Below are 70,680 nucleotides of genomic sequence, written 5' to 3'. Positions count from 1 at the left end.
GCTCTGTCTTCTACCTGCTCCAGAGGTACCTGAGGCATCAAGGTGTGGAGATGCACTCATGGGTGCTCAGAGGCCTCATGACACTTTCCAAGAGACCAGAGACTGTGAGTATGGCCATGAGTCAGGTGAAGGCATGAGTCAGGCAGCCTGGGGCTGCCAAGCAGGCGGGGGTAATGCAATGCTTGGCCTCTGCTGAGGATCAGGAAGTATAGAGCTCGCTCCAGTTTCCCTCGCTGACCACTTTGCCTTCTCTTGCCAAGGGGTCACAGCCTGCTCCAAATCAGCTTGGAGCTCTCAGCCTGGTGCTGCAGCCTGCCGTGCCCCCGCGGTGGGTGTGCACAGAGCCCTGGCAGTGGGGCCCTGGGCTCTGTGGCAGAATGAGCCTGCCGGGGTGGGCACTGGCCACTGCCTGGGGAATTTCCAAGCGCAGAGGGCTTCTAACCAACCTGCCCCTTGCAGTGGGTCAGAAAAGGGGGCAGCTGAGGTGGTGAGGAGGAGCCTTTGCTCTCCTGTGCTCCTTCCCTGCTGCCTGCTCTCCCACACCCTCAGCACTCACCAGGAACTACTGCCTGCTAGGAGGTTACTGCAGTAATAGTTCCTGTGGTGCTGGTGGTGAAGTAAGATAGGAGGCTGGTGTTTAAGATCCAGAGGTGTTTTGCCCAGCTGGGCCTCCATGCCTCACAGGCAGGACATTTGTTGTTCCCTAAAGGCCAGAAAAATGCAAGAGCTGCTGCCAGACCTCATGGAGATGCTGCAGGATGCCAACACAGACATCCAGATGAAGGCCCTGGCTGTCTCCGGCAACGTGGTCCAGCATATGGATTGGGCAGTGGTGGGCCCCGTCGCTCTGTAGCTGGTGGAGAAGCTGGTGCCACTCTTTGATGATGTAAGGCTGGGAACGGGGGGAGCCAGAGCCCGGCAGATGGGCACTCTCTAATGAAGCCCACTCTGGGCTTCTCTGGGCTCTCCTGGCATAGCTTCTGGCCTCTGTAATGCACCTCTACAACATCCCTCCGACAGGTTTATACCAACGGGTGCTCCAAGCCCCCCGTGCAGGGTGCAGAGCCTTTCAAAGCCCAGACGGCTCCTCCAGCGGCCACTGCCACACAGGACCACGCACTCGCACTGCCTGCCGTGGCTAGCAAGCTAAGCCTTGCGCAAGTGGTGTGCGCCCAGGAGTCGTGGTGCAGGGCCAGCCCAGCCTCCTCCTCAGCCCGTGCCCTGGGGCACCTCCTCACATGGCTGCCTGGCTACAAGCTGCTGCTGGTGCTCTGCCTGGGTGGGCAGCAGCCCTTGCTGAGCTCCCCTCCTCCTCCCTCCTCGCAGGACTCCAGCCAGCTGCGAGAGCTCTCCATCTGCTGCTTCAGAGAGCTGGTGGAGATTGTGGTGGGGAAGAACAAGAAGCAGATGCAGCAGAAAGTGCATAGGTGCCTGCTCCCACTGTTCTTCCACATGAATGATGAGACTCAGAGCATGGCCAAGGCAGAGATTTCAAACCTAGCCAGTAATGAGGGGAGGAGCAACCCCGCACCCTTCCACGATGCCCCCAGCCATTGCTACAGCTCAGCAGTGCTGGGGGGATGTCTGCTGGGCTGCTCAACAGCAAGAGGCGGCCAAGGTGCTGGTTGTGCCGTGTCTCTGCCCTGGGCATTGAACCCACTTGAGAGCACTCCTGCTGCTGCCTCTTCCCACAATGGGCTGGGAAAGGCGCAGAGGCGAACCAAGGGGAGGGGGACAGCAGGCCTCCTCCCACAGGCTGTGGTGCCATCTCCCACTCTCTGCTGCTGCACAGGCCTCCCAGGAAGCCCTCATCACCGCTGCCCAGTGCCTCAAAAGTGGGAACAGCTTAGGGACCTGAGCCAGACCGGGCAGACGTGGAGGATTGGCAAGTGCTTGGTAAGGAGATCCCCAAAGGCCCAGGGCCAGCCTGGGTAAGACCTGCCCACACACACTGCTGTGCATGGGGGAGGCAGCTGTGCCTCTCCTGCACTGCTCCAGCCTCAAGCTCACCACCTGCACCTGCAAACTTGAGCCTTCCTCTCAAGCGCATAGCCCTGGGGGGCTCTTTGGCTGGCCCCTCTCTGACCCCTCCCAGGTTGCAGAAGGAGACCCTGTCCCACGGGGCCTTAGCAGCACACCAGGTTCTCCACACCTCAGGGCCACACTCTGCCTGCTGCTCTCTCCCAAGCTCAGCCCCACATGGCTCCTGCCTGGCAGATGCCACAGCCCTGATAGAGCAGGCAAAGGGAAGAGGGTGCTGGAAGGATGGCTTTGGATGGTCTTGTGTGCCAGCCCCATGCTCTTGTGCTCTCGGGAGCTGGTGAGAGGCAGGAGCTACGTGGAAGAAGACCTGCGCCAGAGGCTGCCCTACTAGGAGGACTCTCAGACATCCTTGCGAGATGTGGCTGTGAGGTTCCTTGATGAGCCACAGCCCCAGGGCTCCCTCCCTCTCTGAGCAACTTGCTGGGCCGGGGCATCTAGGAGCCCAGGCAGGCTACCTGGGAGCCTTGCTGGTTCCCACGCCACCTCAGCCACTGCACTGCCCTGGGCTCAGCCCTGCCAACGGGGAGGGGGCTATGTCGTGGAGCTGGCAGGGCCGGGGAGCAGCTGTGCTGGAGGGAGCGCACCGGGCAGTGCCAGGTGTGAACGCTGGTGTGTGTCTAGGGCTTGCTGGGCAGCACTTGAAGAGCCCAAGGGAGCAGAAGCTGCGGGACATCTGCAACAGTGAGTAAGGGCAGTGCTGCGCTGGCCGTGGTGGGTGTGAGAAGGGGGCAGAGAGAGTGCAGTGTGCTCCAGGGCCCTGCCCAGCTGCAGGGAAATATTTCTGGGACAGAGGAATATGTCAGAGGCATTTGGAGCCACTCCTGGGCAGCAACTTCCAGCTGATCCGTTTTCCCCAGCTGCTCCCTCCTCACCATGGGAAGAGCTATGCAGGGCTGCAGGCACTGCAGACACGTGGGTTTCATCGCTGCTCTCTTTCTTTCAGTCCCAGTCCTTTGACCCTTGCAGAATGACATCGAGCCCTCCATGCGGTCCCTGGCTACTCAGAACATCATCATCCTGGGAACTCCACGGAAACAGCCAGCATCAGGATAGAAGCTGCCTTCCCTGTGCTGCTGGCTTCAGAGAGCATGGAAGAGGTGGAACTGGCCTCTGGGCAACAGCTCTCTTTGAGTAGAAAGAGGAGGACAGTCCCAGGCCTGTGGTGCCCTTCCACTGGTGACCACCACATGAGTGTATGGAGCAGCCTGGATCCTTCCGGGTGTCTGCTGCAGCTCACCCCTCAGGCCTGATGGCCAGAATGAAAGAGGCCAAGGGGATTTCGGACCACAAACTAGTTCCTTGGTTACTATAATATTCTCTGTTCTGGGTTTTCTGCTTCCTTCTTGGTTTTGTTGTCAGTTCTGCCTATAGAAGCTATTTGAGGGAAAATCAGGTGAAGGGCTTACACAGGTGTGCCCATGAGCCAGGGGACAAGACTCCCATGAGGGAAAGGAAGAGCTGTGCCACCGTCCCCTACATTCCCTCCCCTGGGCTGCTGGGTCTCGGCTTGCTACCCTTGGGTGGGTGGGCTGCACCAGCCTGCTCTCCAGCTCTGCCCAGCCTCTGCAGCTGCTGCAGGGACTGTGCTGAGCTGCTTTCAAGGAAGGAGCAATGTCCTCCTCTTTTCCCCTTTCCCATATACACCCAGCCCTGGCTGGCTGGCCAGGGTCCCAAGCAAGGAGAGGGGAGCCCTGCACACGCCTGAAATCTGAACACACCGCCACCTGGGAGCAAGGAGTCCTGACAAGGGGTGTGAGCAGGCTCCTGCTGGCCTCTTGGGGCAGCCTGGAGAGCCACATCTCTAGCTGTCCAAGAGTTCTCACGTCGTCATGCCACAGGCCACAGGGAAACCGTGCGATGGGGCTACTCGGTGAATTCAGTCTAAAGGTCTCCTTCTCCTCAGCCAGCCTGGGCTCTCAGTGCAGGAAACACAAGTCCACACTGATAGCCAAGGGGGTCATCTCCTCAGAGCAGCACCACCACACTCCCAGCCCACGGGACACTCAAGTGCCTCCTTTTGCCAGGCCTCATTGGCCTTCTCTCACTCTCCGCAAATAAGTCAGTCCCACTGCCATCGGCATTTCTGGCCCTTGCATGGTCCCCATGTAGCAGAGGCCTCTGCAGCAACTGGCCTGGCAATTCAACTGGCAGAGCCTGCAGCCACACGTGTTCTTGTGAGCACACACCCTCCTTCATGGAGCACTTGTCTGGTGAGGCAGGCAGAGGTGCATGGCCATCCCTTAGCTGCTGACCCCCATGGCCTGGGGAAACGGCTGCAGAGCTCTGCGCCTTCCCCTCCACCTCACCTCATGTCCCCTTCCCCATTCCCCAGCTGCACCTCTGCAGCCAGCACCCATCCTCCTGACCTCCAGAGCTGCTCCAGGCACTTTTCACCCCACCTGTCATCATGTGGCTCCTCAAGCAACAAACTCTCCTTGTCTTGGCCACCGCCCTAACTTTGGTGCTTTCTGGGTGACTCCTGTGATGCCAAAGGCCCACTCCAAGCCTCCAGAGATGCATAGGCAGCACCTGCTCTGCTATGGGACCGGGCTGTCCGTGGCCCCCACAACAGCCCTGTGCTTGGCCCTGCCATTCTGGCCCCAGAGAGCTTGTGGGGCCAGGCTGGGGCCTCTGGGAGCAGTGCCTAAGCAGCCTCAAGCCCCCACCACACAGGATGAGGAAGGGCCTGGCTCTGCCGGCTGCTTGCTGAGGTGCCTCTCTGGGGTGGGGGGGGGGGCAAGGCAAACAGGGCTGGCAGAGCAGCTGAGGAGATACTTCTGTCCAGTGCTCTGTGGCAGCACCACTGCTGGGGCAGGCCCAGGTTGCCCAGGGCACCTCCATTTCCTCCTTGAGGTTTTCCCTTCTCCCTTGGAGCACTTCTACTTCATAGCAATGTGTATTCCTTTAAGGGAGAGCAGCCTTTGGTTTTGCTTCAGCCTGCAACACACTTGCTTTCTTCCCTTCCCCTGGTTACTCCTTTCTCTTTCAGAAAGCTGAATGACTGACTCCCACTCTCTGCAGGCAGCGGAGGGAGCGGTCGCATCTACGGTTGGGGTCTGCAGCAGCACGGCTCCGTGCGCTGTGCCCAGCTCTACAGTTCTGGCAGCGCAGGCCAGAGAGCTTCGTCACACCAGGAAAGCACCACAGAGGCTTAGCGTTCGGTGCTTTCCACCATTTCTTTGTGCCTCTGCTTTAGTTCGCCTCAGCTAGAAAGAAGCTCCTTCCTGGAAGTATCTTCCAGAGGCCCTGGCACAGCCACAGTCCCATAGGTACTTGCACCCGGGGCTATAGTTCAGGAGCAGGGCATCTGTCCAAGGGTTTCCATTAGGAAATAGTCACACAAAGCAAGTCTGCCATTGGTGTTATCTACACAAAGGTACTGCACTGAGAAGCAAAGAAGTCCTTAAAAATCTTGGATAAAAACCTTGTCGTTGCAAAGATGTGTTCAAACTGGTAATTGTGATAGTGCTTAGAGAAAACAAAAATAACAGGTGAGACCTGAAGGTTGCACTGAATCCCATGGTCATAGGTTGACACAGGATGTACACTCCACATCTCCAAGCACGTGGAGGAAAAGAAGGTGGTCAGGAGTAGTCAGCATGGATTCACCAAGGGGAAATCCCGCTTAAGCAATCTGATAGCCTTCTATGATGGAAAGATTGGCTGGGGAGATGAGGGGAGAGCAGTGGATGTTGTCTCCCTTGATTTCTGCCAGGCTTTTGACACTGTCTCCCACGGCATCCCCTAGATAAGCTCAGGAAGTGCAGGCTAGATGAGTGGACAGTGAGGTGCGTTGAGTACTGGTTGAAAGGCAGAGCTCAGAGGGTCGTCATCAGTGGCATGGAGTCGAGTTGGAGACCTGTGGCTACTGGAGTACCCTAGGGCTCAGTACTGGCTCCCATCCTGCTCAACTTCTTCATCAATGACCTGGATGAGGGGACAGAGAGCCTCCTCAGCAACTCTGTTGATGCTATCAAGCTGGGAGGAGTGGCTCATACACCAGAGGGCTATGGTGCCATTCAGAGAGAACTGGAGAGGCTGGAGAGCTGGGCAGAGGGGAACCTCCTGAGGTTCAACAAGGGCAAGTGCCGAGTCCTGCACCCAGGGAGAAATAACCCCATGCACCAGGACAAGCTGGTGGCTGATCTGCTGGAGAGCAGCTGTGCAGAGAAGGACCTGGGAGTGCTGGTGGATGACAAGTTGACCAGGAGCCAACAAGGTGTTCCTGTGGCCAGGAAGGCCAATGGTATGCTGGGATGCACTGGGAAGACTGTTGCCAGCAAGTGAGGGAGGTGATCCTGCCCCTCTACTCAGCCCTGGAGAGGCCACATCTCAAGTTCATCCAGTTCTGGGCTTCCCAGGACAAGAGAGACATGGAGCTACTGGAGAGAGTTCAGTATAGGGCTATGAAGATAATCAGAGGGCTGGAGCATCTACCCTATGAGGAACGGCTGCGAGAGCTGGGCCTCTTTAGCCTGGGGAAGAGAAGACTGGGGGGGGGGGATCATATCAATGTGTGAAAGTACCTGAAGGGAGGGTGTCAAGGGGATAGGGACAAACTCTTTTCAGTTGTCCCATGTGACAGAACAAGAGGCAATGGGCAGAAATTGAAGCACAGGAAGTTCTACCTGAATGTGAGGGGGAATTTCTTCACTGTGAGAGCAACAGAGCACTGGAAGAGGTTGCCCAGAGAGGTTGTGGAGTCTCCTTCTCTGGAGATCTTCAAGGCCCGCCTGGATGCAACCCTGTCTAACATGCTCTAGGTGACACTGCTTGAGGAGGCGGGTTGGACTAGATGATCTCCTTCCAACCTTGCCTATGATTTTGTGAACTGCATTGCCGAGCAGGCTCAGAACAGGCAAACCACATTCCTTTTGGACAGAAATAGAAACAGATGACAATTTAATATTAGGGCTTAATGTGCAGCAGATCCTAGTAGGTGTCACACTCATGGCGTAAGAGTACAGCGAGGCCAAAGAAAAACACAACACATATAGTGTGGATGTCCTCAGGAGGATGAGCCTACTAATCAACTCCTATGGCTGTGCTTTGCTTGTTAAAATAGATGTGCATTTGGAGCAGTGCTCTAACCCCACCTAGCTGCTCCTGTGCTCCTGGTGTTAGCCAAGAAGATCAGCTAGATCTTCCAATTCCAAAACAGGAAAGGCAGCCTGCTACTCATGCAGCTTCCTTCCTATAGAAGCACTACTCCTAGCATGAGGTAGGCTTGTGAAAGATTGCCTTAAGTCCTGGGAAGGATTGTGGGGGATGAGATCTGAGGGAGTAGATCTTCCTGAGCAGTGGTAGTCACTGTCAGCAGGTATCAGCATAAACTATGGCTTACTCATGAAGAGAGGACAAGTATTTCCTCTAACACACAGGCATAGATCTTGCAGCCGCAGGGAAGAAAGGATTTGTGCATCATACCAAGAAATAACATTGTTCATGAAAGGAGATGGGCCTCTCAATCATCTTTTCTCTGCTTGTAAATTGAAGAATGACAAGCACCATCTATGCCTACCCTGAGTCTCTACACTAGGACACATCTCCCCCAGGGCAGATGAGTCCCCAGACCCACCTGAACTGATAGGAATAAATGTTTTAGATTGTGTCTTCCTTATCTTTGCACTTAGAACAGAAGTGGCGCCTGTTCTGGCCCATTTATGCTCCCCTTGCTGCTTTTTAGATTGCATTTGTGAACTGTTCTCCCTGCTACCGTTTATTCTTGCCCCCAGACAATCTCATAACGCCACATGTCCCTGCTGTTGAGCAATCCCCTGCTGCTGTCTGACTCCCTTCCCCACAGACGTCTGTGTTCAGGCAGCCCAAGGGTGGGGCCAAGGTGGGGATGAATGTCTGTGCAGGAGGTGGGTCAGGTGCACTCCTGGGTCTCCCTGCTCTTCTCCTGGCTTTATCTTCATGCCTTCTGACATGGCTTCTGCAGAAGATGAGGCTTTCCTGTCTCCTCAGGAGCTTCTCTGAACACCTGTGATGCATTGTCCTCTTGGACAGAGAAAGGGCTGTTTAAACACAACAGAGGTTAGCCTTGAAAACAGGGTATGATGAGCCCCTCCACAGGGCCAGGAGAGAACCTGCAGTGGAGGCTGCTGCCTGGGACAGAGCTTTATAAGGCTCTGTTCAACTCTCCTGTCCTCTGATAGCAATGAGGAGAGTTTGAATCCCGCTACAACTGTTTTGCCCTTCAGACCTGTGCTGTCACAGAGAAACATAATGGTCCTTTGAGGCTAGCTCAGTCCTTGAGGTGCAAGTTCACTGTTCTTGCTAATTCCTCATAACCCCTCTGCTCTGTGGCTCAGCTTCCCCAACATTATATCCAGCATCCTGAAATATGTTGAACTTTAAACACTAACAGCTGGTTGGTATCACAGCCTGCCTCCAAGATAGCAAAAGAGGGTACAAGACAGCTTTGGGAAAGCGCCTTCTAACTCTCTGTGCAATCTGTTCAAAGCATATAAAGGATCATAGGCCCTGGGATGCTTACAGTTGTGTTCTGCCTCTTCCATGATCTTAAACTACCTGTGTAATTGTAGCCAGCAGGTATAACCTCTTTTGTTCTGGCTGTGGGAGTTCTGACTCCTAGAATGTTCTTGTGCACCAGAAAGCATCACAGGATGCACCTTTGTGAACATTAGACGTACCCTAGGTCTAGTTACTCTGAATTGGGTGCAAGGTCCAGTCCAAGGCTCAAGCCAGCTAGAGAGAGGGCAGAGCATGACTACGGAAGTACAGGAAATACATGAAAGTACAAGGTTGCACTGCTTTTTGCCTGGGCAAGTTGTTAAAGCATAACTGTCTGAAACATCATCTGCTTCCGACAGAGATTAGCATTTGGCTTGTAGCAGGAACATCAGCTTTTGTAACAGCTGTTTTTATTCCCTCTTCTTTTTACCCCATATACTAGTCCTGCCAACTGAACCTGTAGCAGTGCTGGCTAAAGACAGGATGCAAGGAACGGCAGTTTTCTGTCCATATTAAGTATCCATTCCAAGTCAAGGAAGCGTGGCTCCGTGTCAAAACTCTGCTTTGTGGCCCATGTCAGAGCTGCCTGTGTGCTCTGGCTGAAGTTTATTTCCTTCTTGATCCTTCCCCTCTGGTTCTGCTGCATGGGCTTCATGCTCTGCGCCCTCTCCTGCTTCCAGCCAGTCAAGCAATCTGGTCCACTTTCCCCCAGTCCATGCTTGCTTCTCCGTGCAGGTGCCTATAGCTCTCTTCTCGCACATGTCCACCCTCACCATCCTGCCCGTCTCTGCTGGTCTGTTACACTCCCATTCATTTCTCAGTAGCGTAGCTGTGAGAAAGGTCAGCTCAACTTTCTTCCCAGCCCTCAACTTCTCCCTTAACATGGAAACAGCTTTTGCTTATCCAGTCAGTTAACTGTGAAGCCCATGCGTAGGAAGCAGTAGAAAAAGCATTAGGACAGAGGCCTTTTCTCCTCCAGCTAGGCACAGGGAGTCCCTCTGCCTGCAGAACTCCAGGATAGCCCATTTGTGCTCCATTTCATGCCAAGCTCCTGAACGAGGCCACTTCCTCCACCAAGCTACCCAATCTGCATGAGTCCCTGACATCTCATGCGACATGTTGCATGCAGCTCTGCTCTTGGCGTTCGTCACTGAAACACAGTGTGGGAATGTATGTGAAGACATACTCATGCTCAATGACCCTGTGCTGGGCAAACCTATGGAACAAGCCAGCTAGTGATCTCAACTACTATCCCTTACCCTAATTCTCGTCACAGAAATGGTGCCTCTCCCCAGGACGACTGCAGGATGATGACAGTAGTTCCCTCATGCTCGTAGAAACTGCTTCTCTCTCTTACTCTCCTATTCACTCTGCAGATCTTCCAGAAGGAAGCAGGGAGAACATGGAGCCTTTTCAAGCACATTGAGAAAGGAAAGGCATGCCCCTTTGCTGGGCTGCAGGACCCCTGGGCTGGTCCTGGCTGCTCTGGTGCAGTCTCTCATTTCCCCTACTCCAAGAAGTCATCATGTGGGGGCAGGTTTAAGGCAGGACTAGCTAATTTGATGACAATTCACTGGAGCTACACATGTGAGGGGAATGATTAGTGCTATCCAGCATATGCTTCAGGACACAAAACATCTGCCTGTGGGGTCAGGGAGGGAATTCCTCGTAGTCCCATATGACACTGCACAATTTGTTGAATACATTTATGGTTGCTTCGTGTATCCCTAAAGTATGAAGCATTCACCATGACCTGGACAGAATATCAGACTAGAAGAGTTCCAAGAGCTGGTATAGTAAATCCACTCCTAGTTTTTCTAGTTTAGAGCTAATTCTTCATAGTTCTAGTTCTTGATCCAGTGTCAGGAACAGACCGTGAGCAAGGCAGATCTTAACTGTTCTAAGAATCAAATGTCCTTCAGAACATGGGACTACTGGGATTGCTGTGATCACTAGAGCAATGCAGAGACAGTCTGTCAGTCCACTAATGCTAGTGGAGGTCTACATCAAGGAGGGAATCTGAGCAAAGGGAACATATATATTGGAGCATCAGAATGGCTGTTTGCGATGGTTCATACTTGTGGATGAAATTCTTGTCTTTGCAGGGAGTCAGAAAAAAAGGAGAAAGAGAGAGAAACAACGGGAGAAGACACTGGCATAATCCCTGGCTGGAAGGATCTGATGGGGAGTAGCATTTGCAGAAATGTACAAATGACTTTGGAACCTAAATCCCAGTGCAGAAGCTGCTTAGGTTCCAAAGGTGGGCATGTCAAATACTTCCCAAACAGTCACAAAATGAGGCATGCTACCTGTGACTGCAGGCCAATTTATCGGACGTCTCTGAATTTGACCATAAAGAACAGAGAGCAAGGTTTCAGGTTTAACCAAGACCCCAGAAGGCAACAAACTATGGGTAGCCCAGTCACCCAAATGGGTCAACTCTCCTCAGGCTGTGTTCAGAGAGATTCCTTGGGTTGGTCTGAGGCGGGAGTATCTAGAAACACTGAGACAGCTCTCATGTAAATGCTAGAAAGAGGATTCAGCCTTTGTCTTCCTTCTTCAGGCTAAATGGCCACAACTTTCTCAGCTTCTCTTCGTATGAGAGATGTTTAATCATCTTTGTGGCCCTTGGCTGCAATCACTTCAGCAGGTCCGTGTCTCTCATGTACTGGGAAGCATTGGACTCAGTACTCTGATATGGACTCTCTAGGGCTGAGTAGAGGGGAAAGATCATCTCCTTTGACCTGCTGCCAACAGCTTGTTGTCCACCAGGATACGTAGGTCCTTCTCTGCAAAGCTGATCTTCACCTGGTCAACGCCCAGCCTTTTCTGATGTATGCAGTCATGCACCAAATGACTTCTCCTGTAGTGTGCCGTGCTTGTTTGGGAAAAGAATTCATTTGTTTGGCATGTGTACAGACATAGTTATGATACTCAGCTGCATCACTGTGAAAACTATAGGACAGCCATGAGCGTCTCAATAGAATCTAGACTGCTTAACTCTTTCCACATGGTAAAGAGGAAGAGCAAGGAAACCCAACAGCATCGCACAGCTATCTAAGGGCAGTTCAAGGGTGACAGAATCAAAGTCTTCTTGGCAGTGTCAGATGATATAACCAAGGCCCACAGGCACAAGATGCAGCTTCAGCTCTCAGCTTAGACATAGGCGTAATATCCTTCCCAGGAAGTTGTTTCAGCCCTGGGAAAGGTCTGCAGTGAAGTGTGTGTGAGAGGGGTCCATCCTTCAGGTTTCCAAGCCTCACCTTGACAAAGGCAGCACCACCGTTCTCTGCTGTCGTGGGTAGTAGATCCCCTCCAAGCAAGAGTTGGGAATGGAGACTGACAGACCTCACTTCAAACCATCACTTCTGGGGTTCATTACTGTAGTAGGTTGGCAGGCCTTCTCAGAGGTCTGCCTACTTTAGAGAGTTGTGTGATGCCTGCATCCCAGCTCTGCCAAAAGAGCTGTCTTGTTTGCATCTTTCCACAGTAGCTGTTCAAGTGGAGTGGAAGGACTGCAAAGGAAGAGTGTCCCTGCCCACTTGTAGGCATAGTCCACAGTCACAGACTAAACAATATCCAGTGAGACAGAGGCAGATTCAGAGTCCGGAGGGGGGCATAGGAGCTCTGCTGTTCACTTCAGCTCAACCTCAGAGCCCTTGCCTTAGATTCCCTAGGACCAGAGGAAAGATGTATCAATAAACTTCAGTGAGTAATTTTCACCAGACTTTGACAGCACTGTGCATCTCTTTCTTGTATGGAGAATGGGGTCAGTTCCTCAGCAATAGCATAAGAAATGTCCTTTGCCTCCTAGGCAATGTCTCTCCTTGCATGAAGGCTCAGCCACTTGGAGCTCATTGCCACTGGGCCAGGCAGTGAGACTGATACTTGGGGACATCTTTGTGGACAGAGCAAGGGGCAGTGAGCAGAAGGGACTTTCTCAGGTGGTAAAAATGGAAAACAGAGTGGAAAATATACCCAGTGGTACTCCTGTTGTGAAGACAGATAAACAGTCATAACAAGTGGGTGTTGTGGAGGATGCACTGCAGCTTTCCTCAACACCGCACCATCACACTCTTGATCATCCCATTTAGCACAGCATTCACCCTTTGAGAGACACTGCTCATATACTGTAGTCTGTATGCAGCTGACTTCATGCAGCACTTCCTTTCTGCATAAAGAAATCACTCTTCCTCTTCAAAAATGTGAATTTCATTAAGTGGCTCTGCTCTGCTTTGCTCTGCCAAGTAGATGGCTTGTAAATTAACAAAAGCAACTTTTAGTGAAATCTCAGTGAACTCACTTTTCCCCAATCCCCACTGTCCTCTCCAGCTCAAACTGCAGTGACAGACTGAGCTGCAACACATAAGAGAAAATGCAAGTGGCCCACACTGTGTTTCGCTGGCTGCTTCTCCAGATGCTCCTGCATAGGTAGACTACCACATCTTCTCAGATGAGGTGGAAGATCATGGAAGACGTTTCAGTAAGGACAGAAAGAAAGAGACTTGGAAGTAGGACTCCACTGGCTTAAGTACAGTGTGGCCTTTCGTGGGAAGGGACAGCTGGTGGTGAAGTGACAGGTTCAGTTTCTCTGTGAATCTTCCTCTCTAAGAAGAACATGGAGTGTTGGACTGCAGAGGGTCTGCTATCATAATAATGTGGATCTCTCTGTCCAGAAAAGGCAAGTGTTTGGTGCTCCAGTAGTAGGAGACGGTTAAACAATTAATCAAGATATTTGGAGCACGCTCAAACTCAGATGACATATTCAGGCCTACCTGCCTGTAGGAGGATGATCCCAAGACTAGCTTAGGCAGGCCCGGTACCTGCTTGAATCACTCTGCCAATTTTCCACAGCCTAGGGGTCACATCATACAGTCAGCACAATGTCCAATACATTAAGTCATGCCATGCCTCAGGATAATTTAAATAGTATGTTCTCATTAACCCTGCTGATCAGTGGATGACTCAGAGTAAAGCAAGAAAGCATGTGAGGGAAGGGGATAGCTTACATCAGGAAAGCAAGGCATGAGGTCCTGGCAAAGTAGGTAGGGAAGAGTGTGTGCACTTTTGGGTTCCTGCCAGTATCTTCAGTGCCAAAAGGTTTTGATTTGGGACTATGAAGTGGTCACTGTTGAGACGTGGTTGTGAAATAGTATGTAATTCCATTAAAATGGGTTAGTTTTGTGCAGTGATGCAGCAAGGAGGAAAGGGAGGCAAGCATGGAATATACCTTTCAGTGAACATTAGGAACACACAGGATGCCACAGGTTATTACAGTTATGCCTTCAGCCCACAGAAATTTGTGATCAGGCAGTCCGACCGCTGAGAGCAGAGGCCTCTACCTACCGTTCATGCAGCTGATGATTATGAAGTGAGAAAGCATTTTTCAGGAAGAGTCCAAATCCTGTTTTGGGACACCCACCGTCTATTTCAGGAAGCTCTACAAGAGCTGATCAGTCTTAGCGGCAAAAAGCTGCTCAGTTGGTCTGATTCGGGTTGTTTTGTCTTTTTGTTTGCTGTAATAAGGCTGTCCTTTTTTAGTAGCTACCAGTCCACGGTAAATGAGCAAATGGGCTACTAAGAAGCCCAGTCATGAGTTCTTGGGCCTGGAATCATGAATCCTTGTTCTGTTTCAACCAATCCCACTTCCTCCTGCCACTCAGTTCCTACAGAGCTCTTCTTCCACAGATGCAGCCTCTCTATGTTTTGAGTTTGGATGTCTAGGCAGGATGGGATCCTGCAATAACCAAAGTAGAGATAAAAGCACAGAAGATGCCTGGATTGAGCTCCAGTAAATTCTGGAGAATTCATTTTGCAAACATTTCCTATAAGCATAGAGTTAGCACTTTAATTATGCCTGCTTTGTCTTTGTGGGAATCAGCTGGATCAACTTATTTTAAATGAATGCAAAATCTTCTCTTCCTTAATCTGTGCCTTGAGATTTTACTGATGTGCTGATCTGCAGAGGGCAACTTCGTAATAATGAGAGCACACAACAATGTTCTGCAGCTGTAGTTGTCAAGCTGCATTTGTCCTTTTCTGAACTACCAGTTTTGAAACCTGGCAGACAGCAGCATGTCATCCGTTCAGCAGCAGTGGGACCAAGAAGACTGTCATTTGGGAACTCAACAGTTACTTTGCATAATGATTTTCACAGCTGGAATCATTTAGATTCTCCATAATGTAATGAAGAATGTTTCTTTCTGTTCGAAGACCTGTGGCAGAGTGAAGGAGAGAGTCACTGCTGGAGAGAGGAGCTTTGCCTTTTGCTCTGAGAGAGGGGCAGCTAATTTGCTTCAAGCTGCCCTCCAAACTGTAACAAATCTGGCCATAACAAGCTCCATCAGCCCTGAATCACTTAGAATCAGCCAAATACAAATAGACTCTATCAAATTAACTCTCCCCGTGCTAGAATCAGGGCATACCAATGCTGTACGGGCACCAGGTATGCTAAACATGTCTCTCAGGTAAAAGATTAGGTACCTCATAGGTACCTCAGTCCCACCAGCAAACACATGTGAGCTTATTGGTGTCCTTTCTTAGACCGCTACTGCTTTCTTCCTTGACATTTAAACTTGTATGATGTAAGGTTAAACTAGTGTCAACAGCAAAGAAAGCTGTTGAGCCTCAGACACCTCTCTGCATTTTAACCAATTTACACAGAACTCTCCATCAAAACCAGGATTCCTTCATGACCAAGGCACTAGCCACAGAGTTTCTTAAAAGAAGGAAAAGCACAGGCATGTTCTTTAATACTGCAGAACTGCTAAGAAAAAACATTTTGTCAGAGCTCAGAGAGAAAACCGTAGAGGAATCAGGATTCCTTGATTCCTTACTCAGCCCTTGGCACATCTATCTCCTGTGCAGCTTCTCATTTATTTATTTTATTTCATACAAGTTATTAATACAGCCAGCTGCTGATGAAGCCGAGGACTTTCCCCCTGAACTAGAAAAATCTGACAATTTTTAAAAAACTAGTTCAGCAGGAGGGAGCAGGAGAGCTAAACAAGCCTCCAGCAATTCACTGAGTTCCAGCAGACAGCTGATTGAAAAGCTCCTTGTTGCAGCCTACTCCTGAAACAGAATAAAGGTCAGAATCATGTCTCAGTGCTTGGAAAAGGCTATGCACCTTGTCCCCATTCACTTGGGCTACAACCCAGCCTCTAATATTGAAATACATTGCAGAAGAGTGGAAACAACCATGAAGCTACTTCCAAAACGAACTTCAGCATCAGATCTTACAATTGGCCTTGCAGAGCTGCACCTTCAGCATTAAAAAGTGGTAAGACAGGTGGAGTGTCCTGCTCTGGTTTTGTATCAGACAAGTAATAGCTTTGGTCATTCCCCATCGCATTCCCCATGGCATCCAGTTCTTTCTGGGATGGCGAGGACAAGGAAAAACTGCTTATGAGATGGTAGAACGGATCATTCCAAACTTCCTCAGACTTTAGTAATGGTGTGCAACAAGCCGGGTGAGGAAAAATGAAGCAAGTCAAGCCAAGTATGTTCCTCGGATGTTGTAAATGAGCAGCTATGTTTAATGCAAATGCATTATGCAGGTTCATGTTTGCCATGAGTCTTACAATACGAATACCATATATATAATAGCTATCTCCTGAAATCAAAATGAAGAGAATGGAACAATTACCTTTACGTTTAGTGTCCTAGAGGTCTTTGGCCTCATTCAATTACTGCTTAAATCTTCTTTGAGATTCATCCTTCATTGGTTTGGCAGATGAAATAATGTTTTGTAACCAAGTTAGACTTCTTCGTGGCACGCGTCCTAGCTGTTGGTTACCCAGAATGGTGGCAGCGTGAAGGGCTCACTGAAGTCTTTGGGGCATTGTGGCAGCTCAGCTAGAAGTTGGTGTAGCGGGCGCACATCCTGATTCCTCACTCAGAAAAAATGTAGTAAGGAAACCTGCTTGAAATATTTCTCAGTTATGTTTAACTAAATGTGGCATCCAACCATCTTGGCCCACAGCTGACAGAAGCCTGCTGAAGGTACTGGAGATGACGTAATCGCATTCCCACTGGTGAGTTAAACATGCACATACCTGGAATTTAAGTATGAGTGTAGCAAGCAAAGCGGGAAACTCTTGAAATTAACTGTAATTCCCAAGCAAGGCAATGCTGATAAAGCAAAAGAGAAAGGCCATCTTTATGTGCAGAGAGCTAAGAGATTAAACTTCAATGAACTCTCTCCACTTTATTCATGAAATAAGAGCCCTGGCCAAGTACATTAAATTCTGTTACTTGGATCAAAAAATACCCAGAAAAAAAGAGCAATCATGTTACGACTCCAAGTCCATGTTTGTTCTAAGTGTCTTACAGGAAGAGGGGAATAGTTACAAAGGTTTATGTGCAGCACGCAGATGCACTCTGAGCACACGTGCACTCAGGAACACACAGGGCAGATTAGGCCCTGGCTATCTATTGCCCTGCTGGGGAAACATGTACTAGTGGATTTCACCTCTTTCTTTCTTTCTTCCATATGTTCATCTTGCCTGAGCCAAAAGAAAAGGCATAGAGAAAGAAGCCATCAAGACATGGAGGGACTGAGAGAAAGGGAACTGCTTTAGTGTGGTACAAGGGACAGAGCATAAAGATAAGAACCTGAGAAAGGAAAAGTGTTGCTGTGGTTCGGAGCTGTGTCCTGTAAGTAATATTACTGGTTTGTTTTCTTTCTTCTTGCACAGGTACAATGATTGCACCCTCTATACCTCTGCCTTCTTACAAGGGCGGAAATAAATGGGAATGAATTTTCTTTAGGCTAGTGTTGTTAGATTCAGGTCTTCATCACTTCACATGTGAATACAATATTCACAGACAAATTTAAATTCAGTTGGCTGAAAGGAAACGATTTTGGGGGGCTGCATACCACAGATATTACTAAAATGTCCTAGTAATCCTTAGACCAACATTAATTCCTTATACCATCAAATGGGCAATCATCGTCTGCTTGGCTGTTTTCAGGACAGCATATTAAGCACCTCAGGACTATGACTTTTGCCTTCAAAGTGTTTTTAGAGCAGAGGTGAGGGTCTCTCATTTGCAATTGGAAAGGCTTTGGAGGAATGATGGCGAAATACATTTCACTTAGGCACTGAAAGTCTATTTCTTTGGCATTGCACTAAAGGTCATTATGAACTGACCTTAATCATCGGATCTTGTTTGACACACTCCATCCAGAGGTGCGTACATTTCAGCAAAGAATTAATGACAAGTTCTTTCCATAGAAATGCAATCCTCATCCAAATGCATCAGGACAAAGTGGAATAAAATGGACTTTCTTCCAGTGGTATGCTTTGGTTCTGTACTTGAGGAGAGAGAGTAGTAGGTGTCTTCACACGTTGGCTTAAACAAAACTACCTAAACGTAATGCCACTGCTTTTCTGAAGAGCAAACATTGTAAGAGGGTCTTCCTTTTCCAAGAAGATTCCCTCAGAGTGCAGAAGCCTGTTGAACACTAATTGAAGATAGAAATTCATCTATGTATCAATGGTAGATTTAAAGAATTTTGCCAAGAGATTTTCAAAAGACAAAAAGACATACTGAATTGTGTGAAAAGACATATTATGTTCTGTTGTCACATAGTAAACTGATGCTTGTAGTAGCTGAATGGTGTATTTGAAGACAGCTAGAGTAATGGACATAATATTGACCTTCATTTCAAAATGGTTCTTACCTAAAGCATTTACTCACTTCTCATGTGTTTTTTTCCCTTCTTTTCTACCCAAAAGGGAGGTCTCTGAAACTCATGGCTACCATTGGCAGATGAAGGAAAAATAACTTATCTCTGCCACTTCATTATTTTTCTTAACTACTCTGTCAGTGATGACTTGAAGCCAAAGGGCCTACCACATGATTCAGTAGCAAGCTCTGCTGTGGGATGACCAGAGAATGCCAGAACCTGACAGATCAGTCTCCGAGCAACACAAGCAGCTGCAAGGAATTCTTGTGACACTCTCTTATGGATGTGAGCTGCCAAGACCCTGGTCCCCTCTGTGGCGCTCACAATCTTCTCAACTCATGTCTTCTCCCGGGAAGCTACAACCTATCATTTTTGAGTTTTCCCGTCAGGACAGAGTATTTCTGCTTTTGAGAGTAAGTAGTAACCTTCTGCTAAAGGGAGGTTTGTCTGAGACAGAGAAGGTGTCTGCATATGATCACTGCATTGTTCAGTAAATTCAGGAAATAATTATGGGTTTATTGAGAAAGCCAAGAAGAAGACAGGAGAGGAGAGAAGAGTGAATGGAAGGGCAGGGGAGGGGAGGGGAAAAGAAGGGAGAGGAGAGGAGAGGAGAAGAGAGGAGAGGAGAGGAGAGGAGAGGAGAGGAGAGGAGAGGAGAGGAGAGGAGAGGAGAGGAGAGGAGAGGGGAGGGGAGGGGAGGGGAGGGAGGGGAAGAGGAGAGGAGATGAGGGGAGGGGAGAGGGCAGAGGAGAACAGGGGAAAGGAAGTGGGAGGGGAGGGAGAGGAGGAGGGAGAGGGGGAGGGAGAGAGGAGGTAAGAGGAGGGAGGAGGGTAAGGGAGGGGAGGGGACAAAGAGGGGAAGGTAGGGGAGGAACAAAATAAAAGAGGAGAGTAGAGGAAGAAAGTAGCAGAGAGAAGACAGTGGACAGAGAAGAGAGAGAGGAGAAAGAAGAAAGAAAGAGAGGAGAGAAAAGAAGAAGAAGGAAAAAGAGGTGAAGGAAGAAAGGAAGAAGAGAAAAAAGGAGAAGGAAGAAAGGAAGAAAAAGGAGAGCGAAGAAAAGATCAGAGAGAAGAAAGCCAAAAAGAGTGGAGAGAAAAGAAAGAAAAGAGAGAGGAGACAGAAGCATGTAAAAAAAAGAGTGGTGGGAAGAAAGGAAGATGAAGAGGAGAAAAAGGAAAGGGAAGGAAAGACAAAAGAAGAAGAGGAGAGGGAAGAAGAAAGATGAGAAGAGAGAAGAAAGGAGATGAGGAGATGAAGAAGGAAGAAGAAGAGGAGAGAGGAGAAAGCAAAAGAGGAGAGGAAGAAGAAGAGCTGAGAGGAGAAAGGCAAAGAGGAGAGGGAAGGAGAAAGGAGGTGGAAGAAAGGAAGTAAAAAGAGAGGGAAGAAAGAAGAAGAGAAAGAGGAGAGAGAAGCAAGAAAGTAAGAGGGAGAGAAGGAAGAAAGGAAAAGAGGAGAGGGAAGAGAGGAAGAAGAAGGAGCAGGAAGAAAGAAGAGGCGAGTGAAGAAAGTAAGCAAGAGTGGCAAGAGAAGAAAGAGAGAAAGAAAGAGAGGAGAGAGAGAAGAAAGCAAGGGAGAGAGAAGAAAGAAAGAAATGGAGGAGAAAGAAGAAGAAAAGAGAGAGGAGCCTGAAAGAATCTAAAGAAAGAGGGAGGAGAGGAGAGGAGAGGGGAGGAGAGGAGAGGACAGGAGAGGAGAGGACAGGAGAGGAGAGGAGAGGCGCTAAGGCAAGTAAAAGAGAAGAGAAAGCAAGCAAGAGAGTGGAGAGAGAAGGAAGCAATGTAGGAAAAGAGGAGAGAGAAGAAGGAAGAAGAAGAGCTGGGAGGAGAAAGGAAAAGAGGAAAAGGGAAGAAGACAGAAGAGGAAAGAAAGGAAAAGAGAGGGAAGAAGAAAGAAGAGAAGAGGGAAGAAAGGAAAAGTGGAGAAGGAAGAAAAAGCAGAGAAAAGAGAAGAAAGGAAAAGAGAGGGAAGAAAAAAGAAGAGAAGAGAGAAGAAGGGAAAAGAGGGGGAAGGAAGAAGAAAGAAGAAGAGCTGAGAGAAGAAGGGAAAAGAGAACGAAGAAGAAAGAGGAGAAGAGGGAAGAAAGGAAAAGTGGAGAAGGAAGAAAAAAGAAGAGAAAAGAGAAGAAAGGAAAAGAGAGGGAAGAAGAAAGAAGAGGAGAAGAGAGAAGAAGGGAAAAGAGGAGAGGGAAGAAGAAATAAGAGCTGAGAGAAGAAAGGAAAAGAGGAGAAGGAAGAAGAAAGAAGAGAAAAGAAAGAAGAGAGAAGGGAAAAAGGGGGAAGGAAGAAGAGGAGAAGAAAGAAGAAGGGAAAGGAGGAGAGGGAAGAAAGGAAGAAAAAGCCTAGGGAGAGGCTAGAGGAAGAGGAGTAGAGAGCAAGAAGAAAGTTAAGAGGGAGAGAAGGAAGAAAGGCAAAGAGGAGAGAGAAGAGAGGGAGAAGAAGGAGAGGGAAGAAAGGAAGGAAAAGGAGCATGCAGAAAGAAGAAGAGGCGAGTAAAGAAAGCAAGCAAGAGTGGCGAGAGAAGAAAGAGAGAGGAGAGAGGGAGAAGTAAGGAAAAGAGAGAAAACTAGAAAGGAGGAGAAATAAGAAAGGAAAAGAGGAGAGAGAAGAAGAAAGAAGAGAAGGAAGAAAGGAAAAGGGGGAAGAAGAAAAGAGGAGAAGGGAGAAGAGGAGAAGAGAGAAGTGAGGAAAGGAGAGGGAAGAAGAAAGAAGAGGAGAAGAGAGAAGAAAGGAAAAGAGGAGAGGGAAGAAAGGAAGAAGAGGAGAAAAGGGAGACTGAAGAAAGAAAGAAAGAGAGGGAAGAAAGGAAGAAAAAGCCTAGGGAAGAAAGAAGAAGAGAAGGAGGAGAGAGAAGGAAGAAAGCAAGAGGGGAAGAAGGAAGAAAGGAAAAGAGGAGAGGGAAGAGAGGAAGAAGAAGGAGAGGGAAGAAAGGAAGATAAAAGGAGCAGGAAGAAAGAAGAAGAGGCGAGTGAAGAAAGCAAGCAAGAGTGGCAAGAGAAGAAAGAGAGAAGGAGGCAGAGGAGAGAAAGAAAAGAGAGAAGAAAGAAAAAGAGGAGATAGAAGAAGAAAAGGGAGAGGAGAGTGAAAGCAGCAAAAGAAGGAGGAGAGGAGAGGCAAGGAGAGGAGAGGCGAGGGGAGGCGAGGCGAGGAAGAAAGGCGATCAAAGAAAGAGAGGAGAGAGAGAAGGAAAAGGGAAGGAGAATGGGAAATGGGAAAGGGGAAGGGAGAGGGGAAGGCAGAGGGGAAGGGGAAAAGGAAGGGGAAGGGAAAAGGAAGGGGAAGGGAAGGGGAAAAGGAAGGGGAAGGGAAGGGAATGGGAAAGGGAAACAGGAAGGGGAAGGGAGAGGGGAAGGCAGAGGGGAAGGCAGAGGGGGAGGCAGAGGGGGAGGGGAAGGGAAAGGAAGGGAGAGGAAGGGAAATTGAAAAGGGAGAAGGGAAAGGGGAAATGGGAATGGAAAATGGAAGGAAAATGGGGAGGGAAACGGAAAGGGAAAGGGAAAGGGAAAGGGGAAAGGAAAACAGAAGGGAAATGGGGAGGGAAAAGGGAAAGGGAAAGGGGGAGGGAAAAAGGAAGGAAAGGGAAATGGGAAGAGAAAGGGAAGCAGAAGGGGAAGAGGAGAGAGGGGAAGGGAAATTGAAAAGGGAGAAGGGAAAGCGGGAAGGGGAAATGTGAATGGAAAATGGATGGAAAATTGGGAGCGAAAGGGAAAGGGAAAGGGGGAAGGGGAAAGGGGGAAAGAGAAAAGGAGGAAAGGGAAAACAGAAGGGAATTGGAAGGGAAATGGGGAGGGAAAGGTGAAGGAAAATGGGTTGAAAGGGAAGGGAAAGGGGGAGGGAAAAAGGAAAGGAAGGGAAATGGGGAGAAAGGGGAAAGGGGAAGGGGGAGGGAAATGGGGAGGGAAATGGGGAGGGGAGGGGAGGGAAGGGAAAAGGGGAAAGGGGAAAGGGGAAGGGGGAAAGGGGAAGGGGAAACAGAAGGGAATTGGGAGGGAAATGGGGAGGGAAAGGGGGAAGGGAAATGGGAGGGAAAAGCGAAGGGAAAGGGGGAGGGAAAAGGAAGGGAAGGGAAGGAAAATGGGGAGGGGAGGGGAGGGAAGAGAAAAGTGAAAGGAGAAGGGGGAAGGGAAAAGGGAAAGGGAAGGGAAGGGAAGGGAAGGGAAGGGAAGGGAAGGGAAGGGGGAAAGGGAAAAGTGAAGGGAAATGGAGAGAGAAAAGGGAAGGGAAATGGTGAGAAAAAGGAAAAAGGGAAGGGGTAATAGGGAGGGAAAGGGAGAGGAAAGGGGAAGGGGGAAGAAGGGAAGTGGAAGAAGGGAAGAGGAAGGGGAGGGGAAAAGGGAAAAAGGAAGGGAAAGCGGAAAAGGGAAAATGGGAAAAGAGAAGTATGGAAATGAGGAGGGAAGGGAAGAGAAAAGGGAGAGGAAAGGGGAAAAGGGAAGGGAAAAGGGAAGGGAAAAGGGAAGAGAAAAGGGAAAGGAAAAGAGAAGGAAAAGGGAAAGGAAAAGTAAGGAAATAGGAAAAGGAAAAGAGAAGGAAAAGGGGAAAGGGAAGGGAAGGGAAAGAGAAAATAGAGATGGAAGGGAAAGAAAATCAGTAACAATCATTGCACAGTTATGGAAATGACAGACCCGAGAATGGAATTATTGATCACTACTCTTTAGCTAATAAATGGCAGATTTAAGGGAAAACACGGAGAGAGATGAAAAAGTAGTTGTCAGATTCACTTTTCATTAGATATCTCCAGGCTTGTTAATCCCGGCCTGCTTTACTCCAGGTGATGAGGGATTCTCAAAGTGTGAGTAGCTGGATTTATTGGTCATGTCTTATTTTCTGCTTGTTTCCTTCAGCCAAGAGCAACTGCTGCTGGCAGCATCCATTTCTCTGCTTTACGAGAGTACTGACTCTAAGTGCAACGTAGGCAACTCATCCACAGCAGACACCCACCACACAGATCTCTGGGCAGAACAGATCTGGGCAGTCAGATCTCTGCCAGAATCCCTTAAGTTCTGACACCTACTCAAAGAGAAGGCGATTTGCTTGTAGTTCAGACTTCTTGACGGGACAGAGATATTCTGGCATAGAAGACCAGGCTGAGCTCCTTTCTTCTGCTCTGCTTTCCCCCTGTTACACACCAACAGCAGGCCTTTAATCTCACCACGTGCTGTTCAAGCCCGTTGTCTTCAGACAAGGGCAGACAAGAGGCAAAACACAGATCCCTCTCTCCCAATACTGCACTAAGGGGGAAGAGAGAGCAGAGCAATTTTTATACTGGTTTGCCAACAGCACTGCAGATGCTGTAGCTTCACTTTGAAGAAGAGAAGTGAATTGGAAGGAGAGAAGGGGAGGATAGAATTTAATTCCCCCGTTTTGAAACGCACAGTAATACCCATCAACAAGCAGCCACATCCTGTGCCCTCTCTAAGTATAAGTAACACACTACAACTGCGCAGATGCACCAGCCAGTGTGCTGCAGGTCTCGGGTGAAAGTACATGGGCTTTGTCCTCCTTATAACAATTCCATAGCAAAACTTCATCCACCAGTGACTGAGGGGAGCCATGTGCCCTCTCTCCAAAGATAGGCAACGTGGTGCTCTAATACCTTGGGGCTCCACGTCTTCCTGTTCTTCTGTGCTCGCCAGCCGTTTCACATCCTTCAATGACCATCTGACTACAGTACTCATTGCGAACCAGAAACAAGGGCTCCGTGGTTTAAACAGGCTCTTCCTGAAGAACCTGAGCTATTGGGGAATGAATTCCAGAGCCCCAGTTTTTCCTGCCTTCCATAACTGGGCGTTGAAGGTAAATTTGGTGGTAATGTTGGAGCTGTTTTAGACCATGTCGAAATGCCACGGAGTTGATTCCATCTCCAATATGTCTAGCCTTTCATCCAGCTGTAGGGATCAACACAGGTGTGCTAGCTTATTGCCCTCTCTTTCTTAGAGGCACTTAACTTTTTGCCCAGCGCAGGGCCATAATAACCACACATACTGCTCCTCTTTCAAGCCCTGTTGTAGCTATTTCAGTGTGAGGAACTAAATAGCACCAAAAATGTGTGACTTGCTTTCTTCTGGAATAGCTGTAGCATTAGATATGGCAGCACTCTGAGTGTTTATTAATCCAGAGAGTTATTTCCTCTCTTCGTTTTTTGTCTTTAATTCAAAAGGCGGCTACAATTTATTGCAATATTTATTAAATAACAAAACCAGGAGCATGAGAGGAAACAAATGCCACGGAAGTTCCAGAGAAGTTGCTCCTTAGCTGCATTACTTAATTACATGGATAAATTACTAGCTTGCACACTTAATTCAAACAAATGAGCTGAGTGCAGTAAGAAACACGGGTCAAGTGTCAGCTCTTCATTTGATCTCAGCCGAGATAAGAATCTCAGTATTACTTGTTCTCTACGCTGGAACAAATTAAAAAGCCTGGCCGGGTGCTTTTACTGCAAGAGGTGCAAGGTGAGAAGCATGTTTTCAACTCTGAGAATAGCATTTTAGGATCTGCTATTTCCCAAAGCAGTTTTGTCTCTTTCACCATTACCCTTCCATCCTGAAGTGTTGCACAAAATGATTCCCCCAAACCACCATTCACTCAGAATGCCAGGTAAAGCTCTGAAACCCTGTTCCTCACAAAGCCACGTGCAGATTAGTCAGGTCAGGAATTAGCAGCGCTCCAAGCGTGGACATACCCTCGAAGCATTCTGGGACTACAAAGCAGCCTCTGCACATCCATGGCTGCTGTGCGCTCTGCAGGTTCTGGCTAGTGTACACTCAGAGGCTGCCACACTCTGCTCGTGAAGAAAACAGTCCTCTCATCTCTCTTCTATGCCTGCCTTGCAGATTCCTTTAGTTTCATTCACGTTAGGTGTGATATAGAATCAGCTTTTCTTGGAGCTATCCAGTCTCCCCATCTTTCCATCCTCACACATTCCTGAGATTGGATGGGAAGTGGGTAAAAGCAACCTCTGAAACATTAGATGAGTTTCCCTGCCCTGGCAGCATTCTGCTCAGCTGTCTCCCAGGCTGCCTGCCAAGGCAGCGCAGAAAGTGTAGTTCCTCATCCTTGCCACGACGGACAGCTGCGGCACTGAGTTGCGGGATAACCAGTCTTCCTGGCCCTCCTGTGCCTTCATGACGCAGCCCTGTTCTTGGAGGAACAACAGGCAGAGCAGGACTAGGGAGCTGCTAGGTTTCTGAACAGTGAGGTCCTTGAAGTCTGAAAGAAATGCAAACCCCTCTTGCTTCAGCACAGAAACCAAGTAAATGCCTGGAGCATGGCACTCCTGGAAACAGCCACTGCTGCGCGTCCTGCAGCCCCCGGAAGATTGTGACACTGGCCAGGCTAGACACTGGGTATCTGGTAGGGTAGGTCTTAGGCTGCTCTGAGAGCTAAGGTCAGACGTGGTGAACACACTGAACAGATGTGGGGGGGACAACACTAAGAATATACACAGAAAACTTTGTGTTTGCCCAACCTAGCAGAGTAAGGATGTCACATTCCTTTCCAAACCAGCCGAGGGCAATGCCATAGGAAGCCCTTCCAGGGAAGACATGTATGTGTGAAAACCCTGTGTGCACAACATGGGAAGGGGCAGCTGGCGTACAGCTGTGCTTTCAGGAGGTCCCCAAAGCACACAGGCAGGCCCACCTCCAGCAAGTTTCAGGAGGATGGACAAAACCAAGACCCTTCTTTGCCTTCACTTCACAGAGAACACACAGGAATTTCACAGGGTCCCTTCCAAAAGGGATTACACCTCCGTCCTAGTTTCAGGACAGCCGTCTGCTCAGGCAGCACGTTCAGACCATCGCTGCTGTGTCAGGGATGCGGCCACGGTTTCCGACAGAGTCGGGGTCCCTTGTGCCCAGCGCGGTCCCGGGCAGCAGGAAGCTGTTGCTTTACATAGAAGTGTATCTCTGAGATGCTCCTTCACAGCTCAGAATGGCTCGAACTGACCAAGAGACGACAAAGGTGCACACTGGGAGAAGGACAAGGACAAGCCCAACAGCCTCCCGCTGCTTTTGTTGGCACATCCGAGCTCTCGTTGGCGAGGGCCTCTGCAGGAGGCGAGCGGAGGCCTCCTCCCGCCCCGTCGGGGGCTGCCTTTCCCCTCGCTCCGTCCGCAGTACACGACAGCGACGAAAGCCTCCCTGGCGGCGCCCCCTGGCCGCCTGCTGCGCCCCCCCCCCCCCCCATGCCCGCCCATTCGAGCCAGGGCGAGTGGCCGGGCCCCACGGGCAGACGCGCCCCCCGCCCCGGCCCTCGCCCCCGGGGGGCGGTGCGTGCGGAGCTCCGGCCAGGCTGCCGGGGCGGCCGAGCGCAGAGGCGTGCGCGGGGGTCGGTGGATGCCGCGCCACTCCGCTCCTGCCTGCGGGCGAGGGCAGTGCGCGGGGGCGGCTCGCAGCGCTGCGCGGCAGCAGCTCGGTGCTGGGGCCCGCGCTGCCGCCCGTGGGCACAGAGCCGTGGGGGCCGGCGGCGGCAGCCGAAGGGCTGAGCAGGTGCTTCGGGCTGGATGCAGGCGTGGGCAAGAGCCCCTGCTGGCCCCGCGGCCCGACTGCCGCGAGGAGAGCCGCGGTGGCGGCGGCGACCCTCAGCCCGCCCAGCCCTGGCCCACCCCGACGGCCGCTGCTGCTGCAGCTTGGCCGGCTGCCAGCGCCGCCGCCTGCGCAACAGCACCAGCGGGTGGCGGCAGCCCGGGGTGCCCGGAGAGGCCCGGCTCTGTCCCGCTGGAGCCGCACGCTGTGTGCCCCCCGGGCTGCTGCATGCCCCGGGGCGCAGGCAAGGCGACCCCAAGGGCGTTCTGCTCGTCCTCGGGCCCCGCCGCACCGCCCGCCGCCCCCCACCACGCTTGTGCCGCAGCCCCAGCAAGCACCGCCCGGTGTCGAGCACGTCTCCCCTAGGCACCGGCTCCTCAAGGCTGCTAGCAGCGGCTGCACCTCTGCTGACGGCGCTGCTGGGAAGCTCGGCAAAGGCTGCGAGCAGCTGGCGCCCCTCGTCTCCTCCATCCAGGAAGGAGAAGCAAGCATGCTGTCGACCCTGCCAAGCAAGGGTCCAGAAGGGTACCTGGTTGTGGGACACAACCTCCTCTTCTGAAGGCTCCAGCTCTGGATCATAGACTCGTAGAATCGGTAAGGTTGGAAGGGACCTCTGGAGACCATCTAATCCAACCGCCCTGCTCAAGCAGGGTCACCTAGAGCATGTTAGACAGGGTTGCAGCAACAGGGACTCCCCTTGCTGAAGCCCAGACTCCAATCTTCAGTCTAATGCTCTCCCAGCTGAGCTACTTTGGATGGTCTGGCCTGTGGTGGCCTGGCACTTTCTTGGCCAACCTAGGCTGCTGTACTGGTCTTCCAGCCACGGCATAGCATTGTAGAGTGGCTCTGCTATGGCTGAAGAACCTTCTGCAGGGCTGCTGCCACTCTGGAGTTCGTATAGCGTCTCCTGTGTGAGAGAACTGCACATGCTGCTGTTGGTGCAGGGGAGGAAGGAGGGGCAGGAGCTGCTTGTGTTGGCAGCTGGAAGTGAGCCTCAGACAGACTGATTTCAGAAGTTGGCAGCTGTGTGCAGAGCAGTGGCCAGGAGAGCAGAATGCTGACTGTGCTGCTCTTGGCCAGTGGTAGGCTGTGACTGCCTACGTAGACAGCAGGCAGAGGGTCCCCCCTGCCCTTCCTAAGCTCTCTAATGCAAAGGGCTGGAGCTGCGTAGCTGGACTGCTGCTCAGCGAGTTGCTGCTTTCCCTTTGGGGCTGGGGATTGTCCCTGCAAGGCTGTCCCTGCCTGTGGTAGCCGTGCGGGTCCTAGCACTGGAGTGCCTTTTACCAGCTTGCCTGGTGGTGCATTTCGAGGGTGGATTGCCTCTGACTGCTTGGCAAAAATTCACCACTTCCTCTCTGTCTCTGTTGATAGCTGCCAGAGTCTGTGCTGCTCCAGTCCTGCCAGGGAAGAGAGTGGAGAAGGTCATTGCTGTCATGTGTCTCTGGCGATTCCGTAGTGATGATTTTGGCCTGGTTCCAGCAGCTGACAGCTGCGTGGGGATAGCAGTGAATCCTGCATGCTGTAGATTCAATTCATGTTCGGTTAGTCTCCATAGATTTTCCTGTTGTACGTGGGAATCCTGGAGCATTCTCTGTTAAAATTCAATTGCACCTAGGAATTAGCAGGCCATAAGTATTAGGGGAATGAGTAATGTTAGTAGTAATGCAATGTGTCCCTGTGGATACACTTTCTTTCATCATTGTGTGAAATGTGAATGTTGAGGCAGGAATTCTAACTGAAGTCTGCAGACTGATAAAATTAATACACAGACTGATAAAATTAATACACATAGGAGACAAGAAGCTATAGCATTTAACCTCAAAAGGTAGTAGCACAATCTGCAGAAGGCTAAAGGTAGCCTTGGTATAATGGAAGAAAATGAACGTATGCTTGAAGTACACACAGATACCAAAAAAAAAAAAAAAAAGAGAGAGAGAAAAGAGTCAAAGAGTCAAAATGCAAAAATTGTATGTGGTCACTCTCAGATCTTTTGGCTTACTTTGTGGGTTCCAATTTTAGATGCAAATGAAAAAATCTGTGATGACTATCACATACTGCCTGCGGAGGGGTTTTTTTTCCCCGAAACTATTGAGGTAGGTGCAGAGCAGGATTGAAGGAAGTGTGCAGGGCAGTCAGTCAGTATTTCACTTGTACGTTGTCTGTCTTTCCTGGAACTATAATATTAATCTGTGAATGGAGTTTAAATATATGCTTAATCACATCCTCTGATGTACGGCTCTTCCTTCTGATCTCAAGTTGTTGCCGTATTATACCAGTTAGTCACCTGCTTAAATAAATTTTGCCTCAGATTGAATATTTCTTGTTACATGTGTTGAAATGATTTGTAATTTAGAGCATTAAAAGAAGATGGGATGGACCAGACACAAGAGAAGGTCACTGAAGAGCCCAAAAGAAAGGTTGACACCTCTATGTCTTGGGAAGCTTGTGTATGTTCTGCTCCTCAAAGAAAAGAGAGGAAATCATCACCATCTGATGAAGAAGCTGAACATAAGCTTGGCCAAAGAATACAAGGATCTGGACAGAGCAAAAAAACAGCAACAGATACAGTTTTTACTAGCTCTCAGGAGAGTGATCAAGGATAAGGGAATTGATCCCCTGAAAAGCTGGAAGCCCATCTGATGGTGAAGGCATTTCAACGTGGGACTCATTTCAAAGGCTAGTCACTCCAAGAAGGAAAGTTAAAACCAGAATGGAAGAGAGAATTGAAGGCTGTCGTAGGATCTAGCCTGGAGCACTCAACACCAGATGGTGAGCCTGGAAAAGATGAATCAAGAGCTCCATTTAGAAAACTGATGCCTGGCTGGAGGAAGAAAAAGTCAGATGGGAAAGTAGAACCAGTGCTTCTTAAACAAGCAAGAGAAGACATGGCAGAAGCAACTGAAGAAGATTCTGATGTTCCAGCTATTGTTCCTTTATCTGAATATGAAGCAGCAGAGCAAGAGAAATTTGAAGCCCAGCAAGCAAAAGATGCTGAAGTGATAAGAGAGCAAACTTCAGAGAAAGAAAGGGTAGGAAAACTAGAAGAGAGCTTAAGAACTGAACATGCTAGTGAAGGGCTTGTACGTGCAGTTAGTATAACAGTTGTGGAAGCAGAAAGGGCGGTTACCCGTACTGAAGAAAGGTCACCATCTTGGATGTCTGCTGCTGTGACGGAGTACATTGAGCAGTTCAAAGAAGAGGAATCATAGAATCACAGAATCGTGTGAAGGTTGGAGGGGACCTCTGGAGATCATCTAGTCCAACCACTCTGCTCAAGCAGGGTCACCTAGAGCATGTTAGACAGGGTTGCATACCGGAGGCTTTTGAATACCTCCAGAGAAGGAGACTCCGCAACCTCTCTGGGCAACCTGTTCCAGTGCTCTGTCACTTTCACAGGGAAAGAAATTCCTTCTCACATCCAGGCAGAACTTCCTGTGGTTCAGTTTTTGACCATTTCCTCTTGTTCTGTCACATGGGACGACTGAAAAGAGTTTAGCCCCATCCTCTTGACACTCTCCCTTCAGATACTTAATACACATTGATAAGATTCCCTCCCCCCCCAGTCTTCTCTTCCCCAGGTTGAAGAGGCCCAGCTCTTACAGCCATTCCTCACAGGGCAGATGATCCAGCCCTCTGATCATCTTTATAGCCCTACACTGGACTCTTTCCAGTCGCTCCATGTCTCTCTTGTCCTGGGGAGCCCAGAATTAGACATAGTACTCCAGATGTGGCCTCTCCAGGGCTGAGGAGAGGGGCAGGATCACATCCCTTGACCTGTTGGCAACAGTCTTCCCAGTGCACCCCAGGATACCATTCGCCATGCTGGCCACAAGGGCACATTGCTGGCTTGTAGTGAACTTGATGTTCACCAGCAATCCCAGATCCTTCTCTGCAGAGCTGCTTTCCAGCAGATCTGCCCTCAGCCTGTACTGGTGCATGGGGTTATTTCTCCCTGGGTGCAGGACTCGGCACTTGCACTTGTTGAACCTCAGGAGGTTCCCCTCCGCTCAGCTCTCCAGCCTCTCCAGGTCTCTCTGAATGGCAGCACAGCCTTCTGGTGTATCAGCCACTCCTCCCAGCTTGGTAGCATCAGCAAACTTGCTGAGGAGACACTTTGTCCCTTCATCCAGGTCATTGATCAATAAGTTGAACAGGACGGGAGCCAGTGCCGAGCCCTGGGGGACTCCAGTAGCCAAAGGCCTCCAATGAGACTCTGCACCATTGATGCTGAGCTCTGCCTTTCAGCCACTTCTCAATCCACCTCACAGTCCATTCATCTCACCCACACTTCCTAAGCTTATCTAGGAGGAAGAGAAAGAAAGTAAGAATACATTTGAATCAGAAGCTGTGGTAAAAAAAGTAATGGTGGTTGCTAAGACTGTGCCAGAGCTGAGAAAGGACACAAGTGATGACAAGTGAGCAAGAGCTAACCTTGGAAGCAGTGACAGCTCTGGAAGAGACAACAGAGGCGTACTGTGCTGAAAAAACAATGGAAGTATCCTTTGCTGAGAAAATGACTGAGATGGTTTCTGCTGTTTCACGGTAGTCAGAAACCCCTGATACTACAGAAGAAGTTACAGAAGTTACTGTGCAGGAAGTAGAAGCTACTGAGCAAAACTTGAGAGAATTAGAGAGAGACAGACACAAGAATTTCTTCAGGAAGTTGCTAAAAGAGTAGGTCATTGGATGCAGCACAGCTGGCTGGTGGAAAACCATGACATCAACTGTAATTAAGACAGTGCAAGAACTGGAGTCAGAAATGAAAGACGCTGCTAAAGACGTGGAATTGGTAGGTCAGGAAAGTTTTTTGCTTGAACAGTCCTTGAAAACAGGAGAACACAAGGAAGATGACATCCAAGCCCTGGGAAGTGCAAGAAGCATTCAGGGCAAAAATGGAAGTGAAGGAGGAGTGCTACACAAAGATTCAGAGAGAAGTGAAATACCTGCTGCAATGAAAGAGAACACGGAAGGACTTAAAAATGTAGATACATTGAGAGCTGAAAGCCAGTGACAGATGCATGAAGAAGCAGTTGAAGAAGAACGCGAGAAAGCACCCAAATTGCAGAGGACAGCAGAAAAACCTTCATCAAAAGACAAAGACGTTCATAGCAGTAAAGTGGTGACTTCCAAGGAAGAGCCCATACTAATGCAGGAGTCTTCAGAAAAAGACAGGCTACCCTTAGCAGAGCTAGCAGAAGATGAGATGAAAGGTGAACATGTTTCAGAAGTGGAGACGGCAGTAAGGATTACATAAAACACAAAGGTTGATCTGTCTCAGAAGAATTTAGCAAATGTTAGACGTCATAGCTAATTCAGAAAGCCAATTCAGAAGCAGGCTGTAGCAAAATCATTGTGAAGGACCTTCTGTTTACAGAGTGATGGAATTAAAGTTTCTTACAGTGAGACAGATTCAAAAATATCCAGAAGCAGATATCCACTGAGGCTTCTGTGCAGAGTGAGGTGGGTGCAGTTCCTACAGTAAGGGGTGGGAGATGATGTGCTTGAATCTGAAGGTGCAGAAAAATCACCATGAAGGCTTCTGCACAGAGTAATGTTACTGAAGATATTTTAGGAAACAGTATTATGCATATACCTGATACCATACATATCTGATGGAATTTTTAGTCCCAGGCAGACATGCAGTTGTGGCTGATGTACCCGGCAAGGTAAGAAATGGCACCGCTACCTTCAGCTTCGAAGGTACCGGAGTGTTGGTGGCTAATGTTTCCTACCCTCTTCCTCATCTTCCCAGCATCTTACTGACATAGTCTTTGGCTTACGTGGTGTCAGCTGTACCTTCTTGTAGGCTGTCTTTCATTTCTTGAGCCCCGTGTCCTGAGAAGTTATGCACAAGTGTGCTGGAATCTTGATGATCTGCTAATCTCAGTGTCCTTGAACATGCCATTTGTATAACTCTCACCTTCCTGGTCATTTCTTCTGGTGTTTTTGCATGCAGAATATTCCCAGTCACACTCCACTCATACCCTTCTTCACATTTCTGTTCCCATTCTCTGCAGGTGCAAAACAGGGATGTAGGCAAAGCCTCTGCCTTGGGGCCTTGCAGCACTGCAGGGGCTGCAACTGAAGTGCCTGTGCTGCTTGAAGACGAGTGTGACAGCCCCTGTGAGGGACCAGAGCGCACAGAAGCAGTTGCTGTTACGGTCCCTGGCACGCCGGTGGGAGAAGAGGCATCTCCTGCCCTGGACTCACCAGCCAAGTGCGGGGGCTAAAAGAGTTCCTGGCAAGACAGCCTTACAGAGAGAGGAATGCAAGTCTGGGCTCCTTGGAGTAAAAAGCACCAAAGTCCCCACTAGCGAGCTCCCCAGGCGGAAGGGGATACAAGTCTCTGTCCTCACTCCAGAAGCGACTGGTTCCGAAGCAACTGCAGCATCCGAGCAGAGTGTGAGTGAGGGGGCTTGTGTGCAGGTCCCTGAAGAAGCCTCTGAGCCCATCTTGTCACACAACTGCCTTGAAAAAAGCACAGAGGAGTGCTCTCCCTGAGTGATGAGAGGGAAGATGGCCAGCTACACAATGCTGTGCTCAAAACTGCAGCCCTCTTCCAGCATGAAAGTATGCAAGGTAGCAAAATGGAAGAAGGTACTGTCAACGTGGACTCGCCGGGCCCTGTCACTACAGCCCCCTCACAGCTGGAAGGAGAAAACCTGTCTGCCTTAGCGTCGATCGGCCTGCATACCATGGACAAAGGGAGCAGGGTCTTCCCTGCCAGCACTGCAAACAAAGGTGAAACACCAAGCAGCGTAGCTGAAGAAGAACTGGTGGGCGCCGAAGAACTTGTAGCAGTCTCCAGCAGTGGGCATGTGTAAAGGGAGAAACAGAAGGGGAGCAGTTGGTGGAAAGAACCCAAGATGGAGGTGACTCTGGCACACCAGAAGCTGTGAGCAGTGATGAATGTTCCTCACAGCTGTGCAGCAAGGGTTTTTACCTGTGCCAGGGGAAGGCCCTGGCTCAGACTCCACTTGAGCTGGAAGTGGCGAGGCACCAAGAGTGCCCATGCCAGTGATAACCGCTGCCCTCGAAGAGCCTGTCACAGCCGAAACCGTGGCAGTCACTGACTCGGCAGCTGAAACATCAGAGCCCTTGGCAGCCAGGCGTGAGCAAATGGCTCCTGAAGAAGTCCCAGCTGCTGCTGTTGACAATTCAGGCCGTGGGACTGCAGAGCCTGACAGTGCAGAAGCATTTCAATCTCAAGCACCTCTTTCTTCTGTGAAGGCCATACCAGGAACGAAGTAAGAGATGCCCAAGGATTTGCCCCTGAACAGAGTGTTAGTCCCTTGAAGAATAGTCCTTCTCTTGCCCACCCTCAGTTGGAGGACACTGTTCAGTCTCTGACTCTGGAGTCCCAGAGTACAAAAAGTGTTTTGAATGCTATCCAGACAGCTGCTGACAAGCTCACAGAGACAGAAGAGGCAGCTGCACCTGGATTATGCAGCACACTAAATCCGCAGGAGAAAAGCCAGCCAGGTAGTGGTACACCTGAATTTCTGGAAACTGTGAGTGGGAATCATGAACTTCCTGTCAAAGAGGAAGAAATACTGAGCAAAGAACAAGAGCTCGAGCAGTCAAGAGCAGAGAAACATATCATACTAGCATAGTCTGCAGAAAGTCCTGCAAGTGCAGAACAAGCAAAAGACATGCTGTTCATTTCTCATGTGCCTAAAGAAGGAAAAAGTGAGAATTAACTAGAAATTGTGAGTAGCTCTCAAGATGCTTCAAGAGAAAGCCCAAGACTTCCAAAGTCAGCAGCAGGAATCTGTACTTCAGAAGATTCAACCAAAGAATCCTGTGATACACATGTACCGAAGCTGAAAGAAAAAGAGGTGGGGCAGATTCTGGAAACTGCAGACCATAAAACAGGTCAGCAAACACAGGTAGCAAAGAAGGATGAGCAGCATCACTTGTTAGTGGAAAATGTGGAAACACAGATACCAGAGGATGTTTGTAGTCACGAAGGTGCACCTTGTCATCATCCACAAAGCCTGAACTCAGTGGCTCCTGAGGCCTCGAATGTAAGCAGCATTTTAGTAAGCGATTTCTTTCCCTTTCCAGAGTAATTTTGAGGTGTATACAAACCTTTGCCCAAAATGTACCATTTAGACTGGAGATGTGCAACTAAGTGAATGGGCAGGCCACTAAAAATTGTGCCACCGTTCTTGCCGTCCCTTTCCTTGAAATATCTCCTGCCTGTCCTGTCTCCTTCAATCCTTTCATTTATACCTGAATCCCCTACTTTCTCTTTGCAGTCGCCCTTAGCGCACTCATTTTCTGTAGCTGCCTTGATATGATCTGCCAAGAGGCCATAAGTGCTGCTTGGCTGAGGGGAGTGAAGGGAGAGAACTGAATGACGAGAACACCTGAGATTTCCAGCCGACTAGTGCATGTTTCCCTATTGAACAGCAGGAAGTGGAGCACATACAAATGCTTGAGCAAGATGCTCAACATTGCTGCCCCTCAGTCCCATTCAGGTAAAGAATTGCCCTACAGACTTTCTCCATCCTTTAGTTGTATTTATGCAGGCCTGACTTAGTCAGAAGTGACTTCTACAGAGGAGGCTGAGAGGAAACTGAGAATTTCCACAGGTTAAGCTGGCTTGTAAATTAACCGTGCTCTTAATAACACCTCACAAGCGCAAACTTGGCTGAACTTGTACAAATTGTATTCCTATGTAAGCCATATTGCAATAACTGCAGTAGTTAAAATGAAGTAACAGTAGAATGAGTTCTATAATCCCTGTTGTTGTGTTTGTAGTTCCAACGCTGTTAATAGTATGTAAAGTTAATTCTTGTCTGAACCTCATTTAAATAAAGCTAGCTTTATCAGAGTGTGCATTGTCTGTTGGTAGTAATTGGACAGGCAAGTGCTTAAACTTGCTTGTGATCTCCATTAATCCAGGGCCTCGGTACACAATGCAACAAACATTACTATAAAACAAATAGAAATGCTTCTTGTAACTGACAGCTGGCAAAACACTGTGCTTGAAACCATGCTAATGGTGCAGGGATCATGTCTCCTCATAGACACAGCCTTGTTCCAGGGCATTGCTCTGAGACTCATTTGAGACTGTGACTTCTGGCTTGTGCTTAAAAGCTTGCAGCTTTCGCTAATCCAATGTATTGGGTTACCAAATTTGATTTTGTGTTTTTAAGGTAGATTTTCATTGATCAAATAAAATACAAGTTTGTTTTAATGTGTACATGTGCTTTTTTTTTCTTTTTAGCTTCACCTTGCTTAGTGCAAATTACTTTCTGATGGTTGCTTAATTTTCAGACCAGAAAGTTAGATTTGCTCTGGACAATTCGTATGTTGTTGATTGGCATTCAGTTTTTGATGCAACTTAAATAATTACAGAGTTAATCTGCAAACTGGCTGTATGATTCTATAAAATATGCAGGTACTAGTAACCTTACTAGTACATATACCTTAGTAAATTCTGAAGAAAAAAATTGCAATTAAATTCAAGACGAATAACTATTAGGTGAAGAAGAATGAAAAGTCTGCCCATCATATCCCTTACCAGTGTAACTGAAGCAAAGACACAAAGCACCAACATAAAATGGCACAGAAAACTTGGTGTCTAAAAGCGGGTTAAGGTTCTCAGGCCCCAGACTTAGATCTTCTAGTCTTCCACCTCTTCTTTTATTCAGCTGTGCTTTACCTTTCATGGCACCAGACATAGAGAGTGCTTGTGATTTATGTTCACAAAACTTGGCCTTTAGAGATGACATTTTTCTAACCATCTGTGTTTAATGGCTAAGGATATTTAGCAGCATTTCTATCTCAAAAGACTTAGATAGGTTCACACCTGAATGCATTCTGTGAAAGCCACATTTGCCTTCCTGCCTCAGCTGCTAAATCCAGTACCTGCAAATACTTACCTGCACTGGTCACGGGAAATGAAGGCACAACCATCACTTTGAAGGCAGTGATGCAAGGGGAGATGCCTGTCCCTGCTCTCTCTGTCTTACTGTGTTAGTGGGCTCAGGCTGAGGGCAACTGATCTCGCTGCCTGACTTGACAAGAGCCACTGCTGTAGATCACACCAGCATCTCCCACCGGATCTTGGCACACAGCTGCAGGCCTGTGCAAGGCCTTCTGCAAGGTTTATACATTTATGCGATGCTGTTGCTGGTTAAGATAAAGTTTCTTAAACAAGCATCAAAATGGAGGCTGGAGACCAGGCCTCTTCCTTAGCAGGAAGGCTTATGTGCTCGCTGTCTCTTCTTTTTTGAGACTGTCACTGGAAATGACTTGAGGATCTGGTCTATCAGCTTAAGCTCTGGAAGCAGCTTATGCTTTCCCATCCAGGCTCAGTGCGTGGGGGAGGCTGCTAGGCTCACCAGAGAAGCCATGCAGCTCAGGTATAGCTAGCGTGTGCTGGGGCTGGTGCTGTGCCATGAGCACAGGGGTTCCTGAGAGGACTACTTCTGGGTCTCAAAAGCCAGACGTTTGCCACTGACCATGCCACACGGGAGAGAGCAGACCTGAGGAAGGTGAGGACCACAAGGAAGGATGGATGAGTTTGGGATGAGGAACAATGTGGAGAAAAAGTAGGATTGAGTAGGATTAATAGCACACGGATCAGGGAGTCCTGATTGGGGGGGCATGGATGAGAGAGCTCTGTGAGCATCTTTAGGACGCTGATTAGATAGAAGCTTGCCCACTGCAATATTAAATCTAATTTAGGGCTGACATCCTTTCTTTTTAGACACAAAGCTTAGTCTTTATGACAGTGAGAATGAATGATCATGGCGTAGTAAAGATGCACGGCTGTTCTGCTCCAAAATCCACTTGAAAAATTAGCATTGGCTTATTTAAAATAGGAGGAACAACTAGCTTTTAGAAGTGTCTCCTGCTTCTCCTTGAAAAATGACATCTGTTTCTCGTGCTTGAAAAATCCACATGCCTCAGTCCTTGGTGCTGGGAGCAATGCTGTGCCTAAGTGAGGGGAGCAGAAGTCATTTCAACTGTTGCTCTCCTATATGCCATGGGAGCCTCCTGGGAATGGTCTGCACGTAAAGGACTTGTGCAGTAGCTAGACCTAGTCGGTATGATCTGTCCTACAGATACATCCCTGTCTTTCCTGCAAAAGGCACTAGATTAGAAAGGATAATAGGCAAAACGTTTTTTTCCTCTAAGCAAGTAGACAAGAAGGGAATTTTAAAATTTTAGGAGGGATTTATAAGCCAGTGTCTTCTGAAAGGTAGAGATCCCAAGAATCATTCAGGATTCAGCTAACAGAAATCCCTGCCTCCTTCCCAGCGCATCAGTCCCCTAGTGATGTTTTGCAGTCCCTCAGTCTTGTAGTGATGCGGCTTTCTCTCACCTTTTTGTGTCAAGTAGCTTTATATGCTTCTGCTGTTTGTTTCTCCACTTAGTAAGAAGATTTCTTGTAAATGTTTAAACTAGTTTCGAATAGATTTTCAGGAAGTAGTGCTGGGATCAGAGTGATGTAACTGGCATTGCTTGTCCTTTCCCTTAGAAACTGCAGGATAAAGCGGGAAGCCTGACATACAGCTGTCTGTACTAACATTTCTCCCTTTCACCTTTCCTGTAGCCATGAAGTTAACCGTCTGAAGGACAGAGAGGGTGATGCTGCACTGATACTTGAGAGTACCTAAGGGCCATGTACCAGGGTTTCAGGCAGTCTGTGCTCCCCAGCCGCCTCCCTCAACAGGGTGTCGGGTGCGCACGTGAGCTTTGCACACTTGAATTTTGGGGGCCAACAAGCAGTGCCAGCGTTGTCTTTTACGCACACTGAGACCCTCTGCAGAGCCAAGGGAGGGGGGCAAGCATGCGAGCAGGCTGGCTTCAGGCTGAAATCTCTCTCTGCCGTTGTAGTTGAAGGGGCTGTGGAAGAAGATAAAGTTTTCGGTATCGGCACACTGAAGCAAAGAGGGTTAGCTAAAGCTCTGAAGGCGAGTCTATGCAAGGGGAGAAAGGGCCAGGAGGAATCTGAAGCAGCCTGTTTGAGATGTTCACTGCAAAGCCAGCCTGTTCACAGTCCCTGACTGCCATCTGAGTGTATCTTGCCCATTTGGTACCCTCTGTCAGGGACAGATAAAACATTTTTTAGCCCAGATAAATGCATTTGCTGCTTTTATTCCCCCAGGTGGTGTTTTTACTGTCATTTCATGAAAACAATTCAGAAGTACAAAGAACCTGCCCAGTATTCTTGAGCTGCCACAAACTATTCTAAGCTAGAATAGCTGCCGAATGATCTTGAAAGTGTCATCAGGTTCTCTGGTGTGAGTCCCTCTGCCGGGGAAAAGTTTATTAGAAACTTTTTAATAGGACTTTTAATGTAACATGTCTTGATCCTACAGTTGGATTCAGGCAGGTATATACCCTCCGCTCAGTAGAGCCACTTAATTCCTCTCAGATGCAGAGAAGGAAACTACAACAATCTGAATGGCCTAGAGATGGCTGGAAGAATTGCTGACAGCTCTTTTTATGCTATTATATTTCAATAGAAAAAGGAAACAAATCCTTTAAGCCAGTATTCCTGTTAATTGGTGGAATTAAGCTCCTATTGACAATTCATAGGAGAAGATTTGGGCTTACTGACAACATTCAGGGGAGCAGAAGAGCACAGTAAAACATCCGCTGGAACAGAGACTGACTTGCATCGAGTGATGTAAGACTGCTGTAGCTGGAAACAAAACTCCATGAAAATCCTGGCGCTGGAAGACAATCAGAGAAGCCCCCAATATGTTTCACAGAAGTGAAAAAAAGACTGAAACAAACTGAAGAAGGGCAGTGCTTCTCTTGAGCGTTAATCTGTGCCCCGTTCAGGGCAGCATAGGAAAGGAAGGCAGCAGCTCGAGAGCACCAGGAGGAAGCAGGGCGGGTGGAAGAAGAGCCAGAGCTTCCTGGGGGCTGTTGTTCTTCCGCCTGCTCTGCACAGATGTTTAGGAAATGACAGGAGAAAAGTAGGATCCTGTTTCTTAATTCTCTGCCTTTTGACCTGTAGCCAGGAAATACCCTGCACTGGCTGTGGCACTCACATTTTGTGCACTGTGCTTTTCTGTTCTCTCCATTTCCTTCCTCAAGCCACTGCATTTCAGCCCAGAATTCTTTTTCAGATCTCAAGCCTGCTGTGTCCATGGGATGCTCCTCAAGGCAGAAATCTCCAAGGAACACATGCACGGAAATAAAAAACACGGAGGTCTGAGGGTGAAACTGCATCTCCAGCACAAAGGACTCTGTGGGCTAAACCATAGTCTTATTAGAATTAACACACACCAGTCTCATGGGAGGTTGTGTGGAAGAAAGAAAGGAGCAAATCTGATTTTAATATCTCAGGGAGCATGTGGCAGGGTGCGAGTTTTAAACCATGGAGAATGTCACATGTTCTTAGGGGTAGGGAACGAGGTAGCGTCCCTGTAGCAAGCACGTACACTGATTTGTTTATTCATCCCAGACTGCAGGGTGAACTCGTTTTTACTGGCCCGACCTTTCTTCACAGTGAAAGAATGAGTCCAGAAATGCTCAGAACCACTCGTTTCCAAATTGTTATGCTCCTAACCCCCATCTTTCATCCCTCTCCCCAAAAAACTCCTTAGTATTCTGAAGTGAATTTCTCTGCTTTGAAATCAAGAGAAAACTAGCTTCATAACAGACTTAATTGTAGTGGACAAAGGCTTTATGACCACAGTGACATCTCTGTGATGAAGACCTTTGTTACAAACACGTGCATAGGTACAAAGGAACACTTGAAATAACGGTGATCTGTTCAAATCTTTAAAATATAGCAATAAATCAGGAATGCTGTGAAGATTATGCTTTCTATGTTTTTTTTGTAACAATTTCTAAATTTACTGAAAACATGAAATATGAATGTACCTGAAAGAATTATGATCTCTGAAATGTAAATTTCAGTGTAGCTCTAGTCTGCCCCTCACCCCCCAACTTGCCTATTTCCTTAAGTAGTAGAAAGAGAGACACCAAAACCACCAAAGACACCAAAATCACCAAAACCAGTAAAGGTTTACACAGCTTGACCCACTCTTTTGTTCTGCCCCAGCTACCCACTTAGGGCTATGATTCGATATCATAAATACAGTTTTATTACACTACGTAGCAGGCTGTTATTCTGTTCCTATATACTGCAACACGTTGGACTCAACAAACTACTGGAGTTAATGCAAAGGTGGAAGAAAAAAGGTTATTTATTCAGTCCAGTGTTCACATTGTTGGTCAGACAGAGGCTGTCTGACGCTTCTGCTTTCTCCTTCCATCCTCTCCAGGATGGCAACGGCTGCTGGTTCCTCCTCTGTCCAGAGGCTGTGCCCAGAAATAGAGGAAATTAAGTTCTACTTGGAATCATGACCTGTCTTCAAATCTCCTGGTCACGAGCATTTCTAGCAGAAGGCTTCTTTTCTCTCTCTCCAAGATGTTTCTTGAGAGATGTAGCTTTTGATCAGAGCCACCTCAGTTTACCCAAGGGAGGTGGAGAGGATTTTTCCACAAGAGCGGACAAGTATAGAGAACAGGAGAAAAGGGGCTGGTCAAATGTAAAGGTAGCTGATCAGCTGCTTGTCTGATTGAGACCTGTGCTTGATCACTGCAGTCTGTCCCAGGCTCTCATTAAAACTAATTTCTGACTACCTTCTGTGCAGTCTCTTCTCCAGGTATCTATGTGTGACCACTAGCAAACTTCAAACCAGACTAGATGGCAAGAAGGAGGAGAAACCTGCATACTAGCGACTGGAGTGGCCCTGTGAAGCACAGGGGTTCGCTGATCCAGGTGCCGGCCAGGGGAGCAGGACAGGCTGCAGGCTCTGATGCAGCCTGCGGGTCTGCGGAGGAACCCATGTGATACATGTACATACTGTGATAACAGACCTCAGTGACGATGAGCAGGACAGGAAGGACAGGATGGGGCTGCAGGTGCTGCTCATGTTCATGCGGGTGCTGTGCATGTGTAGGCGGGTGCTAGCAAAGGCAGTGCTTTGTATCAACCTGTGTGGACAGAGGCATGTGTGCATGCGTTACGCACATGTACTCGTACACTCCTGTTGGGAGTACATGTTCAGTGGCACCGTGAAAATGGGCCAACTCTCTCAGGCAAGGCTGCCGCTCAGTAGAACAGCTGGAGTCCTTCCTGCCAGGTCCCGGCTCCTTCCTGCTTCCCCTTACAGGCCTGCAGAGTGGGGGCAGGAGGCTGCACAGTAGCCCTGGCTAGGATTAAAGCAGTCTGGGCTGCCTGTAACCTCTATCTCTCACAGCCTTGGCTTTCATTTGGGCAGAGCAAGCCTGCAGTCAATTGTGACTGCAGGCAGTTTTACTATAAAATGTGCTATACAGCGCACCATAGCCATAAGAAGGATTTGACCTTAATAGTCTAATAATTGCATGATAAATGAGTGCTTGCAGCATTTCGGACTTGACCTTCAGGGCCTCCTGTGCTTAGCTGGCGTGTTCAGTTTTGATTCCTGCAATCAAACTTACACACGGGAAAGCTATTCCAAAGATACAAAGTGATCCCGTTTTGTGACAGCCATACTAGTGGACTGGAGCAGGATCTCCAGCACAAACTTTTCAGAACTAGTTTAGCTCTGAAGCGCTTCCTCGTAGCACACAAATGCTTTTGTGAAAATTCTCTTCAGCATGTAGGCTGTGTGCCTCTGTGAAAGGCTACGAGACAGCAAAGCAAGGAGGCACAAGGAAGCCTGAGGGGTTGTCCTGGTGTGACTGCCCCACCCAGTGCTGACTTCCTCATCCTCACAGCCACTTATTCAGCCAGAAAGGATGCTCAGCTGGTTTTTCACCAATAGAGCTGGCTTTCCCCGCCAATGCACTGGGAGCCACAACCCAGGTAGCAACAGCAGAGAACTCTCCTGCAGCTCTTCCTAGGGAAGGCACCCACCGCACTCTGCTGCTTCCTGTCGCATCAAGACCTTATGGGAGCTCAGTTCCTTGCAGGTATGGGGAAAGCACCGTCAGCAGTTCATCTCAGGGATTTTAGGCTGCCTTTCGGTACGTTGTTGACATGTCAACCAGCCGATCTGTGTGCTTCCCTGGCAACACTTGGCAGCCCGAGGATCCTGCGGAGCACCCTCAGTTTGCCTAGACTCCTCATCTGTTCTCCTGAGCAGTTTTTCCTCCAGGAAAGAGAAAGCAGTGCGGTGACACCCCGTGGTTACATCGCCTCATTCCTTCCACTGGTCCCACGTGCTGGCCCTGGCTGCCACAGCCGCACAGGGTGGGCTCGAAGGCAGCCAGCAGTGCAGGTGCTGCGCGCCCACCTGCATGGTGCCTCTGGCTTCGGTGCTGGGAGCCGGTTCTCCCCGGAGCTGCAGAAAAGGCCCCGCTGTGGCTGCTGCCTTCCAGCTCAGCCCCACCACCAAGATGGATGCAGGTTGTGCACAACAAACTGCCGCCCCACACCAAAATCGGCTAAATAAAATCTTCTTTATTCAACTTTTATTTTTTCTAATAGGAGTCATTTTGGTGTACACTTTGGGCACACTTGCCCCTGCACGTTCACCAGGAACAGGCATGTGTTCCTGAATCACACCGAGAAGATTCGTGCTGCTTTTCCTCTCCAGAGGTTCATTGCAAGAGCCAGGGCAGCATGCGAGAGGGTTGCGCGTGCAGTGTGAGACGTGCCCTTGTGGCTGGATGCTGCTGTGCGCTCCACACCTCAGCAGAACCAGGAGGAGACACAGCCATGGAAGTTGGAGGAGGAGAGGCAAGAGACAAAGTCTGGACCACTAAGGTCCGTATGCAAATAAGCTCTTCAGGCACCCTTGAGCAGGCACACGGGGGAACTCGCCCTCGCAGCCTCCCCTTTCCGCCTGAGTCAGTGGCCCCAGCCCGCCGACAGCAGCCCCTTGTCCCGGCCGGCGCAACACGCCGTGCCACAGTGGCTCCAACAGTGACCTCGGCCACAGCCACCAGCGTCCGTGCCCCAGCGCAGCTGTGTGCCGGCGCAGGGCAGCATGCAGAGATGCAGGCTCTCCGCCTCGCGGCACTGCCTGGCACAGCAACGTTGTCTCACGTGACCGAGCGTGGCGCCATGGGGCAGGCGAGCTGCTGCACAGCATGGGGCGATGTCAGCCCTGCTCCCGACACTCAGGGACAGCTCTGCGCCACTCCTCGCCCCTGGCTCAGGCTCTTTGGCAGGGGAGCCCCCCAGCTCCTCCCCGGAGCTGTTCCTGCCAGACCAGAAAGGGCCTCCTGGTGGCTGCCTGCACAGCAGCTGGCCCGCAGCGGACACGCGCCGGCTCACGCTAACTCAGGCAGGGCTGCCAAAGCAAAGTGACACGTGCTTCCTTGGAAACCTTTCTCCCACCCAAGGCACGGGGTGGCTGCCCCAGGGCTCTGCCCTCAGGGAACAGCTCTTTCAGGGAGGACTGCTGGGGCTGCCCCCACAAAGGCAGCCACCTCCAAGGCGGTCCTGGCTCTTCTACCTGGCAGATAAGGCTCCACCTTCCCGCTGAAGCACCGAGTACCTCTCAGCAAGCTGTGGGTGGTATGCAGAAAGGAGGAGGCGGTGTGCCAGCATGAGGAAGAGGAGGAGGTATTTGGCCTGAAATGCAGGCATAGCCTCATCCTCATCTGACCCACCAACCTGTGTGTGGTCACCTTCAGGTGAGTCTTGAGGTGACGACAGCAGGCCATGGCATATCAGGGCACTGTTCCTACCATTCGGGCTCTGTGGGCTTGCTGGGGCTCAGTTCAGGTGGTGCAGAGGCCCCGCTTTGTTTTGCAGCCCCCGTGAGTTGTTGAAGGAGAGCACAGGAGCGCTGGGCAAAGCAAAGCCACATGCCTTCCCAGGAGGGAAGGGAAGCAAGCTCACTTACAGGAGGGGCAGAGCTCACACAGTGGGCCAGGCTCTTCTCCCAGGTCTCAAGAAGCAGCTCACCACAGCTCACCCTCTGCCAAGCCCCACTGGCTCCCCGGGAGGAGCTGCTCCTGGAAGAGAGCTTCCCTTGTAAACCCCTCACGCTGCAGCCCCCTTCACACAGCCCCTCGTCTGGGGGCTTACCCTTGGCAACTCTCTGCTCTTTTCCCTGCCTAACCACTCCAAGGGCTTTTGCTTCCCTGCAGGGAGGCCAGGAGGGAAGAGCAGAGGACAGAAAGAGAAGTGGGTCCTCTCCAAGGAGAGCAGAAGCCAGAACTTTGGGCAAGCCACTGGGCTGCCCCCCAGGCCTTAGCCCCATCCCTGGAGTGTGTCCACATTGGGAGAGCTGTTCTTGGGGCCCATGTGTGTCCAAAGGACGAGGAGCAGCCAGGTGTGATGCTCTTTCTCCTGTTGTTTGCTCAGCCTGATCCTCAGGCAATGCCCCACTGGGGAATTCAGCCTGCGGAGTCAAGGCTGCGGGTGGAGGAGAGCTCTGTGGGGAGCTGCCCACAGCAGTGCCACAATGGAGGTGGGGAAAGGGAGAGCCACTGTGCAGTGTAGCTCCTGGGCAGAGCCCTGTGAGTTGCTCAGCCTTGTGTTTGCGAAAGAACACCGGGGCTGTGGAACAGTCACCACAGCTCCTCACTTGCATGGATTGGACCCCGAGCTGCCACTTTCTCTTTCTAGCTGGAAGAGGCCCCTAGCCAGTAGGACCAGGGGTGTTAGGGAGTGGTGCTGCCCCCGAGCACCGCGGAAGCTCTCCTGCATCAGGGTCACGTGGGAGTGCTGGGCTGGCTGCAGGGGAGAGATTAGAGAGGTCTGCATGTGACGGAGCTCTTCCTTTGTCCCTGCCCTGTGCCCAGGCAAAGCCGAGGAGCCCAGGAGACCGTGGTCACCCAGCTGACCTCCTTTCGGTTTCTCATGAAGGTGGTTGTCTTGTACGGTTCCGTAAGTGTCTCAGGGATTTCCGCTCCGGCCAGAGCTCCTCAGGGCTTTCAGAAAGAGCCCCTGGGACAAGGTTCTCCCGTTGGCTCTTTGTCTTCTTGCCCAGTCAGTGAGGCTGGCTGCCCAGATCATGGAGCCTTTGATTTTGGAGGAAGCAGTGGCTGCCTCTGCTTAGGCCCTTGCTGGGTGTTGGTGGGAGGTATTGCAGTGCAGTGCAGTGCGGGGGCTGCCCAGGCCACCACAGGTGGAGGGCGGGGGAGCTGGCCAGGTGTCGGCAGCAGGGGAGCTGCACGGGGCTGCCTGCTGCCTGCCTTTGTCCGGAAGCAGGCAGGGTCCTTCACAGGTGACTCTGGGCAGCCCCAATGCTGCAAGAGCTGGGCATGACTGGGGCAGCCCGGGTGTGCCCAATGATCCCGGGCCATTTTGGGAGGGGAACCTGGCAGGGCCCAAAGGTACCCAGACACTGGCTGCTTCCCCCCGGGGCAGCCTGGGAGGAACTCCCCAGTGGCAGGGAAGAGCAGCGTGTGCCCCCCTCCCCTGGGCACCTTCTGTAGCATTTCTGTGGCACGTATCTTGTGATGCTCTCGTCCTCCCTCCTGCCCAGCCTTACTTCAAAGGCAGAGAGAAGCAGTGGGACGAGCAATGGCCAGAGCACGAGCATGAGTGCAGAGGCAGCCACCAGTGCCCAAGCCTGGAGAATGCAGAGAGCGTGCATAAGGGCACACAGGCTGGCGAGGCCTGAATGTCACCCCCGACAGTACAGAGAACATGACCTCCAACGTGGCAGAGCAACTGCCAAGCTGGCACTGGGGTTGGCATTGGAGTTTGGTGCTTTCCTGCACAGATGTTGTTTTGCTGCCCATCCCCTGGAGGCAGTTGGCCCTGGCAAATTGTAGCTGTCAAAAGCATGGAAAAAAAAATGGAAAGCTCAAGAGAATCCAGGCTGCAGCATTCTGCATGCTTTTGTTTTGCAGAGCTGCATGCAGAAGAGCCTCTTGAGCATGTAGTATTGGCACTTGCGGCAGGACAGCAAGGTGGGCTTCTTGACACACCATGCTCTCCGCTCTCTGCCAGAGGAGAAGCAAGAAGAGATGTGGCCATGCAAGCAGACCCAGGAGAGGTAGGAGGCAAAGTCCGTTCTGCAAGCACTGTCACAAGGTGTCCCACAGAAAAAGTAAGTTGCTCATGCAAAAGGGAGGCAGAAACGTTGGGGACCTTCTGCTCACAGAAAGCATAACTGCCTGGTCTCCAAGTCTGCTGTGTGGTGCCGGGAGCACTGCAGCACTGTGGAAGGTGCTTCTGGCCTGTGCCTGGGTGCTGTCTGCTCCCTGTTACAGTGCTGAGAACTGCTCTCCCCTGTAGCAATAACATCCGGGGCAGGAGGAGTTGGGAAGACAGAGGTGAGCAGGCAGGCGGTGCCGGGGAGAGCTCTGCCTCCTCGTGGCAGCCGCCAAGCTAGCTGCGAGGGCATCTGTGGTGTTGCCAGGTCCCTGCAACTTGGTTGGTCCCTTGGTCCTGTATTGCCCAGCTGTGTTTGTGCTTTGTGCTGTAGCTGACCTGGGGCCTCCACCTGCACTGCCCAAGACTACCTTGAGCCCAAGCTCCTCCTTCTTTCCCCTTGCTAAGAGGCTAAGCAGCACGGTGGTGTCGAGTGCTTTCCTTCTCTTCCACTGACTTCCAGCTGCAGGTGTCCGCCTTTGGTGCTGAGGTCGAGCCCATCATAGAAGAGTTGGTTGAGGACACGATGGAGAAAGCTGTGCTGGACATGAAGACGGAAGAAGACCTAGCCAAGCTGCAGCCACTTGAGCTTGCAGGTGTGGCAATTCCTTATGCAGAGCATGCAGAAGCACAGAGCCTGCAGGAAGGGGAGCAGTAGCCCACCAAGGGAAAGGTAGGCTCAGCGCTGGCCTGCCTGAATGCTCATTCCAAGGCTTGCGATGAGTTCTAGCAAGAAAAGCCAGGACCCCGAAGAAGTGTGGTTGGCCTACAAGGCTAAATGAGCAAATACCCAAGAATGCCATGAAGCAGCTGCCGAGGCAGGGGTGCCCTGAATGAGGGGGCTGCAATTCCCGCAAGGAAGGAGGTGTGCTCGAATCCGGAGGCGCAGATTGCATTCCCATTCAGGCTGCTGCACAGAGCAATGTGACTGAGGATGCTCTGTGATAGCGTGGGACACCTATCCAGTGGTACCTTCATTGCTAGGCAGAGCTGCCATTGCAGCTGAGCTGCCTCTGCAAATGGAGGTCAGACATGGCCCCACTTCGTCAGCTTCAACTGTGCAGGAGCAATGGTGGCTGTTGCACTCTCAGCCTCTTCCCTAGCTGCCTTTCACCATCTCTTCCTGGCTTTGTCTTTGGTTGAGCTGCTGCTGGCTGCCCCTCCTTTTGGCTGCCCTTTGTTTCCTGAGCTGCAGGTCCCGTCTTCACACTTCTGCTCCCATTTTGCTCAGGCGCAAAACAGGGATGCAGGTGAAGCCTCTGCAGCTGAAGTGCCTGTGCAGCTTGCAGGTGAGCGTGTCACTCCCTGCGAGGGACCTGAGCGCACAGAAGCAGCTGTTGTTGCAGTCCCTGGCACACCAGCAGGAGAAGAGGAAACTCCTGCCTTGGACTCACCAGGCCAAGTGCAGGCTAAGGGAGTTTCTGGTGAGGCAGCTCAAGGCAGCAGTGCAAAGAAGAGTGAATCGCCAAGGAGCACGGCTGAAGAAGAGCCAGTGGGAGCAAAAGAAGAACTTGTAGCATCCTCCAGTAGAGGGCAAGTGCCAAGGGAAGAAACGGAAGGGGAGCAGTTGGTGGAAAGAGCTCAAGGCAGAGGTGACGCTGGCACACCAGAAGCTGTGAGCAGTGATGAATGTTCCTCACAGCTGTGCAGCAAGGGTTTTTACCTGTGCCAGGGGAAGGCCCTGGCTCAGACTCCACTTGAGCTGGAAGTGGCGAGGCACCAAGAGTGCCCATGCCAGTGATAACCGCTGCCCTCGAAGATCCTGTCACAGCCGAAACCGTGGCAGTCACTGACTCGGCAGCTGAAACATCAGAGCCCTCAGCAGCCGGGCATGGGCAAATGGCTCCTGAAGACGTCCCAGTTGCTGCGACTGTTTGTTGGGTCCTGTAATAAAAGGAGCCTCTCCTCTCAACACACCCGAAGGAGCAGAGAGGGCAGTGACAGCAGGGGGCAAAGAATCACCTCCCAGGAGAAAGGAGCACCCTCATCCCCTCCCATCTTCTCATTAAACTCCATTCCCGACCATTTTCTGGCGTGAGGAGACTCTCTCTTCTCTGTGCATGTGTTTGCTGTGGTGTATGTGCTAGCGATGGGAGTGTCAGCAGGGTCCAGAGGGGCCTGTGTGTCTGCGGCCCTGCCCCTGGGGCATGTGAGGGTCCGTTTGTCAGTGTGCGATGACTGGCAAATATCAAGGCGGACTGGGCAGCGAGTAGAAGAGGCTTGGAGATGGCATCGAGGTGGCTGTGAGCGTGGGCCGGAGCCTGGAGAGAGCGTGGGTCTGGCAGCCGGCTCCGGAGGGAGCAGGGCATCCAGGGCAAGTGTTTGTCGACGTGTGCAGCCAGCCGTGTGTGTATGTCTTGTTATATGTGTGGGGGTGTTTTGTGTGCAGATTGGGAAAAGGTGCCAATGCAAAAGCATGCAAGGGGTTGAAGGAGGAAAGGTTGATTTGCAGATAGCAAGCAGGGTCACTCTTTGGGGACTGGAAGGCACACAGATACCTTTTTTTTGGAGGCTGTCACACAGAATATAACTAACTTGTGGGGTTCATTGCAGCAGATACTGCTTCTTTTCAAGAAGCAGGGAAATGTAGAGTGTTTGGAAGAAGCTAAATGGATACATGTGAGTGTTAACTGCCTGGAATTACAACATCAGTTACCTATTAAAACATTTCTTGTATCGTTCTCTGAAGCGACTGGGTCTTGGCACTGCTGGAGATGAAGCTGTAGCCAATATAGTGCCATCGAGCTTTTCTGCGGTAAATTCTCATCCTGCATTCTCGCAGCTGGGCAGTACTGCAGTGCTATATTTTAAAGATTAATAATGGGATTTTGTGTGGTGAAAGCATCGCTAACTAACAAAGTGGAGAATAAATGATTTTATACATAAATTACTTATTTTTTTCCGTTTAGACTACACTATGCTATTTTGAGTCTAACGATAGCACAGTCCAAAGATGCATCAGAACTTGTACCCAGTCATTTTGACTTACTTCTGATTATTTCTTTTTTTGTGACTGCAGTAATCTCAGTGTGTTGGCAGACCTTACCTGTGGAGAGATATATTTTTTTCTAAAACTATCTTTCCATTTAATAAAAGCTTGTGTTTCCTTTTCAAGTCCAGCACACTTTGTGAGGCAAAGGAGGTAGTACTCTGCATTACATGGCTCTGTAAGGCAGAGTGCAGCCTTAGGGGATGTATGTTTGACCAACCAAAATTCCCATGAGTGTATTCATAAAAGCCCCTTCCAATCCAGAAGCTGAACTAGCCGGAAAGAAGTGCACAACCTTCTCCTTTGGTTGCTTGTTTTGGGGGGAAGAAGGTCACATTGCACTCCAGTTTGTATTTTCCATTTGAACACTTTATCTTGCTATTTTTGTTATCCTTTTGGAGTGGTGACAGACATCTGGCCAAAAACCTGTGCCTAGGAGATGGGGAAGTAGCTTCATGGGCATCCTTTTCATTTTCCTTGCATGCAATCTGGCAACTGGGCATTTTGCATCCATGGAACTGGATTTGTGATTTAAAACGTCATGTAGAGGCCAAAAGGCAAACTGAAGTGTGCGAGGGAATGATGAAATACAGTACCTCCTAACAATGAGACTGGGCCTTTGGCAGAGTATCTCCCAGCAGGTGTTCTTGGGCTTAGTACAGGCGTGTTCAGCCACGGTTGGACTAGTGCATGCCATGGGCTGTTTCCCCTCCTGCTCTTGAGGTTTGACATCAAAACAGCAGCAATGTCTGCAATGCGGTATCACCACAGGGAAGTGTCATGTTACCTCTTCCCAGGGAGGTGAGAGGGGCAGTGTCTTGTTGGAGGCAGTGCTGAGGGAGTCCAGCTTCATCAGTAATTTCCTCATCACCACCTGTAGACAGGATCTTTTGCCTACTGGTCACAGGTCCTGATTTGTGTCCTTCCTCAGGATATGTGACTAGAACTGTAGTTGAAACGTGACAGTATGCCAAACCACCAATTTCATCCTATTGAGGAACTCTTTTCCTCATATATACTCTCTAGCTTGTGTTGTAGCACTTTTCACATAGTTCCAGGATTCTGTTTATTTTCTTACCCACCTTCCTAGTTCTTCAGTCAGCTACTCTTTTTCTTGCCTTAAAACAGTCCTCCAAGTCCAGCACTTAGCTTAAATTTAAGAGACGTTGTTAGTGTTAAGATTCAAGCTAATACAGGAGGGATCATTTTAGCTGACTGAGATGACAGTCAGCTTTACTTCAGAATGTGCAACGCTGCTGTGATACAGAATTACCTTTGGTGATTAAAGATTTAGTGACTTCCATCATTTTGTCTCTGTAAATGTGAGGAACTTTTTGCTTTGTGTGAACACAGGCTGGCGCTTTACTTCAGTGACATATGTAATGTGGACCAGGTCTTAAGATAAGCTCCCTGAGCTTTGCTGGAGGAGGGAGTTCTAGGTACTATTGTACCAAGCTTAGATTTACTAACACAGAGCAGTGAAATTGGTGAATGCGATCAGATCTGAGAGAAGGCAGGTACTTCTGCAGGTTTGCGTTTTCTCTAGGAACTCAAGCTTTAAGCAGCAAAAATTGTACCCTACAAGGTGTTCAAGTCTTCTGACCAACACATTCATTCAGATCATGAAAGAATCTTAATGAATGATGGGAAGACAACAACTAATGCGTAACTCTAAAGGGGCACTAAAGCTAGTAAAATCCTGCAATAGCCTAAGGGGTGCACACTGTGCTAGTGACCGCGTGAGAAGATTGCTCTGGCTGTGCATAGAGGACAACAGTTCCTTGGGGGACGGTACTCTGTAGCAGCATTACCACATCTCTGTTAACATTAGCCTCTCAGGTCTTTGTTCTGGTGTGTCCCGGTTCCTTGTGTCTTCTTCCCAGCTAAGGCCAGCCTTCTCTCAGACAGAGCAAGCTAGATAAAGAACCAAGGACTCAAGCTGCTTCCTTCCAAAAATCACTGGAGAGCACTTAGTACTTCAACTTTCGCTTTTTCTACCTGTTTGTCAGCTTGCTTACATTTTTGGGGGGTGAGGTCTCAGAGCTGACCTTATCCTTATAATTTTCTCTTCCACTCCAAGAAAGATGTTTTGAAGAGTAGCTTTTCCACCTCTTTTATGCCTCTGGAAAAGAAAACTTTGCACCTAGGATCTCTGAAAACCTATCAGCACAAGCTGGTTTTTCATTCTCTCTGCAGAAAAGCAGAAACAGAGGGCAGGAGGTACCTGCCAAACACTGTGAGTTAGGATATACCATCTATAAAACCAAAGTATGCTCCTGTCCTAAACTGTGTTTTAGGTTCTTTAAGAAGGAGATAGCACAGGGGGACTCAATATAAACAAGTCATCGGTGATGATGTTTTTGTTCTCCAGCAAAAATAAGGAGAACAAAGACTAGGATGGGGGGAAAGAGAGGTTTTTGACTGAAGTTGAGCCTGGGAAAGGAGGAGGATGTTTCTTCCCCAAGTATTTTATTGCTTGTCTTTTTTCCTCAATACCTAAATCAGTAATCAAAAGGTTGTGTTTGTTGGCAATATGCTAAATTCATGAAGCTGCTGTTTACGTGCCATGAGACAAGGAGTAGGTAAAACGATACTCCACAATGCCTGTATGAAGGCAGTCTGACTGAAAGTGCAGTGAGGGATTCCAGGTCTCACTTCTTATAACTACAAATAATGCTAAAGATTTGAGATCTGACTTTTTTTTCTCTCATATGCAGAGCCATAGAGATACATTTTGTTGATAGTGGAGCCGGATTAAAAAAAAATGGTGGCTCATTGTTTAATTAGTATAGCTATGGATGGTGATTACAGTTTGGTACAATCTTCTTTTCCTTAGTCTTGCACCTATATACGTGTTTGTAGCATGCTGTGCGTGCCGCAGTTGGCCATGTCCCATCCTTCCCTTCAGATGTCTGCACATGCAGGCCTATATCAACGACCTACATTGAACCTTGTACCTAACACTTGGAAGGAGGATGTGATACTCATTTAGGAATCCTAAGTGTATTCAAGGTTTCTTTTGGAAACTCCTGGGGAAGTAAAGGGAGGAAGTCCTTTAATTTCTGTCCAGACTGTGTCTTTCATTTTCAATGCCTCCTTTAGGCATTTCAACTGCTAGATGCTGCATCTTACTAGGTACTTTTGCCCCTTTCCACATCAGCAAAGCCTACATCTCAATGGCACACAAAGAGGCAGTACTGGAATTTCATTTGTCTCCCCTGCAGAAGAGCAAGTGGGAGAGCGCACTACTATGCTCAGCAAACTTCTTCGTCCACAAATTCTTTCCACGTGACAAACGTTATCCCAGAATGGAAGGCTCCTGAGTCATGATTCTTTACTAGCCTGGCCATGCTCAACTACATGTCTACAGGAGATGTCCAGCGAATAGCTAGTAAGCAGAGGTTTGCAATAACATTTGTCACAGCACTGTGTTTAGTTTTAAGCGCAGCGTGGATCCCTAAGCTTGCAGGGAGGCAAGCTGGGGGTTGGCCACTTCCTGGCAGTGCTCAGTAGCCATGAGATGACAAGCTATGGAGCATAAATAAGGCAACATCCCTTTCCTCTTTTTGTCTTTCTGGTTTTCCCTAATCAAGGTAGCTAAGGAAAGAGAAGAGGCAGTCCCTGCAGCCAAGGAGTCTGAGCTCGGTGGGTGGCATAATCCTCCAGCAGTTATCACTGGGTCAAGGCTCTGTATCGTGTCCCGCTCCTTGTATCGTGACACCAAAAAAAAAAAAAAAATGCACAGAAAGATTTAACTGCCATGTTGGCTTGGGATGTGATAGCAGACATGACACCATGATTATCAGTTGAAGGCTAGCTAGTTTACTGTGAAACTACCAAACAACAAGAAAGGCAGACAAATAATACGGTGATTCCAGCGAAACCTACAGCTAGCCCAGCCATCCCACAACGGTGAGGTCAGGTTAATATCTAGGCGCACAAGCCCTTACAAGACCACGGCTATGATGAAAGCTTGCAGGAACCAGAGTGAGGTTTCTTTGGATAAACATCCCCGATCAGGCAAGGGACTTGGGAATTTCCAGTTTCCACAGCTGGCTCAGTCTCTTCTATTCACAGAGTCATCAGAGCTCTCTCTCGACTCAGCAGCTCATTTTCACCTTGTGAAGCACCTCCTTGGAGGTGCTTTTCCCTCTTGGGGCTGTGAAATTCTCTGTGCCTGTAGCCCTTTGTCCCATGTTGTTATCAGCAGCATGCATGTTCTGGTGGGGGTCCTTATCTGCGTGATGAGGGCATGAGGCAAAATGAGCCTAGAGCTTCACTGCACGTACCAAGATTGTATCCCCTGGCCCTTGACTTCAAAGTGGTTAAGGTTTGGCTGCAAACCTGTGTTTGTGATCACACCTTAATTTTGAGTCATTTCCCATCAAAAAGTAATGTTCTTTCCAACCCTTCATGAAATTTCATGTTACACCTTTCCCACGAATCAGAAACACTGCTTTTAAAAACATAGTTGCCTGTGCATTATTGCAGCAGCATGGGAGTTTGAGATCGCATCAACCTTTGACACAGTGAGTTTATATTTAATTTTGGTCTACATTTAAGGCTTTCCATGAAGGAGTATTTCTCTGAGTTGATTCGGTAGAAATGGATGATATGTTGTCCATGGAGGCTGCGAAGGGTCAAGGTTTTGATGTGGAGCTGTCAGCGTGTGAGACGCTCCATAGATGTGATGTGGTTGTCACAGCCTTTCTGCAGCTCTACAAACTGAAGAATTAGAAACTACCATCAGAGGATGACAGCAGGATGGACAAGGTATCCTCTGTTGTTTGGGCGAGCGTCGGAGTATATTAGAAAAAAAGCCTGAAATACAGAACAGGAATCAGGATGCTATTCTACCTAGGGGAATCAGGAAATTTTTTGTGCATTGACTCTTACAAACAGATTTTTGTGTCTTTTAATAATTTCTCCCTTCAGTTTCTTTTGTTGGGTGGAAGCAAGCAAATTCACTGTATGTTCATGCAGCCTTTTGCAGCTATTACCAATTTTTGCCAAGTGTGAGGCCCAGCAACCTTCCTTTATTATCCCAAAGTCCTCTTTGCGTTGATTATTTATGCTGAGTTTGGTTACTATTAAGAAGCACACCAAACAGTAACCGTGAGGCCTATGGTGGTGCCTGCCTTCAGTTCACGGAGGGCTCAAAGATGCCATGAAGGGATCTGAATCCATGGGCATGGCCCATGATCAGAAAACTTACACTTTGGTCTTCTGCACTTGCAGAAAGCCACCACACAGCCTAGAAGTAGTAAGGAAAAGACGAGAGTTATAGAGGACACAGCAAGCGTGACCTTTACTTTAAAATCGTCTTGGCTGGTTTCTCGAGCTGCTTTCCTCTGAAGCAAATCAGCCTTGCCTGACAGAGCAAAGCACACCGCAGTGGCTGTATTCAAATAGGTAGCATCTTAAGGATGCAGGCAGAAAAGAATTACACCTATGCAATTTGCCATTCCAGATTAGCACCTCCCAAGAAAAGGGCTCATTTTGCCAAAAGAGGAATTCATTTGTGTGCCCATAGATTAACTCAAAGGAAGCCTCTTCCAGCCTTTCTCTGCCTGATCTGTATCTATCGTAAGGGTCGTTCTCACAGAACTTGAGCAGGCTTCAAGGACTCCATTTACAGTTCTGTTAGAACACATTGTTTTCCCTAGGAGTGCGAAGGTGGTGGTCCTGTGTGTCCTTGGAAATATCAGTGTTATGCATTCCTACTTTACTGTGTGTAAAACTGCTCCAGGTTGCTGTAATGTATTCTTCATTGGTGTTTCTTGGAAAAGGTACTTCACTTGGATGAAAACCAGTGTGGAGGAAATCAGGAATCTGATCATGTGTTCTTGTTGGATGAGCTGCATATTTCATTATGCAGTGCAAGAAGTCCACCTCTTTCTCCACCGGCTGTTTAAAACTCATTTTATCCTGTCAGCAGAGACAAATGGTAATGTGTTAGTGACTATAATGAGGCAGCGTCAAAAGCCTTGCTGAAGTCAAGGGAGACAACATCCACTGCTCTTGCCTCGTTTCCCCAACCAGTCGTTCCATGATAGAAGGCTCTCTGGTTGGTTAAGCAGGATTTCCCCTTACTAAATCCATGCTGACTACTTCTGATCACCCTCCTTTCCTCCACATGCTTGGAGATGACATTCAGAATGAGCCACTTTTCCAAGGATGGACGGGAGGTGGACTGGCCTGAGTTTCCTGGGTCCTCCTTCTTGCCCTTACTAAAGACTGGAGTGACAATGGATCTCCTCCAGTTCTCCAGCACCTCTCCAGTTCTCCACAACCTTTCAAAGATGGTGGAGAATGGTCTAGGAAAAAAAATCCATCACCTCCGTCAGCATTTGTGGGTGCATCCTGTTGTTACCAAAAATCAGAAGATAAAGCTCCTTAACACCAGTGAGGCATTTAGAAGCAGGCATTCCTTTTATATGCAGCAGGGATGTGGGGGATCCTTCAACTTAATACTCCCCCTGGGACCAAGACACAGCCCGTTGATCATGGCTGCGAGCAGCCTCTGGCCAAAACTGCCTCACCTGAGCGCTACTCCTACCTCGCCAGGTCAGCGTCCCCTCTGAAGGAGGCCAAGACAAGCCTGCCCTCTCTGCTCCGGAGGACTTCCAACTGCTGGGCAAGCTGGTGGGGAGACTCCTCCTCTGCTCTGCTCTCGAGGACCAGAGCATCAGCTGGGGGGCTGCGGATGCTCTGCACTACCTCTACAGATTGCTCGGCAGCGAGAGAGGAAGACGAAGTGCCATGGCTTGGGGCCCTCCGGGCACAGACCGGTGCCCAAGCAAAGCGCTGCGCTACCTTGCCACTCTCCTCAGCTCCAGGAAGCAGCAAGAAACCCTTCCAGGCTGCAGCACGGCAGCAGCTGTGCTGCATTCGCCCCAGGGCCCAGGCAGCCCAGCACCTCCGGGGCATGGGGGAAGCCTGACCCATGTAGCTCTCCCCTCTCAGGGCTTTGGTCCTACTGCAGATGGGAAAATGCCATTGAACTTACCGCCTGGTCTGGATCCCGGGAAGCAACTTCCCCTCTCCAACTTTGACAGCGCTTAGATCCTCCCAGCAAACTCTGCTGCTCCCCATATACTATTGACCTGCTCTGGTGCTGCCAGCCATGCGTTGCTCCCCACCCCTTTCTGGCTCCCATCTCATCATTTCTAGCATGACTGTCCTTGCCGGGAAAAAGCTGCTCCTTCTAACCGGTCCCATCCTCTCTTGCTTCTGCTCCCTCAGTGCTTTTCAGCATCCCACCACGCACCACTCTGAAAGGGTCTTTTTCCAGGGAGAGGCCTCTGCTCTCAGTGGTCGGACTGCCTGATCACAAATTTCTGTGGGCTGAAGGCATAACTGTAGTAACCTGTGGCAGCCTGTGTGTTCCTAATGTTCACTGAAAGGTATATTCCATGCTTGCCTCCCTTTCCTCCTTGCTGCATCACTGCACAAAACTAACCCATTTTAACGGAACTACATACTATTTCCTAACCACGTCTCAACGGTGTCCGCTGCAAATATCCTGAGTTTGAAACTCAATGCATTATTCTAGCTAACTGGCCTGCAAACTCGCCTCTACTCACAGCCTGAGCCGGAGTCTGCCCATCTTCCACACCCCATTCCGGGCTAAAGGTGACAGAAAGCAAATTTTGCCTCTAGGGACACTTGGAACTCCCCAGTGCCTGGCGTTTACGTCTTTCTGAAGGAAGGGAACAGACCATCTATATAGCAGCTAACAGGAGCAATAGCGGTGCCATGCAGCAGCCTGGTCTGTGAGCCATTCATTACGCATAGAGATTATTCATGAGAAGATTCATGAGAGATTCAGCCTGGAAGTTCAAAGCGGGCTTGCAGAACTAATGCTCAGTACCCTTAATATACGTGGTGTCCGTATGCAGCCTCACATTGCTTTAGTCTTTCTCTACTGTGAGGTCCTTTCTTTTAAATTCTGACAGGACTCTGTGCAGGCCTCCTCCAGAGCTGTTCTCTGTTCTGATTGCATAACCCAAAAGAAAGAAGAAAGAGCAGCTTGTGTGCAGATTTCCCCCTCCATACAGCTGTCCATAAAGAGTAAATTTCATTTTTAGATAAAAAAAAAAATGATCTCAAAGGGAAACTGCAGCAAATATAAACCTCTACACCTCTGAGCACTTTTCTCATTAGGCAGTTCACATATTCATTTTGGAGCAGTTGCTGCACTGGCAGTTTCCCCTCCCTAATCCAGAATTCTGTCTTCCTTATTAATTCTGTATCTCATCTTCCTTAGAGCTACACCAGTTATGTTTGTTCACAACTAGCTAGAGAGCGGGTTAGTAATCTGTGTTGATGTGCTTGTAATGGGCAAATGTAGCCGTGACGCTGACATCCTAGCCATCGCACGAGCAATGTGGCACCCAAGGACGGTGTGCTCTATGGAAAAGAGAATGTGCCACATCCTGAGCTGTATGTTGTAGCCTCTGCCTCCTCACAACTACCGAGTTGTTGAGCAGCTGCTCTGCAAGAACACACTGAGTAGCTACTTCAAATGGGAGTCCATTCACTGGCTGGTGTTACTACTGTTTAGCCATCCTGATCACCCAACCTGATCCGGTATAGAGAAACTCGGAGAGGGATAGGATCAGCACAGAATCAGCTGCAAGAGCCATCTTGCGCTGGGAAATGACATGGTCAGAACCAAAGGCGTAAATTCAGCTGTATGTTGAATTTTGATTCATAAAGTTTGGTCACTTCTGGATAAGGAAGGGAAGTGAGAACTCTGACTGGTGTTTTGCGGAAACGAGAATGTCTACGGCATGCCGCTGTCCAGCATAATTCAGCTAAAGAACTCTGCTTTCCTCCAGGGCTGCTGATGCCTCAGGCACTTCAGACATCCTCGGATCTGATGGGACAGAGGAGAAGTGGAGTTCAAGCTGCAGAAAGCTGCTAACCAGCCCAAATATGAGAATTTCACTGGCTAGAAGAGGCAAAGTAAGCCACTCGTTTGTGGCCAGCTCAGGATTTGGGCTCCTAGAGTACAGGAGAGAAGTGAAGCGGCTGATGACAGCCTGCTCGGGTTTATTAGCCAAGAGAGTATGGCAGACTATTGCCAAGAATTCCCTGACAGTAAGGATGTTAATTTACTAGCTTGCTCTGATTTCTCTGGTGTCAGGAGCTTGGCAAATATGAGTGGAGGTAAATTGCTTGGCGTAACGAGACATCTACACAGTCACACACACTAGCCACTAGCACATCTAACCTCAATGATGGGCTGGCCTGGGAGGTCATGGTGCTATTGCTCTTGAGCTACCAAAGCGCAGGACCTTCTGCGGTGAGAGGCCTGGTGCTGGACAAAACCCAGTTAATTAGATACTCCTGCTCCTGGAGGGTCACAGTCTCCACAGTGGCAGGCTCCTGCAGACTAGCTTGGCTTTGCTCTGCCCCACTCTCCACCTCCACATCTCATTCCTAGCTGCGAGAGTTCTGCTAGCCCAGGCCCTTTGTTTCCTGGGAAGGAAAATCCCGTTTTCTGGCCAGCGATTTGTGCCACAGGTGTTGGGGTAGGGTAGAGAAGGGGGCAGGGTAGGTAGCCACAGGAGGAAAGCACTTTGGGCTGGGAGTTTAGTGGGTCCAGAGGACGGAAGCAGGTACTAGTCTCCCTCTTGCTGAAGCAAGGCTTAGCACTATCTCTATCTTGCACCAAAGCCACAGAGTAAACATCTTGAGATAAGGGACAAACAACTGTCTCTGCAAGAGAGGGAGGCGAAAGACAGCTCCTGAGAATCCCTCCCCAGAAGCTCCTGTAACACAGAGTCAGCTTAAATCCTCTGCTTGGACCATGGAACCGCCACCATAGCCCAGTGCTTACACGACTTTCAAGGCCACCCTTGTGCTAAAGCTTTGGCCAAGGTTACAGATCTCCACAGAATAAATCTTCCCCTAGACCTCTCGTGAGGTCCCAGGCACAGGCCTGGGAAGCTGGTACCCAGGTGCAGAAGAACGGGTCTGTGGCAGCAATCAGGCACCCACAACCCGTGCGGTGGAAATACCGACAGATTGATTGAATGCTACCTGGCGTCGGATATGATATGTTGTGATTGCTAATCGTCGCCGCACGCCGAGACAGCTGTTGACGTACAACGCGCAGGGGCAATGGTGGTACAGGCATTAACCTTGTGGTTTGCAGTACTCCCCTGAGCAGTAACTACTCAGTCAGAGGTAGGGTCACACTTCAAAAATCATGACGTTCAGGTGTAACATGGGTCTTCCACCCAAGCCACAGGCCAGCAGCTCGCTGGAGCACGTGAGCATATTGTTGAAGGTGGAACCAAACACACGTAGGAAAGCAAGCTCTCCGCAATAACCCTGAGGCACCGTGTGACACTCAGCAACAGCCTCCTGGAACGACCGCAAGGGACCAATTGCAACTCACGCCCTGCCCGTTCCACACCCAGAGGATCCACTCATCATTCAACCCGAAGGAAGCTCTAAGCCCCTTACAAACTCTTGAGGCACCATGCTCCAAGCAGGCATTACCTCTTCCATCAGCCTCACAGAGCTCAGACTATGGCTGTGTTAGGGCAGAGGTTGTCCGAGGGACTATCGGTAAAGAGCTCTGCCACTTGGCTTGCAGTCTACACCGGGACAGCCTGGATTCCTGCCGTGGGCACAGGTGAAAGGAGCGGCAGGGGCAGACGGAGGCTTGGTCATGGCTTTTTCACACTGCGACACACACCCAGAGGTGCAGGGCTTATGCCAAAACTGCGTCCCCGAACGGGAGGCTGGAGCGGGTGAGGTTGCTTCTGGTCTGCCCCACCGAGGTGGCAGGAGGTTGCTCATGGGGGGGCTGCCGCACAAAGTGCTGCTTGGCTGCGGTGGCCGGCGGAGTCTGCCCAGCAGCAGCAAGGCTGCGCTACCCGGAGGGCACCTGCCTGGCGGCAGCAGGGCCCTTGTCACCGCTCTTTGTGACAGCCGCAGAACTGCCGGGTGCCAGGGCGGCCGCGGCCCCGCCATGCCCAGCAGCACAGGGACGACACAGCGTGGCAGTGTGCGGAGCTGCAGCAGGAGCAGTTGCGGCTCATCCACGGCTTTTCCGGCAGCCACAGGCCCTCGGCAGGGCCCAGGGCTTTCCCCGCAAGATCCCCTCACGGCAGCAGCAAGAGCGATGGTGCTGGGGCTTGGCAGCTCCGCAGGGCCCTCGGCGGCCCCGCAGCAGCAGCAGCAGCATAGAGGTCCCTGGCAGAGCAGCTCTCCGCCGGAGCCCCACGAGGTTTGCACACCTGCGCTGCACCAGGCAGGTGAGTGAGCCGGCGCTGCGGGGCACCCCAGTTCGGGGGGCACTGAGCCCGCCCGGCTCTGCCGTGGCCTCCTGTCTGCTGCAGCCCGTGCCTGGGGGCACCAAGCCAGGTGGGCGCTGGGGCTCGCTGGGGCTGCAAGCTGGGGCTCTGCGATTGGCACCAGCCAGCCCCAGGATGCCCCCGGGGGCGACAGGAGCCCCGGGCACAGGGATCCTGCTCCAGGGCCCGCGGCACAGGCAGCCAGAGGCCGCTCAGCTCGCAGCAGCAAGTGCTGCTGCAGGGCAGGGACAGCTTTGGGCTGTCTGCAAGAGAGGTCCCAGCCCGGGGACACCGGCGGCATTTCTCAACCTTGCTGCTCTCCAGCTTCGCCCCTGCCTGCTGGGGGGTCCTTTGCTCTGCTCTCTGCTGCCAGCACCTACAGCTCTCCCTCTTCTCTCTCTCTGCTGGAGCCAGGTTCTTCTGCCTGCAGCCAGATGGGGGTGCCAGCAGAGCAGCAGGAAGCTCCGCAGCCCAGCCAGGCCTTTCCCAGAGCTACAGGACAGGTATGGACAGACCCGGACACCTGCTTTGTGCCCACACCTCTCACCGGCTCCTTCTATGCTCACACAGGCCTTCCTGGAGGGTCGAGCTGCTGCCCTGCAGGCACCCCACACCAGCATGGCATCATCTCCCTTTGCTTGGTCCCTGCAGGCTCCGAGTGCTCTGGATGATGTGCTGCAGGCGATGCTGGTTGATTCGCACACCTCCAGCATCCGGGAGCTGCAGAATGCACTGCAGGTCTGCCACGTACAGGGACTGCGCTTCCCATGGCTCTGTCTCTCACGCTGAAGGAACGGGACCCCTCCAAACTGAGCACCCCACACACCCCACTCCACCCTCGCCAGACCTGGCAACGAAGAGCATGCTGCAGCACAGCGGCCAGCTCCCTCAGAGAAGCAGGAGGCTTCTGCTCCATGCCCCTCTTTCTGACCGCTCCCTGTCTCTTGGGTACGGGCAGAGGCCAGCCCCCCTCCTCACAGGGCTTTGGTGCGGTGGCAAAGGGCTGCTCACTGCCCCTCCTCAACAACAGCCTCTGCTCCTCCCAAACCTTGCCCTGGCACCAAAGCCCTGTGAGGAGTTGCACCCTCCTCTGCTCTGCTCTCGAGGACCAGGGCATCAGCTGGGGGGCTGCGGATGCTCTGCACTGCCTCTACAGATTGCTCGGCAGTGAGAGAGGAAGACGAAGTGCCATGGCTTGGGGCCCTCCGGGCACAGACAGGTGCCCAAGCAAAGCGCTGCGCTACCTTGCCACTCTCCTCAGCTCCAGGAAGCAGCAAGAAACCCTTCCAGGCTGCAGCACGGCAGCAGCTGTGCTGCATTCGCCCCAGGGCCCAGGCAGCCCAGCACCTCCGGGGCATGGGGGAAGCCTGACCCATGTAGCTCTCCCCTCTCAGGGCTTTGGTCCTACTGCAGATGGGAAAATGCCGTTGAACTTACCGCCTGGTCTGGATCCCGGGAAGCAACTTCCCCTCTCCAACTTTGACAGCGCTTAGATCCTCCCAGCGAACTCTGCTGCTCCCCATATACCATTGACCTGCTCTGGTGCTGCCAGCCATGCGTTGCTCCCCACCCCTTTCTGGCTCCCATCTCATCATTTCTAGCATGACTGTCCTTGCCGGGAAAAAGCTGCTCCTTCTAACCGGTCCCATCCTCTCTTGCTTCTGCTCCCTCAGTGCTTTTCAGCATCCCACCACGCACCACTCTGAAAGGGTCTTTTTCCAGGGAGAGGCCTCTGCTCTCAGTGGTCGGACTGCCTGATCACAAATTTCTGTGGGCTGAAGGCATAACTGTAGTAACCTGTGGCAGCCTGTGTGTTCCTAATGTTCACTGAAAGGTATATTCCATGCTTGCCTCCCTTTCCTCCTTGCTGCATCACTGCACAAAACTAACCCATTTTAACGGAACTACATACTATTTCCTAACCACGTCTCAACGGTGTCCGCTGCAAATATCCTGAGTTTGAAACTCAATGCATTATTCTAGCTAACTGGCCTGCAAACTCGCCTCTACTCACAGCCTGAGCCGGAGTCTGCCCATCTCCCACACCCCATTGCGGGCTAAAGGTGACAGAAAGCAAATTTTGCCTCTAGGGACACTCCCCAGTGCCTGGCGTTTAGGTCTTTCTGAAGGAAGAGAACAGACCGTCTATACAGCAGCTAACAGGAGCAATAGCGGTGCCATGCAGCAGCCTGGTCTGTGAGCCATTCATTACGCATAGAGATTATTCATGAGAAGATTCATGAGAGATTCAGCCTGGAAGTTCAAAGCGGGCTTGCAGAACTAATGCTCAGTACCCTTAATATACGTGGTGTCCGTATGCAGCCTCACATTGCTTTAGTCTTTCTCTACTGTGAGGTCCTTTCTTTTAAATTCTGACAGGACTCTGTGCAGGCCTCCTCCAGAGCTGTTCTCTGTTCTGATTGCATAACCCAAAAGAAAGAAGAAAGAGCAGCTTGTGTGCAGATTTCCCCCTCCATACAGCTATCCATAAAGAGTAAATTTCATTTTTAGATAAAAAAAAAAATGATCTCAAAGGGAAACTGCAGCAAATATAAACCTCTACACCTCTGAGCACTTTTCTCATTAGGCAGTTCACATATTCATTTTGGAGCAGTTGCTGCACTGGCAGTTTCCCCTCCCTAATCCAGAATTCTGTCTTCCTTATTAATTCTGTATCTCATCTTCCTTAGAGCTACACCAGTTATGTTTGTTCACAACTAGCTAGAGAGCGGGTTAGTAATCTGTGTTGATGTGCTTGTAATGGGCAAATGTAGCCGTGACGCTGACATCCTAGCCATCGCACGAGCAATGTGGCACCCAAGGACGGTGTGCTCTATGGAAAAGAGAATGTGCCACATCCTGAGCTGTATGTTGTAGCCTCTGCCTCCTCACAACTACCGAGTTGTTGAGCAGCTGCTCTGCAAGAACACACTGAGTAGCTACTTCAAATGGGAGTCCATTCACTGGCTGGTGTTACTACTGTTTAGCCATCCTGATCACCCAACCTGATCCGGTATAGAGAAACTCGGAGAGGGATAGGATCAGCACAGAATCAGCTGCAAGAGCCATCTTGCGCTGGGAAATGACATGGTCAGAACCAAAGGCGTAAATTCAGCTGTATGTTGAATTTTGATTCATAAAGTTTGGTCACTTCTGGATAAGGAAGGGAAGTGAGAACTCTGACTGGTGTTTTGCGGAAACGAGAATGTCTACGGCATGCCGCTGTCCAGCATAATTCAGCTAAAGAACTCTGCTTTCCTCCAGGGCTGCTGATGCCTCAGGCACTTCAGACGTCCTCGGATCTGATGGGACAGAGGAGAAGTGGAGTTCAAGCTGCAGAAAGCTGCTAACCAGCCCAAATATGAGAATTTCACTGGCTAGAAGAGGCAAAGTAAGCCACTCGTTTGTGGCCAGCTCAGGATTTGGGCTCCTAGAGTACAGGAGAGAAGTGAAGCGGCTGATGACAGCCTGCTCGGGTTTATTAGCCAAGAGAGTATGGCAGACTATTGCCAAGAATTCCCTGACAGTAAGGATGTTAATTTACTAGCTTGCTCTGATTTCTCTGGTGTCAGGAGCTTGGCAAATATGAGTGGAGGTAAATTGCTTGGCGTAACGAGACATCTACACAGTCACACACACTAGCCACTAGCACATCTAACCTCAATGATGGGCTGGCCTGGGAGGTCATGGTGCTATTGCTCTTGAGCTACCAAAGCGCAGGACCTTCTGCGGTGAGAGGCCTGGTGCTGGACAAAACCCAGTTAATTAGATACTCCTGCTCCTGGAGGGTCACAGTCTCCACAGTGGCAGGCTCCTGCAGACTAGCTTGGCTTTGCTCTGCCCCACTCTCCACCTCCACATCTCATTCCTAGCTGCGAGAGTTCTGCTAGCCCAGGCCCTTTGTTTCCTGGGAAGGAAAATCCCGTTTTCTGGCCAGCGATTTGTGCCACAGGTGTTGGGGTAGGGTAGAGAAGGGGGCAGGGTAGGTAGCCACAGGAGGAAAGCACTTTGGGCTGGGAGTTTAGTGGGTCCAGAGGACGGAAGCAGGTACTAGTCTCCCTCTTGCTGAAGCAAGGCTTAGCACTATCTCTATCTTGCACCAAAGCCACAGAGTAAACATCTTGAGATAAGGGACAAACAACTGTCTCTGCGAGAGAGGGAGGCGAAAGACAGCTCCTGAGAATCCCTCCCCAGAAGCTCCTGTAACACAGAGTCAGCTTAAATCCTCAGCTTGGACCATGGAACCGCCACCATAGCCCAGTGCTTACACGACTTTCAAGGCCACCCTTGTGCTAAAGCTTTGGCCAAGGTTACAGATCTCCACAGAATAAATCTTCCCCTAGACCTCTCGTGAGGTCCCAGGCACAGGCCTGGGAAGCTGGTACCCAGGTGCAGAAGAACGGGTCTGTGGCAGCAATCAGGCACCCACAACCCGTGCGGTGGAAATACCGACAGATTGATTGAATGCTACCTGGCGTCGGATATGATATGTTGTGATTGCTAATCGTCGCCGCACGCCGAGACAGCTGTTGACGTACAACGCGCAGGGGCAATGGTGGTACAGGCATTAACCTTGTGGTTTGCAGTACTCCCCTGAGCAGTAACTACTCAGTCAGAGGTAGGGTCACACTTCAAAAATCATGACGTTCAGGTGTAACATGGGTCTTCCACCCAAGCCACAGGCCAGCAGCTCGCTGGAGCACGTGAGCATATTGTTGAAGGTGGAACCAAACACACGTAGGAAAGCAAGCTCTCCGCAATAACCCTGAGGCACCGTGTGACACTCAGCAACAGCCTCCTGGAACGACCGCAAGGGACCAATTGCAACTCACGCCCTGCCCGTTCCACACCCAGAGGATCCACTCATCATTCAACCCGAAGGAAGCTCTAAGCCCCTTACAAACTCTTGAGGCACCATGCTCCAAGCAGGCATTACCTCTTCCATCAGCCTCACAGAGCTCAGACTATGGCTGTGTTAGGGCAGAGGTTGTCCGAGGGACTATCGGTAAAGAGCTCTGCCACTTGGCTTGCAGTCTACACCGGGACAGCCTGGATTCCTGCCGTGGGCACAGGTGAAAGGAGCGGCAGGGGCAGACGGAGGCTTGGTCATGGCTTTTTCACACTGCGACACACACCCAGAGGTGCAGGGCTTATGCCAAAACTGCGTCCCCGAACGGGAGGCTGGAGCGGGTGAGGTTGCTTCTGGTCTGCCCCACCGAGGTGGCAGGAGGTTGCTCATGGGGGGGCTGCCGCACAAAGTGCTGCTTGGCTGCGGTGGCCGGCGGAGTCTGCCCAGCAGCAGCAAGGCTGCGCTACCCGGAGGGCACCTGCCTGGCGGCAGCAGGGCCCTTGTCACCGCTCTTTGTGACAGCCGCAGAACTGCCGGGTGCCAGGGCGGCCGCGGCCCCGCCATGCCCAGCAGCACAGGGACGACACAGCGTGGCAGTGTGCGGAGCTGCAGCAGGAGCAGTTGCGGCTCATCCACGGCTTTTCCGGCAGCCACAGGCCCTCGGCAGGGCCCAGGGCTTTCCCCGCAAGATCCCCTCACGGCAGCAGCAAGAGCGATGGTGCTGGGGCTTGGCAGCTCCGCAGGGCCCTCGGCGGCCCCGCAGCAGCAGCAGCAGCATAGAGGTCCCTGGCAGAGCAGCTCTCCGCCGGAGCCCCACGAGGTTTGCACACCTGCGCTGCACCAGGCAGGTGAGTGAGCCGGCGCTGCGGGGCACCCCAGTTCGGGGGGCACTGAGCCCGCCCGGCTCTGCCGTGGCCTCCTGTCTGCTGCAGCCCGTGCCTGGGGGCACCAAGCCAGGTGGGCGCTGGGGCTCGCTGGGGCTGCAAGCTGGGGCTCTGCGATTGGCACCAGCCAGCCCCAGGATGCCCCCGGGGGCGACAGGAGCCCCGGGCACAGGGATCCTGCTCCAGGGCCCGCGGCACAGGCAGCCAGAGGCCGCTCAGCTCGCAGCAGCAAGTGCTGCTGCAGGGCAGGGACAGCTTTGGGCTGTCTGCAAGAGAGGTCCCAGCCCGGGGACACCGGCGGCATTTCTCAACCTTGCTGCTCTCCAGCTTCGCCCCTGCCTGCTGGGGGGTCCTTTGCTCTGCTCTCTGCTGCCAGCACCTACAGCTCTCCCTCTTCTCTCTCTCTGCTGGAGCCAGGTTCTTCTGCCTGCAGCCAGATGGGGGTGCCAGCAGAGCAGCAGGAAGCTCCGCAGCCCAGCCAGGCCTTTCCCAGAGCTACAGGACAGGTATGGACAGACCCGGACACCTGCTTTGTGCCCACACCTCTCACCGGCTCCTTCTATGCTCACACAGGCCTTCCTGGAGGGTCGAGCTGCTGCCCTGCAGGCACCCCACACCAGCATGGCATCATCTCCCTTTGCTTGGTCCCTGCAGGCTCCGAGTGCTCTGGATGATGTGCTGCAGGCGATGCTGGTTGATTCGCACACCTCCAGCATCCGGGAGCTGCAGAATGCACTGCAGGTCTGCCACGTACAGGGACTGCGCTTCCCATGGCTCTGTCTCTCACGCTGAAGGAACGGGACCCCTCCAAACTGAGCACCCCACACACCCCACTCCACCCTCGCCAGACCTGGCAACGAAGAGCATGCTGCAGCACAGCGGCCAGCTCCCTCAGAGAAGCAGGAGGCTTCTGCTCCATGCCCCTCTTTCTGACCGCTCCCTGTCTCTTGGGTACGGGCAGAGGCCAGCCCCCCTCCTCACAGGGCTTTGGTGCGGTGGCAAAGGGCTGCTCACTGCCCCTCCTCAACAACAGCCTCTGCTCCTCCCAAACCTTGCCCTGGCACCAAAGCCCTGTGAGGAGTTGCACCCTCCTCTGCTCTGCTCTCGAGGACCAGGGCATCAGCTGGGGGGCTGCGGATGCTCTGCACTGCCTCTACAGATTGCTCGGCAGTGAGAGAGGAAGACGAAGTGCCATGGCTTGGGGCCCTCCGGGCACAGACAGGTGCCCAAGCAAAGCGCTGCGCTACCTTGCCACTCTCCTCAGCTCCAGGAAGCAGCAAGAAACCCTTCCAGGCTGCAGCACGGCAGCAGCTGTGCTGCATTCGCCCCAGGGCCCAGGCAGCCCAGCACCTCCGGGGCATGGGGGAAGCCTGACCCATGTAGCTCTCCCCTCTCAGGGCTTTGGTCCTACTGCAGATGGGAAAATGCCGTTGAACTTACCGCCTGGTCTGGATCCCGGGAAGCAACTTCCCCTCTCCAACTTTGACAGCGCTTAGATCCTCCCAGCGAACTCTGCTGCTCCCCATATACCATTGACCTGCTCTGGTGCTGCCAGCCATGCGTTGCTCCCCACCCCTTTCTGGCTCCCATCTCATCATTTCTAGCATGACTGTCCTTGCCGGGAAAAAGCTGCTCCTTCTAACCGGTCCCATCCTCTCTTGCTTCTGCTCCCTCAGTGCTTTTCAGCATCCCACCACGCACCACTCTGAAAGGGTCTTTTTCCAGGGAGAGGCCTCTGCTCTCAGTGGTCGGACTGCCTGATCACAAATTTCTGTGGGCTGAAGGCATAACTGTAGTAACCTGTGGCAGCCTGTGTGTTCCTAATGTTCACTGAAAGGTATATTCCATGCTTGCCTCCCTTTCCTCCTTGCTGCATCACTGCACAAAACTAACCCATTTTAACGGAACTACATACTATTTCCTAACCACGTCTCAACGGTGTCCGCTGCAAATATCCTGAGTTTGAAACTCAATGCATTATTCTAGCTAACTGGCCTGCAAACTCGCCTCTACTCACAGCCTGAGCCGGAGTCTGCCCATCTCCCACACCCCATTGCGGGCTAAAGGTGACAGAAAGCAAATTTTGCCTCTAGGGACACTCCCCAGTGCCTGGCGTTTAGGTCTTTCTGAAGGAAGAGAACAGACCGTCTATACAGCAGCTAACAGGAGCAATAGCGGTGCCATGCAGCAGCCTGGTCTGTGAGCCATTCATTACGCATAGAGATTATTCATGAGAAGATTCATGAGAGATTCAGCCTGGAAGTTCAAAGCGGGCTTGCAGAACTAATGCTCAGTACCCTTAATATACGTGGTGTCCGTATGCAGCCTCACATTGCTTTAGTCTTTCTCTACTGTGAGGTCCTTTCTTTTAAATTCTGACAGGACTCTGTGCAGGCCTCCTCCAGAGCTGTTCTCTGTTCTGATTGCATAACCCAAAAGAAAGAAGAAAGAGCAGCTTGTGTGCAGATTTCCCCCTCCATACAGCTATCCATAAAGAGTAAATTTCATTTTTAGATAAAAAAAAAAATGATCTCAAAGGGAAACTGCAGCAAATATAAACCTCTACACCTCTGAGCACTTTTCTCATTAGGCAGTTCACATATTCATTTTGGAGCAGTTGCTGCACTGGCAGTTTCCCCTCCCTAATCCAGAATTCTGTCTTCCTTATTAATTCTGTATCTCATCTTCCTTAGAGCTACACCAGTTATGTTTGTTCACAACTAGCTAGAGAGCGGGTTAGTAATCTGTGTTGATGTGCTTGTAATGGGCAAATGTAGCCGTGACGCTGACATCCTAGCCATCGCACGAGCAATGTGGCACCCAAGGACGGTGTGCTCTATGGAAAAGAGAATGTGCCACATCCTGAGCTGTATGTTGTAGCCTCTGCCTCCTCACAACTACCGAGTTGTTGAGCAGCTGCTCTGCAAGAACACACTGAGTAGCTACTTCAAATGGGAGTCCATTCACTGGCTGGTGTTACTACTGTTTAGCCATCCTGATCACCCAACCTGATCCGGTATAGAGAAACTCGGAGAGGGATAGGATCAGCACAGAATCAGCTGCAAGAGCCATCTTGCGCTGGGAAATGACATGGTCAGAACCAAAGGCGTAAATTCAGCTGTATGTTGAATTTTGATTCATAAAGTTTGGTCACTTCTGGATAAGGAAGGGAAGTGAGAACTCTGACTGGTGTTTTGCGGAAACGAGAATGTCTACGGCATGCCGCTGTCCAGCATAATTCAGCTAAAGAACTCTGCTTTCCTCCAGGGCTGCTGATGCCTCAGGCACTTCAGACGTCCTCGGATCTGATGGGACAGAGGAGAAGTGGAGTTCAAGCTGCAGAAAGCTGCTAACCAGCCCAAATATGAGAATTTCACTGGCTAGAAGAGGCAAAGTAAGCCACTCGTTTGTGGCCAGCTCAGGATTTGGGCTCCTAGAGTACAGGAGAGAAGTGAAGCGGCTGATGACAGCCTGCTCGGGTTTATTAGCCAAGAGAGTATGGCAGACTATTGCCAAGAATTCCCTGACAGTAAGGATGTTAATTTACTAGCTTGCTCTGATTTCTCTGGTGTCAGGAGCTTGGCAAATATGAGTGGAGGTAAATTGCTTGGCGTAACGAGACATCTACACAGTCACACACACTAGCCACTAGCACATCTAACCTCAATGATGGGCTGGCCTGGGAGGTCATGGTGCTATTGCTCTTGAGCTACCAAAGCGCAGGACCTTCTGCGGTGAGAGGCCTGGTGCTGGACAAAACCCAGTTAATTAGATACTCCTGCTCCTGGAGGGTCACAGTCTCCACAGTGGCAGGCTCCTGCAGACTAGCTTGGCTTTGCTCTGCCCCACTCTCCACCTCCACATCTCATTCC

The 70,680-nt window shown here is 50.5% G+C and overlaps 1 pseudogene; it reads left to right on the top strand.

The window, feature by feature from the left end:
- Nucleotides 1–27,593: 27,593 nt before the first annotated feature.
- LOC134153474 (A-kinase anchor protein 12-like) lies at nt 27,594–47,429 on the top strand (annotated as a pseudogene).
- Nucleotides 47,430–70,680: the final 23,251 nt, after the last annotated feature.

The sequence above is a fragment of the Rhea pennata genome, chromosome Z (genome assembly GCF_028389875.1).
Source record: "Rhea pennata isolate bPtePen1 chromosome Z, bPtePen1.pri, whole genome shotgun sequence".
Lineage (NCBI taxonomy): Eukaryota > Metazoa > Chordata > Aves > Rheiformes > Rheidae > Rhea > Rhea pennata.
The sequence above is the reverse complement of the archived record's forward strand: the minus strand, read 5'-3'. Positions and strand labels throughout refer to the sequence as shown.